This window comes from Ranitomeya variabilis, chromosome 7, assembly GCF_051348905.1.
Source record: "Ranitomeya variabilis isolate aRanVar5 chromosome 7, aRanVar5.hap1, whole genome shotgun sequence".
NCBI classification, from domain to species: domain Eukaryota; kingdom Metazoa; phylum Chordata; class Amphibia; order Anura; family Dendrobatidae; genus Ranitomeya; species Ranitomeya variabilis.
The window spans coordinates 176,107,670-176,179,758 of record NC_135238.1 but is presented as its reverse complement, the minus strand read 5'-3'; the positions used below and the strand labels follow the sequence as shown (position 1 = coordinate 176,179,758).

At 43.1% G+C, this 72,089-nt stretch overlaps 1 protein-coding gene across 1 annotated transcript; it reads left to right on the top strand.

The window, feature by feature from the left end:
• The first annotated feature begins 26,591 nt into the window (after positions 1-26,591).
• Positions 26,592-45,029, top strand: COPS8 (COP9 signalosome subunit 8). Its single transcript, XM_077272346.1, has 7 exons — positions 26,592-26,792; positions 30,784-30,854; positions 35,595-35,643; positions 37,354-37,486; positions 41,631-41,738; positions 43,121-43,183; positions 43,973-45,029. Exons 1-7 carry the CDS (start codon positions 26,715-26,717, stop codon positions 44,050-44,052), a joined length of 582 nt encoding a protein of 193 aa, XP_077128461.1. The 5' UTR covers positions 26,592-26,714; the 3' UTR covers positions 44,053-45,029.
• Positions 45,030-72,089: the final 27,060 nt, after the last annotated feature.

The window sequence follows — 72,089 nt, the reverse complement described above, 5'->3', positions numbered from 1 at the left end:
AGAAGCGAGCGGCAGAATTATAGGCGTAAAAATGGGTTATGCTTTTATTGTGGTGATTCTGCTCATGTTATATCAGCATGCTCCAAGCGTACTAGGAAGGTTGACAAGTCTATTTCAATTGGCACTTTGCAGTCCAAATTTATTTTGTCTGTAACCTTGATTTGTTCATTATCAGTTATTACCGTGGATGCCTATGTGGACTCTGGCGCCGCTCTGAGTCTTATGGACTGGTCCTTTGCCAGGCGCTGTGGGTTTGATTTAGAGCCTCTGGAAGTCCCTATACCTCTGAAGGGTTTTGATTCTACACCTTTGGCTTGTAATAAACCACAGTTCTGGACGCAAGTGACTATGCGTATGACTCCAGACCATCAGGAGGTGATTCGCTTCCTTGTGTTGTACAATTTACATGATGTTTTGGTGCTTGGATTACCATGGTTACAATCACATAACCCAGTACTTGATTGGAAAGCTATGTCTGTGTTAAGCTGGGGATGTCGGGGGGTTCATGGGGACATACCTTTGGTGTCCATTTCGTCATCTATTCCCTCTGAGATTCCGGCATTTTTGTCTGATTATCGTGATATTTTTGAAGAGCCTAAAATTGGTTCACTCCCTCCACACAGGGATTGTGATTGCGCCATAGATCTGATTCCTGGCAGTAAATTTCCAAAGGGTCGTTTGTTTAACCTATCTGTACCTGAACATGCTGCTATGCGCGAGTATATTAAGGAGTCCCTGGAAAAGGGACATATTCGTCCTTCGTCATCACCTTTAGGAGCCGGTTTTTTCTTTGTTTCTAAAAAGGATGGCTCTCTGAGGCCTTGTATTGATTATCGACTCCTGAATAAAATTACAGTCAAATATCAGTATCCGTTGCCTTTGCTGACTGATTTGTTTGCTCGCATAAGGGGGGCTAAGTGGTTCTCTAAGATTGATCTTCATGGGGCGTATAATTTGGTGCGAATTAAGCAGGGGGATGAGTGGAAAACCGCATTTAATACGCCTGAGGGCCATTTTGAGTATTTAGTAATGCCTTTCGGCTTTTCTAATGCACCTTCTGTCTTTCAGTCCTTAATGCATGATATTTTCCGTGAATATTTGGATAAATTTATGATTGTGTATTTGGATGATATTTTGATTTTTTCTGATGACTGGGAGTCTCATGTTCAGCAGGTCAGGAGGGTTTTTCAGGTTTTGCGGGAGAATTCTTTGTGTGTAAAGGGTTCAAAGTGTGTTTTTGGGGTTCAAAAAATTTCCTTTTTGGGGTACATTTTTTCCCCTTCTTCTATTGAGATGGACCCTGTCAAGGTTCGGGCTATTTATGACTGGACGCAGCCTACTTCTCTGAAGAGTCTTCAGAAATTCTTGGGCTTTGCTAATTTTTATCGTCGATTTATAGCTGGTTTTTCTGGCGTTGCTAAACCTCTGACGGATTTGACTAAGAAGGGTGCTGATGTTGCCAATTGGTCCCCTGCTGCTGTGGAGGCCTTTAGGGAGCTTAAGCGCCGCTTTTTGTCTGCCCCTGTGTTGCGCCAGCCTGATGTTTCTCTTCCCTTTCAGGTTGAGGTCGATGCTTCCGAGATCGGAGCGGGGGCGGTCTTGTCGCAGAAAAGTTCCGACTGCTCGGTGCTGAGACCTTGCGCGTTCTTTTCTCGAAAATTTTCGGCCGCCGAGCGAAACTATGATGTTGGTAATCGGGAGCTTTTGGCCATGAAGTGGGCATTTGAGGAGTGGCGTCATTGGCTTGAGGGTGCCAGACATCAGGTGGTAGTTTTGACTGATCACAAGAATCTGATTTATTTAGAGTCTGCCAGGCGCCTGAATCCTAGACAGGCACGTTGGTCGTTGTTCTTTTCTCGGTTTAATTTTGTGGTCTCGTACTTACCGGGTTCTAGGAATGTGAAGGCAGATGCTCTTTCTAGGAGTTTTGAGCCTGACTCTCCTGGGAATTCTGAACCTGCTGGTGTCCTTAAGGATGGGGTAGTTTTGTCTGCTGTCTCCCCAGATCTGCGACGTGCTTTGCAAGAATTTCAGGCGGATAGACCTGATCGTTGTCCGTCTGGTAGACTGTTTGTTCCTGACGATTGGACCAGTAGAGTCATCTCGGAAGTCCATTCTTCTACTCTGGCAGGTCATCCGGGAATTTTTGGCACCAGAGATTTGGTGGCTAGATCCTTCTGGTGGCCTTCTCTGTCTCGAGATGTGCGTGTTTTTGTGCAGTCTTGCAATGTGTGTGCTTGGGCCAAGCCTTGTTGTTCTAGGGCTAGTGGGTTATTGTTGCCCTTGCCTATTCCGAAGAGGCCTTGGACGCACATCTCTATGGACTTTATCTCGGATCTCCCTGTTTCTCAGAAGATGTCTGTCATCTGGGTGGTGTGTGACCGTTTTTCTAAAATGGTTCATTTGGTGCCATTGCCTAAGTTGCCTTCCTCATCTGAGTTGGTCCCTCTGTTTTTTCAAAATGTGGTTCGCTTGCATGGTATTCCGGAAAACATCGTTTCTGACAGGGGTACCCAGTTCGTGTCTAGATTTTGGCGGGCAGTCTGTGCCAGGTTGGGCATTGATTTGTCTTTTTCGTCTGCATTCCATCCTCAGACCAATGGCCAGACGGAGCGAACTAATCAAACTTTGGAGACTTATTTGAGGTGTTTTGTGTCTGCGGATCAGGATGATTCAGTTGCCTTTCTGCCGTTGGCAGAGTTTGCGCTTAATAATTGGGCTAGTTCTGCCACTTTGGTTTCTCCTTTCTTTTGCAATTCAGGGTTTCATCCGCGTTTTTCATCTGGTCAGGTTGAATCTTCGGATTGTCCTGGAGTGGATGCGGTAGTGGACCGGTTGCATCGGATTTGGGGACAAGTGGTGGATAATTTGGAATTGTCCCAGGAGAGGACTCAGCAGTTTGCTAACCGCCGTCGTCGTGTTGGTCCTCACCTTCGTGTTGGGGACTTGGTGTGGTTGTCTTCCCGTTTTGTCCCTATGAGGGTTTCGTCTCCTAAATTTAAGCCTCGGTTCATCGGTCCTTATAGGATTTTGGAGATTCTTAACCCTGTTTCCTTTCGTTTGGACCTCCCGGCATCTTTCGCTATCCATAATGTGTTCCATCGGTCGTTGTTGCGGAGATATGAGGTACCGGTGGTTCCTTCTACTGAACCTCCTGCTCCTGTGCTGGTGGAGGGTGAATTGGAGTACGTGGTAGAGAAGATCTTGGACTCCCGTATTTCCAGACGGAGACTTCAGTATCTGGTTAAATGGAAGGGTTATGGTCAGGAAGATAATTCTTGGGTAACTGCCTCTGATGTTCATGCCTCGGATTTGGTTCGTGCCTTTCATAGGGCTCATCCAGATCGCCCTGGCGGTTCTTGTGAGGGTTCGGTGCCCCCTCCTTAAGGGGAGGGTACTGTTGTGTATCTGCTTTTTGGGCTCCCCTGGTGGTTGCTGGTGGTACTGGTGACTTGTTTGCACTTTGCTGTTTCTGTTCACCTGCTTCCATCAGTGTTTGGGAGTTTCCTATTTAGCCTTGCTCTCCAGTCATTTCCTTGCCGGTCATCATTGTATCCAGAGCCTTCGGTTGCATGCTCCTGCTACTAGTCTGCTGATCAGCTAAGTGGACTTTGTCCTTTTGTTTTGTATCTTTTGTCCAGTTTGCAGTTTTTGTTATTCTCTGTAGCTGGAAGCTCTTGCGGGCTGAAATTGACACTCCTGTGTCATGAGTTGACACAGGAGTCTTAAAGTAATTTCAGGATGGTTTTTGAAAGGGTTTTCAGTTGACCGTGAAGTCCTCTTTTGTATCCTTCTGCTATCTAGTAAGTGGACCTCTCTTTGCTAAATCTACTTTCATACTGTGTATGTCTTTTCCTCTTAACTCACCGTTATTACATGTGGGGGGCTGCTATCATCTTTTGGGGTATTTCCCTAGAGGTAAGCCAGGTCTGTTTCTTCCTCTACCAGGGGTAGTTAGTCCTCCGGCTGGCGCGTGGCATCTAGGGTTAATCAGGTATGCTCCCTGGCTACTATTAGTTGTGTGGTAGATTTAGCTCACGGTCAGCTCAAGATACCATCTCCCAGAGCTCATCCGTTATTTTTGTGTTCTGATGTTTCCCTGCCATTGGGAACCATGACAGCCAAGGCAGTGCTGCAGTTCTTCCAGCTTGTGACTAAAGTTGACGTTCTGGAGATGGAGGCTGAGGAGGAGGTGCTGGAACTGCTGTAGAAGGCAGGGGCAACCCTGACTGAATCAGGGCCCACAATCCTCAGTGTCGGTAGCACATGTTCCATCCCAGGGTCCAACTGGGTTCCAGCTTCTGCAACGTTCACCCAGTGTGCCGTCAAGGAAATGTAGCGTCTCAGGCCATAAGCACTTGTCCTGGTGTCAAAGGTTAATTGGACCTTCCAAGTCACAGCGTTGGTCAGAGAACAGCTGATGTTATCGGACACATGCTTGTGCAAGGTGGGGACGGCACATTGGGAGAAACAGTGGTGTCTGGGGTCTGAGTACAGAGGGACGGCTACCGCCATGAGGTTGCGGAAAGCTTCCATCTCCACAAGCTTAAATGACAACATTTCCAGTGCAAGCAGTCTAGAAATGTGTCTGTTTAGTATTGTAGCCTGTGGGTGGCTACGTATTTACAAATGCGTTCCATGGACTCGGGTAGGGACAGCTGAACGCTGCACTAGAACAAGGATGTGAATGTAGTTGCTGACGGTGGTTGCCTGTGTTCAATAACAGGTGCAGGGTGGGAGGTATCTTTGCCTACATCATGGACAGGGGCTTGGTGTGGACGTAGAACAGGGGAAGAGGCAGTGGTGTCACCCACAAACATTGTTTCTGGACCCTAGCGTTCGGCCCAAGTAGTCGGGTGCTTTGCTTGCGTGCCTGAGGATGCTGGTGGAGGTCAGGCTGGTAGTTGTGCTGCACCTGCTGATACTGGCATGGCAGATGTTGCAAATGGCCTTTTTTTGCAACTAGACTATCTTCAAAAAAGCGCCAGACTCAGAAACAACCAACCATTGGCTTGGCAACTCCACCCATGTTGGTGCTCTGGGAACAGTTCTCTGCCTTTTGTCTTTGGCCCATCCTTTGCCTCTTCCTGCCTGTTGTGGTGCTGCAGATTCCTCTCCCTATGCGCTGCTGTCCTCGCTCTGCATGTCACCTTCCCAGGTTGGGTCAGTGATTTCACCGCCCACCACCTCATCTTCGACTACCGCACCCTGGTCCTCCTCCTGACTTGCTGACATAACAACACCACTTGTTGGCAATTGTGTCTCATGATCATCCACCTCTTGTGATAATAATTGCATTTTCCCACCATCGCCTTCTTGTGAGTGCGGCTGCTCAAATATTTGGCCATCTTCACATGCAAACTCTTCATGTCCCACTTGAAATAGGCAGGACAAGAGGCCAGAATAAAAAAATGGAAATGTGAACAACTTTTCAGAGTGTCCAAGTGTGGGATCACTTGTCTATGGGCACTCAGCATGGTGGGAGGAAGGAGGATCAGGGTGAGGATTATATGGTCCAGAATTATGGCTACTGAGCATGGGCAGTGTGGAAGACATGGTGGTGTTGGCAAAGTGACTGGAAACATCAGCTGTCCATCCAACTTCCTTTTCACACTAATTCCTATATGTCCAAGAGGTCAATAATTGTTAGACACTTCAAACTCTATTATATAAAACTAGTCTATTGCGGTAAGTAGCCGCTAGACAAGTAGCGATTCCAACCCAAAATTATTAAATTTAAAATTAAATATTTATTAGTGAACAGAAAGATAAAAGACAATAAGAAAATTATTAAAAAACACGCCCCCAGAAGAAGCGAGCAGCGAAACGGCACCCGTTGGATTTGAGAGAGGCACAGTCTGTTACAGGGACCAAGAGGACCCATCCCTTACCCAGCATTGCTAGCTGCACAGATCATAACATCACCGGCATTTACCCAGGTAATGAAATCATGGGCATGAGCATCATATTAACATACACTGGGAAACTATTATAAGGGTATGGTCAGCATTCATTGTATCCATGCAGTAGTGCTTATCGTTTGGGGATTTATTATTGTCATATGCGCTTGATTAATATATATTTATATAATCCTGCCCCGGATCTTTAAAAACTACTGACATGGAGCACTCGTGTAAAATACTGATTTAATTATCCCATATTCCTTCTATGAATGTACCGCATCCACTAAGCAGCACTTTATATTAGCACACCGCATTTTCTATTACTCCTATGATGGTATTTATTTTGTGCATTTAAGCAATTTTTAGTGGTTGTCCTACTGACTTAAGTATATATCTTTTGGTCCCGCTACATACTTTATATTATTATAATGTGCAACTCCCTCCCTTTTTGGAGGTTTTTTTGCCCTGTCTCTTTTTTAACCATTTTATTATTATCTTTTACATTTCTAATAAATATTCAATATTAAATGTAATAATTTGGGGTTGGAATCGCTTCTTGTCAAGAGGCTACTTACCGCAATAAATAGTTTGATGTAACCTTTTCACACTAGTCTGAGTGGTGATCTGTGCCCCCCTACAAAGTGGGACAAGAAGCTAGATAGACATGATGCATGTGTTTGCTGTGCACAGCCTTGGCCTCTGCCCTCACTATCAGCATCGCGTCCACTTCCCCGTCCCTTACCATTTGCCTTGCAAATTTTTAATTACGTATGATATATCTCTGTTGAGAAAACGTTGCAGTATTACTATGTAAGGAAAATTGGCCCAACTCAGATGGATTTCTTAAGCTGCAGTATCAATATAGCGATGCTATTTCTAACCAAACAAGTTTTTGTTGTGTTTTGAGGCACAACTGGAACACAATAAATTCAGTATAACATTTCACTGCTGAAACAAATTGCAGTATTACAATGGCAGGAAAATTTGCCCACTTTAGATGTACTTCTTAGACTGCAGTATCAATATAGTGATGCTACTTCTAACCAAGCAATTTTTGTTTGTTTTGAGGCACAACTGGAGCACGATAAAGGGCATTTAAAATTTCACTGCTGGAAAAAAATTGCAGTATTACTATTGCGGGAAAATTTGCACACCTCATATGGACTGGTTACACTGCAGGAGCAATATAGTGATGCTATTGAGATCCAACCAAGTCTGGCTGTATGCTTTTGACACACAATTGCCACAGTAAATCTGGTGTAGAATATTTCCCTGCTCAGAACAATCTTCAGGTTTAAGAACAAAACGAATACTATTATGTTGTGAATTCTGCTCTTGGGCTCCCTCCGGTGGTTATAAGTGGTAGCACTGCTGTCTCTGAATCGCAGCATTTATCAGGTGTGTTCACTTTTTGCAATTCTGACTGGGCTATTTAGTCTTGCTTGACCCTTTAGTCAGTGCCAGTTGTCCATTGTCCCTGGAGGATTCACATCCCTGCCTGGTCTCTCCTGCTTTGCTGTTCATTTCAACAAAGATAAGTTCTGGCCTTGATTTTTTACTGTCCACATGTTGTGGCCTTATTGTTCAGTTCTTTTCCATGTTTTTGTCTTGTCCAGCTTGGTCTGTATAAGGATTTGTTTAGCCAAGCTGGTATCTCTGGAGATGCAGATATACCCTCCATATCTTTAGTTAGCTGAGGAGATTTTGTATTTTCTGTGGTGGATATTTTCTAGTGTTTTAATACTGACCGCATAGTATTCTGTCCTATCCTTTCTATTTAGCTAGAAGTGGCCTCCTTTGCTAAATTCTGATTTCAGTCTGTGTATGTTTTTTCCCTCTCCTCTCACAGTCAATATTTGTGGGGGCTGTCTATCCTTTGGGGATTTTCTCTGAGGCAAGATAGTTTTCCCTTTTCTATCTCTAGGGGTAATTAGTCCTCCGGCTGTGTCGAGATGTCTAGGGAGTGATAGGTACATTCCACGGCTACTTCTAGTTGCGGTATTAAGTTCAGGGTCTGCGGTCAGTACAGGTACCACCTTCTCCAGAGTACGTCTCATGCTGCTCTTAGGCCACCAGATCATAACAGTACAACTGGCCAACAATGAGTTAACCGCATCTCAGAAGAAGGGAAGGAAAGTGCTGAGCCATTTTTTTTTCTGTAGTCTGTTGTGTTTTTTTTTTTCCCTCTCTACCTCTGGGTGGCTCAGGAGTTCGGCGCTGGTATGGATGTTCAGGGATTGGCTTCTCGTGTGGATCAACTTGCTGCTAGAGTACAGGGTATTTCCGATTATATCGTTTAGACTCCGGTTTTAGAGCCTAGAATTCCAACTCCTGATTTGTTTTTTGGGGACAGGTCCAAATTTTTGAGCTTTAAAAATAACTGTAAACTGTTTTTTGCTCTGAAACCCCGTTCCTCTGGTGATCCCATCCAGCAGGTTAAAATTGTTATATCTCTGCTGCGTGGTGACCCCCAGGATTGGGCATTTGCCCTGGAACCTGGGAATCCGGCGTTGCTTAATGTAGACACCTTTTTTCAGGCGCTTGGGTTATTGTATGATGAACCTAATTCAGTGGATCATGCTGAGAAGACCTTGTTGGCCCTGTCTCAGGGTCAAGAAGCGGCAGAATCATATTGCCAGAAATTTAGAAAATGGTCTGTACTGACTAAATGGAATGAGGATGCCTTGGCGGCAATTTTCAGAAAGGGTCTTTCTGAATCCGTTAAAGATGTTATGGTGGGGTTCCCCACGCCTGCTGGTCTGAGTGATTCTATGTCCCTGGCCATTCAGATTGATCGGCGCTTGCGCGAGCGCAGAGTTGTGCACACTATGGCATTGTCTTCCGAGCAGAGTCCTGAGCCTATGCAGTGTGATAGGATTGTGTCTAGAGCTGAACGACAAGGATTCAGATGTCAGAATAGGTTGTGTTTTTACTGCGGCAATTGTGCTCATGTTATTTCTGATTGCCCTAAGCATACCAAGAGAATCGCGAGTTCTGTTACCATCAGTACTGTACAACCTAAATTTCTGTTATCTGTGACCCTGATCTGCTCATTATCGTCATTTTCTGTCATGGCATTTGTGGATTCAGGCGCCGCTCTAAACTTAATGGACTTAGAATTTGCCAGACGTTGTGGTTTCCCCTTACAGCCTTTGCTGAGTCCTATTCCTTTGAGGGGCATTGATGCTACACCGTTGGCTAAAAATAAACCTCAGTTTTCGACACAGCTGACCATGTGCATGGCGCCAGCCCATCAGGAAGATTGTCGTTTTCTGGTGTTGCATAATTTGCATGATGCTATTGTGCTGGGTTTCCCATGGTTACAGGTGCATAATCCGGTATTAGATTGGAAATCTATGTGACTAGTTGGGGTTGTCAGGGGGTTCATGGTGACGTTCCTTTGATGTCAATTGCCTCCTCCCCCTCTTCTGAAATTCCTGAGTTTTTGTCAGATTTCCAGGATGTATTCAATGAGCCCAAGTCCAGTTCCCTTCCACCGCATAGGGACTGTGATTGTGCTATTGAATTGATTCCAGGCTGTAAGTTCCCTAAGGACCGACTTTTCAACCTGTCTGTGCCAGAACATACCGCCATGCGGAGCTATGTTAAGGAGTCCTTGGAGAAGGGGCATATTCGGCCATCTTCTTCACCATTGGGAGCAGGTTTTTTTTTTTTTGCCAAAAAAGATGGCTCCTTGAGGCCCTGTATTGATTATCGCCTCTTGAATAAGATCACGGTCAAATTCCAATACCCTTTGCCTTTGCTTTCTGATCTGTTTGCTAGGATTAAGGGGGCTAGTTGGTTTACTAAGATTGACCTTCGAGGGGCATATAATCTTGTTCATATTAAGCAGGGTGACGAATGGAAAACTGCGTTTAATACGCCCGAAGGCCATTTTGAATACCTTGTGATGCCATTCGGACTCTCTAATGCTCCATCTGTGTTTCAGTCCTTCATGCATGATATATTTCGGAATTATCTTGATAAATTCATGATTGTATATTTGGATGATATTTTGATTTTTTCATATGATTGGGAGTCTCATGTGAAACAAGTCAGGATGGTATTTCAGATCCTTCGTGATAATGCCTTGTTTGTGAAGGGGTCTAAGTGCCTCTTTGGAGTACAGAAGATTTCTTTTTTGGGCTTCATTTTTTCTCCCTCATCCATAGAAATGGATCCGGTTAAGGTTCAGGCCATTCATGATTGGATCCAGCCCACATCCGTGAAGAGCCTTCAGAAATTTTTGGGCTTTGCTAATTTTTATCGCCGTTTCATTGCCAACTTCTCCAGTGTGGTTAAACCCCTGACCGATTTGACGAAGAAAGGCGCTGATGTGACGAATTGGTCCTCTGCGGCTGTTTCTGCCTTTCAGGAGCTTAAACGCCAATTTACTTCTGCCCCTGTGTTGCGTCAGCCGGATGTTTCTCTTCCTTTTCAGGTTGAGGTTGACGCTTCTGAGATTGGGGCAGGGGCTGTTTTGTCTCAGAGGAATTCTGATGGTTCCTTGATGAAACCGTGTGCCTTCTTTTCTCGAAAGTTTTCGCCTGCGGAACGCAATTATGATGTCGGCAATCGTGAGTTGTTCGCTATGAAGTGGGCATTTGAGGAGTGGCGACATTGGCTTGAGGGGGCCAAGCACCGTATTGTGGTCTTGACCGATCATAAGAATCTGATTTACCTTGAGTCTGACAAACGGCTGAATCCTAGACAGGCCCGATGGTCCCTGTTTTTCTCCCATTTTGATTTTGTAGTCTCGTATCTTCCGGGTTCTAAGAATGTTAAGGCTGATGCCCTCTCTAGGAGCTTTTTGCCTGATTCTCCTGGGGTCCTTGAGCCGGTCGGCATTCTGAAGGAAGGGGTGATTCTTTCTGCCATCTCCCCTGATTGACGACGGGTTCTTCAGGAATTTCAGGCTGATAAACCTGACCGCTGTCCAGTGGGGAAACTATTTGTTCCTGATAGATGGACTAGTAAAGTGATTTCTGAGGTTCATTGTTCTGTGTTGGCTGGCCATCCTGGGATTTTTGGTACCAGAGATTTGGTTGGTAGGTCCTTTTGGTGGCCTTCTTTGTCACGGGATGTGCGTTCTTTTGTGCAGTCCTGTGGGACTTGTGCGCGGGCCAAGCCTTGCTGTTCCCGCGCTAGTGGGTTGCTTTTGCCTTTGCCGGTCCCTGAGAGGCCTTGGACGCATATTTCTATGGATTTTATTTCGGATCTTCCAGTTTCCCAGAGGATGTCCGTTATCTGGGTGGTTTGTGACCAGTTTTCTAAGATGGTTCATTTGGTACCTTTGCCTAAGTTGCCTTCCTCTTCTGATTTGGTTCCGTTGTTTTTTCAGCATGTGGTTCGTTTGCATGGCATTCCGGAGAATATTGTGTCCGATAGAGGTTCCCAGTTTGTTTCTAGGTTTTGGCGGGCCTTTTGTGCTAGGCTGGGTATTGATTTGTCTTTTTCTTCCGCATTTCATCCTCAGACAAATGGCCAAACCGAGCGAACTAATCAGACTTTGGAAACTTATTTGAGATGCTTTGTGTCTGCTGATCAGGATGATTGGGTGGCTTTCTTGCCATTGGCCAAGTTTGCCCTTAATAATCGGGCTAGTTCTGCTACCTTGGTTTCACCCTTCTTTTGTAACTCTGGTTTTCATCCTCGTTTTTCTTCGGGGCAGGTTGAGCCTTCTGATTGTCCTGGGGTGGACTCTGTGGTTGACAGGTTGCAGCAAATTTGGGCTCATGTTGTTGACAATTTGGTGTTGTCTCAGGACGGGGCTCAGCGTTTTGCTAACCGTCGTCGGTGTGTTGGTTCCCGGCTTCGGGTTGGGGATTTGGTCTGGTTGTCTTCCCGTCATGTCCCTATGAAGGTTTCTTCCCCTAAGTTTAAGCCTCAGTTTATTGGCCCTTATAGGATTTCTGAGATTATCAATCCAGTGTCTTTTCGTTTGGCCCTTCCAGCCTCTTTTTCCATCCATAATGTTTTTCATAGATCTTTGTTGCGGAAATATGTGGTGCCCGTTGTTCCCTCTGTTGATCCTCCTGCCCCGGTGTTGATTGATGGGGAGTTGGAGTATGTGGTTGAGAAGATTTTGGATTCTCGTTTTTCGAGGCGGACCCTTCAGTATCTTGTCAAATGGAAGGGTTATGGCCAGGAGGATAATTCTTGGGTTGTTGTCTCCGATGTTTATTGTGATGATTTGGTTCGTGCCTTTCATTTGGCTCATCCGGATCGGCCTGGGGGCTCTGGTGAGGGTTCGGTGACCCCTCCTCAAGGGGGGGGGTACTGTTGTGAATTCTGCTCTTGGGCTCCCTCCAGTGGTTATAAGTGGTAGCACTGCTGTCTCTGAATCGCAGCATTTACCAGGTGTGTTCACTTTTTGCAATTCTGACTGGGCTATTTAGTCTTGCTTGACCCTTTAGTCAGTGCCAGTTGTCCATTGTTCCTGGAGGATTCACATCCCTGTCTGGTCTCTCCTGCTTTGCTGTTCATTTCAACAAAGATAAGTTCTGGCCTTGATTTTTGCTGTCCACATGCTGTGGCCTTATTGTTCAGTTCTTTTCCATGTTTTTGTCTTGTCCAGCTTGGTCTGTATAAGGATTTGTTTAGCCAAGCTGGTATCTCTGGAGATGCAGATATACCCTCCATATCTTTAGTTAGCTGTGGAGATTTTGTATTTTCTGTGGTGGATATTTTCTAGTGTTTTAATACTGACCGCATAGTACTCTGTCCTATCCTTTCTATTTAGCTAGAAGTGGCCTCCTTTGCTAAATTCTGATTTCAGTTTGTGTATGTTTTTTCCCTCTCCTCTCACAGTCAATATTTGTGGGGGGCTGTCTATCCTTTGGGGATTTTCTCTGAGGCAAGATAGTTTTCCCTTTTCTATCTCTAGGGGTAATTAGTCCTCCGGCTGTGTCGAGATGTCTAGGGAGTGATAGGTACATTCCACGGCTACTTCTAGTTGCGGTGTTAAGTTCAGGGTCTGCGGTCAGTACAGGTACCACCTTCTCCAGAGTACGTCTCATGCTGCTCTTAGGCCACCAGATCATAACAGTATTAGCCCTGAGAAGTGGTTTTGGTATGAGTGGCAGCATAAAGGATGTGCAATTCACCCTATCCTGTCCTACAATCTCTCCCTAAGTGCTACTAACAGCAGTATTACTAGTGATTATCATTAGGACTGTTGCTGTACTTGAAAGAAGTATACAGCAAATGTGGTTGAATCCCTGGCTAATACCCAGAAACAATTCTGTCCCGCTTTCACCAGGGTATTGCAGTAGCTTAGGTATCCATGGTTACGACCACTAGCAACTAACTAACTGTCACTATAGTGGTCATAACCATGGATACCTAGGCTACTGCAATACCCTGCACATGGGGTAAGCGATATAGCGAATCAGAAGAACTATACTGCATTTCTAATTGGAGGTATTTGCTAATATTACTATTATTATTACACCTACTACATATTAGAATAAGATCTTGGAGATGGGAATACCCTTTTAAGGACTCTTATTACTCATTGAGAGAATCCCATGCCATCTTATGAATCTTCTGCTCAGAGCATGGCACTGCTTTATTCTTCTGTGCTATACAATCAGTATAATCACTATTTAGGTCGGACATGGGAAGGGATTGGGCGGTCTATCTCTTTCAATGGAAGTATAAACCCCACACTCAAAGTCAATTCACCACATTTTGCTAACTTTTATCAGTGATGCATGTACATAAGACAAATCCTCCATGCCCTTTGAAGAAATATGCTCATCAGCTTGATATTAAAGGGAATCTGTCACCCCCATGATGTATATGACCTATCAATATGGGCATGCAGGTAATGGAAATGTTACACTAGTTCTACCTGTATGCCTCATATTAATAGTCTTGTTGTTGAGAAATCTTATATTCTTTCCTTATGCTAATGATTTCTAATGATTTCTTCCAGGCTCTGGCATACGGTGCTTGGAAGAAACCCTGCACATCAGTTCTGGAGGCAAAATCCTGCGCCTGCAATCCCTCCCTCTTCTTCTCTTCTATGGGCTTCTGGGATCTTCTGTGCAGGCGCTGGTGACTTCTGCTCCAGTGACCTCCGGCGTGCACGATGATAAGGTGCTGTCCCCACTTCCCCCTGCATAGTCATCGCTAGAAATCATGCGTACATAGCGATGACTATGCAGGGAAGAAGTGGGGAGAGCACTTTATAGTCACGCGAACCAGAGGTCACTGGAGCAGAAGTCGCCGGCGCCTGCGCAGAAGATCCCTGAATGCAGCGCCCCAAGGAAGGGAAAAAGAGGTACGTATTGTGGAGGGAGTGCAGGGCGCAGGTGCGGGATTCTGCCGACAGAACAGACGTGCATGGGAGGGGGGTAGTATTATAATGAAGACAGGAGGCAGGGATTTCTTCCAGGCACCGTACACCCCGAAGCCTGGAAGAAACCATAACTGATCACATGACTTTGTCAGCCAGACTAATGGAGAACTCCTCACTCGGTTGCTTTATTTTTTTGTGATAAAACAGAAAATGCATACATTTCAAATTGACCTGAAGTCTCAATGTAGAGATGTTCTGTATACAGTTAATCTGATGGTACTGTTGAGTGACCCATACTAATGGTTGGGAAAATATCCTACTGTTCGAGAAGCAAGCTACATCTTCCATCTCTCTAAAGTGATTCTTAAAAGAGCATATATTTTCTGCACGTAGGTCTATACCTGCAAATTATGTGTAGAGGAAAGGAGGTTTCACACTTAGCGCATTCAAGTTTTTTATTTTGTAAGGGCAGAAACTAATGTACTCTTTACCCCAGGGTGTTGTCATGGCTAAGTTTTAAGGGAATGAGAATTCATTTTGGAGAGATGTGATCTTGTTTGAGATGGATAATTGATTGAAGGATATATTATTTAGAGTTGGAAAGAAATTATTTTACCCTTCGAATGAGGATATTTGTCAACTGACTCATAGAGATTACTTACAATAACTTGGTGGCCTTTTACTATTGAAGGCTGATAGCGGACAGCGCCGCCTGTAGGCCACAAGGAGGTGTAACACTAGTACAAATCAAAAACGTTCTGTATATATTGTGGTGTGATTGATTGATATGAAGGATACATAGAATTATTTGAAGTCTAATAATAGATCTAATTAAAACAAATTCCCTCGCGCCCCTTTTTAATAAGTTCACTTCATGTGTTAGAAATATTACAACCTTGTTCTAAGTGAAAGTTTCCAACATTTGTCAATTCTTTAAATCTACCCTGTAATCCTCCTTTACAGTTTAGACACGCACCCAGCAAATTGAAAGGAATCCATTCCCACCAGCACAGGATGACCTCTGTAACATATGTCAATTAACAAAAGAAGATGTATCCTCCAGGAAACAGACTTTGTAGCATTTACACCACCCACAATACAATTGCCACAAACACTGCCCACGTCGTACATGTCCAGTGCTGCAGAACAAAAGAGGAGACACGTAATTTGCTGCTTAGCCTTTCAACTAGGACATCAATGTCCGCTCTCGGTCAGATCAAGCATATGTGTCTCACTCCCCTAATGCTCTGCAGCCAGCTTGAAAAATATATAATTGGCACTTAAATGAATCAGTTCTTCCATTCCTTGATAACATGTTGTTAAATGGATCCATCATTAAAGGAACTTGGACACCATATCACTTCAATAACATTTAAGTAGAGTGGCTGCTTCCTATTTGCACCCGTTTGCATATAGATCCTATACATCGCTAGCTGTGAAGTCAACAGATGCACTTCGGAAAACAATAGCGGGTGTTACTTGTGATAATAAATCTGTGGTCTGTAAGATGGAACCAACAAACTCAGCACTACATCAAAACTGGAAAACAAAGCCTTGATCTTCCATTTTCTCCCCTAGAGGATAGTGGCATTATTGGTATTACCGACTTTAACGACCAACACAATTCAGAAGTGTTTTGCTTGCCCTTGTTTTCTCTACTGTCTCTTATTTTCTTTAGGTTATCCACGTTTTTGTGTGACTTTTCTAACAATATACAGAATACAAATACGCACACAAGCATATACTGTATAAAATACGCACATAAACTCCTCAGCATTTAAATTGCAACACCAAGAAGGAAAAATTGTGGAATTATGGAATAAAGGATGCATAGATATGTTACTGATATGCAAATCAGGAAAAAATGGAAATAATTTTCAAAATATTTCGATTTATTCAGTATTGAGTATGAGAACCACTTGAAGAAATCCCCAAACTTACACGGCTTCGCTGCTATCACTGAGGTTATTAATGGATGTCTGGGGAATGTTCTGAATGCACTTGGGCACAGAAATCATCAAGATCCGTTGCTGGCAGCTTCTTTTGCAATGGGCAACAAATGACGTCCCAGATGTGCTTGATGGGAGACAAGTCTGGAGACGCTGTAGTCAATGGTAGCACATTTAGGCCACACAGGCTGCTCATAGTAGCAAGAGCAATATGTATCCTGGCATTGTTGTAGTGACACTTTGGAGAAATGGCCATACCACTGGTTCAAAGATCAAATTATTGGAACGCTGAGCCATTATTGTACATGGAATGAAGACCAAAGGGTTCCGACTACCAAACACTGTACTACCTCACACCATAATCCCAGGAATAGGACCACTGTGATGTTCCTAACCATATTGATAGCAGCCAAGGTGTATAAGTGTATTTCTGCACATGGTGCTCATAGTCATAGTCAATCCAGAATTAATCGAGATGTGTTGAAGATTTTGTTTCCATTTTTTCATAATTTGCATATCAGTAATATGTCTATCCATCCTGTGATTTCCATAATTCCACAACTTTTCCTTCTTGGTAATGTAATTACAATCTTCAGGGGTGTACATATACATAACGACACTTTTGTGATGCCTTTACTCACATCACTTATATTCAGTCTTCATAGTTGTACAGCCATATCTTTTTGTATGCATGCTTCACTACATGAGATCTTGTTTTATTGTGAGATGATCTGTAATTAAGGCTACTTTCACACTTGCGCTTTTTGCAATCCGTCGCAATCCGTCGTTTTGGGAAAAAAACGGATCCTGCAAATGTGCCCGCAGGATGCGTTTTTTCCCATAGACTTGTATTAGTGATGGATGGCGACGGATGGCCACACATCGCGTCTGTCGTGCAACGGCTCCGTCGTGTTTTGGCGGACCGTCGTCACGAAAAAATGTTCAAGTGAACATTTTTTTGTCCGTCGTGTCCGCCATTTTCTACAGCGCATGTGAGGCCGAAACTCTGCCCCCTCATCCCCGGACTTTAGACTGGGGAGCGGATGCGTTGAAAAACTGCATCCGCTGCCCACGTCATGCATAAATTTCACAACGTGCGTCGGTACGTCGGCCCGACGCATGGCGACGGCCCCGTACCGATGCTAGTGTGAAAGTAGCCTAAAAGTGGCATTTCGGCAAACAAGTATGCAAGTGTTACAATTGTATTATATTTTTGATAAATGTAATGGAGCAAAAAAATGTTATTTTTTAAGCTATTTACCAATCACTGTAAATATACTGTCCACTGTATTGTACGGATTGCTATAGTTTTAGGGATAACAAATACATTTTTGTTATTTACTGATTTGTAACATTTGTTTTTATAAAGTTTATTAAAAATGTGATTATTGTAATTTTGTTTTACTATTTTCAGTAATTTTGTAGGAAACATTACTATATGACAGATATATTGAGATGCACTGGTATATAGAGATGCACGGTACTGTGCAAAAGGTTTTGGAAAAATTGCTGCAAAGTAAGAATTCTTTATAAAATAGAAGTCTATTTTTTATTAAGTAACAAAATACAAAGTGATTGAACAAAAGTTAAATTGAAATCATAAATCAATATTAAGTGTCTCCACCCTTTAACTTCAGCATCAATTCTTTTAGGTACACTTTAACACCGATTTTGAAGAAACTCGGCAGAGAGGTTGTTTTGTACATCTTGGAGAACTAACGACAAATCTCAACAACTGTTGGGTCAATTTCTCAGTTAGATTTCGAGTTTACAGCTCACTAATATGCCATGGCAGATCCTATCCATGATTTTGGAGGTAATTTTCTCTTTTTAATTTGATATTCACTTTTGGTGTTTGAATTTTTTTAATTGCTTACTAGCTTATTGTTATTTCTGTTCACCTGACAAAACATGTCAGGCTACTGACTAGTGATGAGCGCAAGTGTTCGCTATTTCCTAGGGTGTTCGGGTATGCACCGAGTATCGCGGGTGCTTGAGGGAAATGTTTGAGACCCCGCGGTTGCATATTTCGCGACTATTAGCCACCAAACATGTGGGGATTGCACATGTTTTTCAGGCAATCCCAGCATGTTTGTGTTTAACAGCTGTGGAACATGCGGTCATAGGGACTCGAACATGTCACTCAAGCACCCGCAATACTTGGTGCATACCTTAGTACCCTATGCAAACTCGAGTAACAAGCACCTGCACTCATGACTAGTTCTGACACCATCAAGTTGGAGTTGCCTTACACTTTGTTGACATGACTGATTTGAAAGCATTTAAAGCTTCTTTGCCACAAGTAGGACCTTCCCTGAGGAAGGAAACTGGAGTTTTCTGAAACACGTAGGATAGAATTGGTCCTCCTAGCACCTCTTACCGTCCAAAAGTCACACGTGACCACCTATGTCATACAGGTTCTGCATCATTCGGACTCTGCGAGCACACATTTCGTTGCGGTGCCTGCACTTCCACGGCTAGCCAGAAGAGTCGTACAGAGTGCTTGTCACCGGCTGGGACAGCGCTCCAATTTCGCCTACTCACTATTTGACCCCACGTTTACATGAGAGGGCACAGAAGGTTTTCATCTAGAGCTACTGGACTACAGACCTTACATTTAACCCACTCCGAAAAAGGTAAAAAACATTTTTCCAATACTGCAGTTAGCACATACATTTGTGAGATACTACCTATATGTGCTTATAGTGTGGTTTTACCTGTTTGATTTTAAATGATCTGCAACACTCACCAGCAGACCGGTGGGGTTCACCTGTACCCCATATGAATAACCACCACCTTAGATATTTGGACATTGAAGCTATGCACCTTGGGTGTGCCCAGATTCATTAGAGTCCTATCATTAAGCTGGCACTAGTGGCAATCTAGTGGCATAACCTTCATCTCCCTGTGGTCTCCTCTATGATTATACATCATACTTTGCTAATCTACACACCTTTTATCTCCCGTTAGGGAAGGCATTCATAGCGCAAATATATTATCATAATTATTTTTTTAAATTTTTCATATATAATTATGGCTGAAGTAATGACATCAATGCAATAGCATACATAACACTTTTTCTAAATTCCTCTTTAATAGTAGCAAATATTTCTGTGATTAGTAAATACTAATATTTTTGATGTTCCTCCGCCCAGGTGCCTTTATTCATATCCCCCTTTTTTCCATGTCATTTTATGACATACACTTTTACATCTTTATTTATGGTATTTTGATTTATTGAATGCATATTCATAGCGGAGCACCATTTATTATATCTGGGATAAAAGTGGTCCGCTTTTGATCATGCTCAGGTTTTTTAGGCATTGTTTAGCAGTAAGTCATTTTGTTTGATCATCAGTGTGTGCTGAAAACGATATTATATTTTTTGCTTTATAAGACAGGTTAAAGCATCAATAAAACTCTTTGAAATAGTAAAGACATTTCAAGTGTGTTTTGCTTGCTCAAGGACACTTCAAAGGGATTTATCCTCCAATTGTGAAAACATCTCTACAGGAACACTTTTATGATGGTAGGGAACTGTCTACTGAAACAGCCTTATCTGGCTCATATTATTTTACAATTTCTACAGTACACGGCTGAGACGGATGTCTGATAAAGAGGTTTTCTAGCTTTGCAAAAAAAGATCCGGTGTTTGTGGCTCAAATAACATTTAAATCCCCCACTGCTCCAGTGCTGACAGTGATTGGCTGCAGAGGTAACATGTCAGCGTTTTACAGACTCTGGATACAATGATGAATTACTTACTTGACTGCTGTTATAGGTGTAGCGTCGGGGTTTACAATTTCCATTTCAATTTTTTTCCCAAAATTTACAAATGGTCCAACATTTTTGTGGCCATTCAACTCTTATTAAAGACTATGCCCTAATATCGTGCACCCTTTAGTTGCAAAATACTAAAATTGAAAAAAAATATTTATATTTGGCAACAGTATGAAAACCGTAATTGCCATCTTTTACATCCCCCACTGCTCCCGCCGCAATTTTTCATTTACATTATAGAAGTGTATTAAACTGTATTTACACTGAAAAATTATTGTGAACGACGGCTCGGTGCCAGGCGATCATGTGACTGCAAAGTATGTGACTAGACAGGTCTGACCTCGCTAAATACACCTGCATTGAGCGAGACCACGCAGTATAGTGAGCACATGTCTTCATGGATGCAAATTGCATACTTTCGGTCATGCATCCGCTGTGAGGATTCACAAGTCTGCAGTCACATAGAGTGAATGCAGATTTGCACCCCAAGGCTAGACAACCCCTTTAAGAACGCTTGTTTCATAATAATCTTTCAGTGTAATCAGGATGATGGTCAGCCGATGAATGGAAAAAATTCATTGGCATAAGTGATCTTTAGTGCAACACAAAAGTCCTGCGTAAACATATTAATCCCGATTCGTCAAGACCGGCAATTTTCTCACCTGCCTTGATGAGGGGTGTGTGGTGGAGTCAGGCACTCTTGTATTAAGTGCATGCCTCTTAACGAATCAGGAGAATCTGACGACTGGCGTGCACCTCTGTGTGCAATGCCAAAAATCTTACTTGACATTTCCCCTGACGAAGCTGCCTTTGCAGCGATATGCGTGGGGCTCCTCTCACCTCTCCCTGGCCCCGGGACTGCTTCCTTCTTATCAATGACATCCATGACATCTTTGGTTTGACTCCCTGACTGCTCTTCTTAGGTGATATATGCTGGTTCCCTATAGCCCACACTTGTGCCCTTGCAGTATTTATCACCCATTTGCTTTGTTTTAGCCCTATTTATATTACATATATATTGTATACACTCAGTGGCGTAACTACAAAGTGAGGGGCCCCGATGCGAACTTTCAAATGGGGCCCCTCCCCCGCGCCAAAATATTTCCCACCGAAATTCACATTTTCCCTATTCATTTCGCACACTATAGTTTTGTTGCTTTGTTGTATAGTTTCACCCAATACTGCCCTGTAATCGCTGAGAAAAATGATTTTATAACTAACAAGTCCCTATACTAATTATGGTGATGTCTTCGGAAGTGCAGACTCTGGGCGTTCATGTCCTTCCTCGCTCTAATTCCAAGCGCACTCCCGGCGTTTGAAATCTGTGTGCTGTTTCTTCCTGGTATGACGCTGCAGTGCGTCATTTCCGGACCTGTGCAGTGTGGGGGTGTATTGGGTGTATTGGGTGTACTCGTCGGCTCCAGAGCATACGCACTGCGCATTCTGACGCTGGCGAGTACACCCAATACTCCCCCACAGTGCACATGCTGGGCTCTGCCCACAGCCGTGTACCATTCTTCCCGACTCGGAAATTTACAGCCCGTACACACGCGGCTTCGCTCCGTGAACCCCGTACACACGCGGCTTCGCTCCGTACACCTTGTACACACGCGGCTCCACTCCTTACACCCGCAGATCTGCTCCGTACACCTCATACACACGCGGATCCACTCCGTACACTTCACACACACAGCTCCGCTCCGTACACCCCATACACACGTGGCTCCGCTCAGTACACTCCATGCACATGCGGCTCCGCTTCGTACACCTCGTAAACACGCAGCACCACTCCATACACCCCATACATACACGACTCCGCTCACCTCTTTCACATTTGGCCCAGTTTTGTACACCTCATACACACCTGACTCCGCTCCATACACACACACAGGGCTCTGCTACATCCACACTGTAAACCCCTCCTGACCCCACACATAAACTTCCCCTCATTCAGCTCCATGACAATCAGCACAGCAGAGTCCTGCATACACTGAGGCCACTGATCATGTGACCCCTGACTCCTCCCCTCCTGTGACCTCATCACAGGTCCTGTGCGCACAGAACAGGTGTGTGTGTGTGCGTGCGTGCGTGTCAGGTGTAAGCAGCACACTGGCCGCACATCAGCACTTTACAGCCATGACTGCACTTGCTCACCAGCTGCTGCCTTCGCGCCTCACCCGGACTCTGTGACAGCTGCTGCAGGCTCCTGGGGTTTGTTGTTTCCCCTCCATCTCTGTCAAGCTTCAGTGACACGCTAGGTCACTGTTATGATCCGGTGACCTTGGAGCCGCATGAGAGACTTTCTCAGGAGTAGGTGGTACCTGAACTGACCGCAAACCCTAAACTAACACCGCAACTAGAAGTAGCCGTGGGATGTACCTAACAAGTCCTAGACACCTCGACACAGCCGGAGGACTAAATACCCCTATAGATGGAAATGGGAATTCTATCTTGCCTCAGAGCAGAACCCCAAAGGATAGGCAGCCCCCCACAAATATTGACTGTGAGTATAAGAGGAAAGACACACGCAGGCAGAAAAACAGGATTTAGCAAAAGAGGCACTTCTAGCTAAATAGAAAAGGACAGGACAGAATTCTAAGCGGTCAGTATTAAAATCCTAAAAATATCCACAGCAGATAATACAAATATTCTACATCTAACTAAAGACATAGAAAGTATATCTGCATCTCCTGAGAATCCAGCATGACTGAAAAATCCAAACAAAGTCTAAGCTGGACAAAAACACAATGAATTGCACTGAATTGCAAAGCACACTGCATGTGTGCACAGAGACAAAAAACCAGACACTTATCTTAGCTGAATTGGCAGCAGGGCATGAGGAGCCAGAGAGAGATGCAATCCCTCCAGGTACAATGGACAACTGGCAAAGACTCATGGATCCTGCACACCTAAATACCTAGTAGAGCTGCAATCAGCAGAAACACCTGCCCTGGATTACAACCCCAAGACAACTGCACTACCACCAACAACCACCGGAGGGAGCCCAAGAGCAGAATTCACAATAGGTCACATGTCCTTCACGGACACGCCCACTCCCCTCACACCGCTGGAAGTGGAGAAGCTGGCCGTTGTGGGCGTGGACAGCAGGGTGCGTGACTTGTCTGCTGAGTAGTGATGGGCAGTCTGGCTCTTTTTGGTGATCCGGCTCTCATGGCTCCGCTCACCAAAAAGAGCCAGCTCTTTCGGCTCACAAAACGGCTCTTTTTGGATCTTAAATGGATCCCTATTGAATATCTGTTCAGGTGTCCGAAACTCCGCCCACCTACCGCAGAAACTCCGCCCACTTCTTAGAGCCAATTACATTGAAGAGTGGGTGGAGTTTTGCTCAGGTGGGCGGAGTTACACATGCCAAAGTTCGGGATTTTACGCCCAGTGAGAGCCATTCAGGAATTTTAGTGGCTCTCACTGGCGTGCCGGCTCCCATCGTTCACAGCAGGGAGCCGGCTCTTTGTGTCGGCTCGTTCGTGAACGACACATCACTACTGCTGAGTTTCCCGGCGAGTGCTACTTGTTTGCTGGACTGGGTGGGCCCCTAGCACTCCGGGCCCAGTCACAGCTGCGACCGCGGTTGTTACGCCCCTGTATACACTCCTTTACATTCCAGCAGTCGTTTTTCCCAAACTGCTTCCACCTACTTATGATTTTTCATGTTGGACCCAACATTTTGCATGCACTTTATCACCATTCTTAGGGACGCCCATCTACGGTTACTAATATTGTTTGATATTGTGTATAATGCATACCTTGTATTGGTTGTTTCTTTTGTCTGAGTCGCCCGAGCAGGAAAGGTCCCATTTATATACAACTCTGTATATAGACCCCTATGGTACTGTATGTTCATGAGTTAGTTCATCTGTGTCACGGTTCATACTGATTCATATATGGACTCCATTTATTCCAGGGATGTGATTGTGTTGTTTCATATTGTTTTTAAATGTTTTTAATCATCTTGGGTGTTTTTTGTCTGTCCTTAATAAAGTATTTTGATATTTTTTTTCTCATCCAGGAGTGCGTTATGTTCATGCATTGACTTTTTCTCCCCTTTTTTGATACATTTCCTTGCTGTGCATGTTGCAGCACCCATACTTATGCCATTTATGTAGTGCACCCTATTTCCTAACTGCAAAAATCTTTCTCCAGTCAGCAACCTGGAATGAGATTTCTGGAGTAGGGAACGCCACAGGTCATCATCAGTTAGATGGGCTGTGACATCACGCTGCCACCGCACTGTGCTGCAGCTACACCCATTATGATAAAGCTAGGAGAAACTGGCGTGAAAATGCCAATAGACGCAAAACTTTTGAACAGCTCTGAGTTGTGACAAATTTTTGTGACTTTTCAAAGCAAATTATGCCAGAATTGTGGCTAAATTGCTTTGATGAATCATGGCAACAGAGTTACGGTAAGTAGATTTCTAAATGGATCTGCTTCAAAATCTATGGAAAAAAATCTGTGTGAATCTTGCATTAGGGCAGTACCAAAAACACCATGTTTTGCACACTGTAAATTTATAGACAGTTGACAAGCCCCTGATCAGTGTGTATACGTACAGAATAAGTGCAGATACTGAAGACTGTATCCAGCATACAGGACAGAAGAAGTGGTACTGTGCAGTGTCCATATATTCAGCATAAGAGTAGTTACTGGAAATTACACCCATTACACAGGACAGGAGTAGTGGTACAGTGCAATATATATATACAGAATAAGAAAAGATACTGAGAATAGGAGCGGATGCAGACAAGCGCATGAGAAATCATAAACCAGACACGCGGAGTGACCGTGTGATATACGATTATAAATCAGCACATGTCCGATTTATATGCTTGTCTACATGAGCCCTATGACCCAGTATACAGGAGAGAAGTGGTGCATGCAGTGTATATATTTTGGTAGATCGGCTCACTCAGCTGTACATGGAGGTAGACACGGGAACACTGTCTAAGATCTTCACTGATTTATTATATATACGGCATAAACCATGGTGAAGTAAAAATAAACAGGGCCATCTGGGCAAAAACAGGAAAACAAAACAAAGTGGTAACACAAAGCACAGTACTTGGGGTAGCGGGATTGCTCTCTCAGGGTTAACAAACACGAACACTTCTCTAGAGTTAGCCACTCCAGACACACTGAACACTGAATTCCTCAGGCGGCCGACTATTTAATCCTCAGACCACACCCTGGGATGGAGATATGGAGAAAAAACTCCCACCCGTTCTATGGTTGTCCACAAAAACCCAGCCCTTCAAATGGCTGATTAACCCCGCTCAACACATAATGTGCGGTAGCAAACTTCTGGGTTTCAAATCACTGAAGCTAATAGCCTCAGTGAAACATCTCCCCTCCAGAGCTGTGCAGTTATATTATTTATTATGCTGTGCTTATATAGTGCTATCATATTCAGCAGCACTGCACAGACATTATCATCACTGTTCCCATTGGGGCTCACAATCTACACAATCTAGAATCCTTTTTAGTATGTCTTTGGAGTGTGGGCAAAAACCCACGCGAACATGGGGGGGGGACATTCAAACTCCAGTGCTGCTAACCACTGAACCACCATGCTGCCCCTTAGTGAGTGTGTATATATGTTGATGTGGTATAATGGCCAGAGTTAAAGGGGGCTTTTTTGTCATGATTGATGCTATTCTCTGCAATATGATTAAGAAGATCAAGTGTTACTATACCTATCAGGCCCAGGTGAATAAAATGCAATACAGGCATGAAATTGTGAAATTGTATGTTGTGCATGCACCACAAAAATGATAGTTATGGCTCAGAGTATGGGGACAAAAAAATAAATCCTTTAAAGTGTCTTGTATTGTACAAAACTAGTAGAACATAAACAAATACATATAAACTATTAGAGCTGGAAACCTACCGGCCTGCGGAATAAAGACAACGCAGTATTTGTACTGCACAGTGACCCCTTCCCAGCATCCACTGTATATGTGACGCACATGTTGGCTGCACCTGGAAGAAGCAGGCAATGCATGCACACTAGTGATGCCATACAGGCGGCACCTGCTTGTCAGCAGTGATCAGAGCTATCTAGCTCAGATCGCTGCTGTTTAACCCCCTAAATGTTGCTGCCACCTGACGATAATGGCATTTAAATGTTAGAAGCAGGGGGTCTGCACATCAGTCATAGATCCATTCAAGACCCTTAAAAGCGTCAATGTAAAAATGGTTTAAATTAAAAAACTTCCTACCTTACATTAACATAAAAAGAAAAAAGGCCATAACTAAAGAAATTTGATTTAAAAAAGCCACATCCCTGAGTGCTAAGGCCATGTTCACACGTTCAGTATTGGTCAGTATTTTACATCAGCATTTGTAAGCCAAAATCATAGATACACGTCACCACTCCTGTATTTCTCACCCACTGCTGATTTTGGCTTACGACTACTGAGGTAAAATACTGACTGTGTGAACGTGGCCTTAGCTATAATTCTGTGCACGGCTATGGAGTAACTGGCCGTGCACACTGTTCCTACACTTCTGGTTTCCGCACGCAGTAACCTGCCTCTAATGACCTCAGCCTGAGCTCTGCAGTTCAGTGAGGCAGTGTTTATGTAGAGAACAGACCGCATGCGCAATATGATCACTTGTTTGCGTTCCATGCTCTCCGCCAATCAGTGTGCGCCTTACTTCTAGCCAATGCGAGGCATGCAGCCGTGACGTGCCCTTACCCGGAAGCGGAAGACGTGTGCTGGAGGAGCGGCGCTGAGGCCCCGGGGGCCAGCAGGGAAGATGCCAGTTGCCGTGATGGCGGAAAACCCGGTGTCCTACCAAAGGCTTCTAGAGCAGTGTGAGGAGCAGGAGCTGGAGGTGCGTTCAGCTGATAGCGCAGGAAGCTGTGTGTGGCGACATCTGTGTATACGAGGCCATGTGCCTGTCACTCCGCACTGTCCCGGCACTGCTAGAGCTGCTGGCAGAGAGGGCTGATGGCAGAGGGCCGTATCCCTCCACCCTCGCTATATAGTCCCTGGCTGCACTCTGCTTAGAGGGATTCTCCACTTCCTGCACTTACAGACTCATTTAAGTGTTAATATATTTCAGTAATGTAGGAATATTCCCAGAGTGACACCCTGCCACCTATACACAGCACTAGGGAACGCGTGTGTGATTGCTGGGGCCCCGCTGATAGTAGGAATAGTGGCCGTACCCCATCATGTAAATGGGGGTGGGGGGGTGAACCTGTCAGTCTGGTACTGGCCATTGGACCCCAGTGATGATTCCTGGCTGAATGAAGGAACAAGGCAGGAGGGTCTGGCTAAGTGTAATTGCCCACCAAATGTTCCATCTGTTCTGGTGACTGCAGCATCGCTCATTTCTGCGCTGAGGGTTGGGAGATCACGCTCCGCACTGGGATCGGGCTGATCCCGAGCGATCACCGGACACGCCAGGTATCGTGCACACGGCCTGTTCTTGCTGTTACATCTGTCATGCAGCAGAGCCTTAAACCTGTTGCGAAGACTGCACAACCCCTATAAAGGGAATCCGTCAGCAGGTTTTTTTGCTTTGAAATCTGATGGCATAATGCAGAGACAGCCTGATTTCAGGGATGTATCACCTACTGGACTGCTTGGTGACGTTTTCATAGAATATTTGTTTTGTCAGAAGTAGCAGATCTAAGACTTCTGGGCAGTGTATAACTCCACCCACACCCCCAATTGGCAACTTCTTGTGTACATTGTCAATAAGTTGTCAATCAGTGGTGTGGGTGGGGTTATACAGATTAGCTGGACTGGCCTGCCCATGAAACCTAGTCCTGTAGTGATAATATCCTGATCCTGCTGCTAAAACACTGATTGTATTGAAACTACAGCACACTGCCTAATAAGTGACACATCGCTGGGGTCGTCAGACTCTCAGCCCCTATCTGATGCTTCTCATAGATTAGGTAGCAAAAGCCTGCTGACAGATTCCCTTTAAATGGAACCGGTCAGCTAGTACATTAATCTCAAACTACGGACAGCATGTATCAGACTGTGGGTGTATCCTTTCAGACAGGTATGTTGTACCCTGAATCGCTGTGTCATTTGAAGGCTGTTGTATTTGTTTGTACAAGTCCCCTCTATGATGTAAAGTGTTGCGAAATATGTTGGCACTATAAAAATAAAAATGATTATTATTCTAAGGCAGTCCAGTGACTAACAGCCCCTCCACATGCCAATCGCTATGAGTGACGTGTATAGGAGGAGACCTGTTACTCAAGCAGAGCAGGAGAAAGTTGCTAAACACCTCCATCTTGGACTAGTCACGTGTTCGTCTTGATCCTCAGCCGACTTTTAAATGTATTTTTTTAAGCCCCTCAGCGTTACAGAATGGGGCCAGGATCAGATGACTGTATGAAAAATCTGCCTTATCATCCGTGTCTGTTTTTTACACCTCCAGATTTATGAAACAATAGTTTTAAAATATCCATGATCAAGTACAGCTTCCTATGTTTATATTAACAATGTACCTGTAACAATCAGATGCAGAAACAAATCAATTTTGAAAAAAATCGAGCCAGACATGTGACTGGAAGCAAGGATCACCAAGCTACGAATTGCTTACTATGGGCACATCATACTAAGAGAGCAATCACTGGAGAAGGACATCATGGTCGGAAGAATAAAAGCAACAAGGCAGAGAGGAAGACCAGCAACCTGATGACAAGATGATATCAATATTACTGTGGAGAAGACCCCGGTGGACCTATCTAGACTAGCACAAGATCGATCTTCCTGCAGAGTGTTTACCTATCAAGTTGTCATGGCTCAATATTGATTCGAAGGCTGTTAAATGAATTAAACCGTAAAAATCGGATGCAGTACAGATGATCTGATTTTTTTTTTATTATTATTATTATTATTATTATTCTATTTTTTTTTTTTTGCCCACCTATAGACCTCAGTAGGCGAGTCTGTATCTGAACTACAGAAGAGCTAGTGCTTGCTGCGATTTTCTATCTCACAGACACTCAATCCGTTTGAACTGTCATCTGGACAGTCATATTCAATATAATTTGTCAGTCTGCTATCGGAGTGTAACATGGAGCGCCCATGTACATGTGATGCACTCATCTGAGCTCTAAAACATACCTGGCTGAGTTGATGCCGCCACAATCTGGCACATGCAATATTTTGTGTAGCATGTATCAGCTGTTCGGTTTAAAGGGGATGTCCGGTCCAAATTGATAAGTCAGCACTCACTATTAGTGATGAGCGAGTATACTCGTTGCTCGGCTTTTCCTGAGCACGTTCGGGGGTCCTCTGAGTATTTGTTAGTGTTCGGAGATTAAGTTTTCATCGCGGCAGTTGAATGATTTACGTCTGTTAGCCAGCTTATTACATGTGGGGATTCTCTAGCAAACAGGCAACCCCCACATGTACTTGGCCTGGCTAATAGCTGTAAATCATTCAGCTGCGGCTATGAAAACGTAATCTCCGAGCACTAACAAATACTCGGAGATCACCGGAGCGTGCACGGGAAAACCCAAGCAACGAGTACGCTCACTTAGGCCTGTCCCACACGTCCAGATAATTCCGGTACCGGAGTTATCAGTGTCCGTGTGTCCGTGAGCTCACGTGGCACATCAGCGTGGCACACGTGCGGCAGCCGTGTGCCGACTGGGTACCACACGGACCGTGCAGGAGACAGCGCTACAGTAAGCGCTGTCCCCTGCTTTGGGTGCTGAAGCCGCCATTCATTTCTTCTCTCCAGCAGCGTTCGCTGGAGAGAAGAAATGAAAAATCATTGTATTTTGTTTTTTTTTTTAGGTAGAAATAAAGATCTTTGTTTCCCACCCCCTGTGCGCCCGACCGCTGGAAAGAAAATACTCACCCTGCTCCCTCGAAGCGTCCTCTCCGCGCCGCAGCTTCTCCTGTATGAGTGGTCACGTGGTGCCGCCCATTACAGTCATGAATATGCGGCTCCACCTCCCATAGGGGTGGAGCCGCATATTCATGACTGTAATGGGCGGCAGCACGTGACCGCTCATACAGGAGAAGCTGCGGAGAGGACGCTTCGAGGGAGCCGGGTGAGTGTATTCTTTCCAGCGGTCGGGCGCACAGGGGGTGGGAGGGGGGGGGGAACAAAGATCTTTATTTCTACCTTAAAAAAAAAAAACAATGATTTTTAATTTCTTCTCTCCAGCGAACGCTGCTGGAGAGAAGAAATGAATGGGGGCTTCAGCACCACGCTGGGGGGACAGCGCTTACTGTAGCGCTGTCTCCTGCACGGCACACGGACAGCATCCGTGTGTGGTACGTGTTTTACACGGACCCATTGACTTTAATGGGTCCATGTGATCCGTGGGCTCCCACGAACACTGACATGTCTCCGTGTTTTGCACGCGGACACACGGTCCGCGAAAACACGCTGACATGTGCAGAGACACATTGATTTTAATGTGTCTACGTGACTCAGTGTCTCCGGTACGTGAGGAAACTGACACCTCACGTACCGGAATCACTGACGTGTGAAACCGGCCTTATCACTCGCGGTAAGCGGAGGTAATCCGGTCCCGGCGAATCCTAGCCGCGCACAAGGCTGTTGCCTAAGTCGCTCAGTGATAACTGCCAGCCTCCATGATTTATATAGGAACTCAAACATAACCGCCACAATGTGTATAGACATGTAGGGGCAAGAATATCGATATATAATGGTTGGCTGCTGTAGGCAAATGTGACTTTGTTCGAACAGTTTTTTTTGTCTTTGTAGTTAGTGATTCAGGAAGTCCATCTGCTTTTACACTTCATGATTGGTCACTCATTAATGACTAAAGCAACTATATTATACGATGAATTAACCCGACTGTTTCTTTATTTAGGCCCCAGGAGGTGTTGCTACCCCTCAAGTCTACAGTCAACTTTTAGTCCTCTACCTCTTGCATAATGACATGTAAGTATGTGTTGTTACAACATACTTTAGAGGGGTAACAATAGTCTTCTGAGCAATTTTGAGGAGTGGTGTGTTTTTGTTTTTTTTCTGCAGTAACTCTACATTATGTTACCTGTGTACTAGACACTTAAGATCTCACTGTTTACGCAGCGAAAACTTGTTTTAAGCTTGAATAGTGAGATGGTGTAACCGCAGGAATAATAAAAGGAAAAAAGTATTTTCAGCTCATCATCCCGTAGACAAATTAAAAGATCCCAGGCCGGTGCCCTCAGGTGTATGAAGCAAAGTAAGAAAAAGTATAACGCCTAAAATATACTCTTGGAGCTAATCGCTCAATAAAAGTTCATGATTTTATTGAAAAATACAAATAACATGAATAAGATAAAACTGTAGGGAATTAAGATCAAAGATAGACCATAATACAGTCCCAAATGGTATGCAGTACAAGGGATTCATATAATGTACTCCTTGTTCTGATAAAGCCAAAGCGGAATGCATGTCACAAGGGTCTGTCCTGGACCCTGCAGTGTAATCATACTATGAGTAAGCTGATTCCATCTTGATAGCTTGATCTCGCGCTGCCTGTCAGCCCATGAATCCAATTATTGGTCACATGTGGTGCTAATAGTTTTGATGTGTTTTTTGTTTCACAAATGCCCTTTATGTTTATAACGTTTCACAGTGTTTGTACACTATATGGACAGCTTAAATCCCATTTTGTATACAGTATATTGATATTACGTTTTAAAATCATGTAGTCTGGTTCGTCAATCTGTTCCAGTCACTGTTATTGGCACACACTTTTTTTCATGATCACTTTTCTGACTGTCTAATTTTGCAGACAGTCTATTTTCATCTGTATATATTATATGAATCCCTTGCTCTGCATGCCTTTTGGGACTGTATTATAGTCTATCCTTGATCTTGCTTCCCTATAGTATCTTATCGTTATTTGTTAGTTGTATTTTTCAATAAAATCATGTACTTTTATCGGGTGATTACCTCCACGTGTTTATTGTAGGCGTTACATGTATCTGTGGAGTCTACTCTAAATTTTGATCCAAGATCATCCCAATTGGGTTTAAATATGAAGATCCACATGGTTTAAATAACGCACTGTTCCTATATATGGTAACTTATATTCTGTGAATTTAATAATGCAAGTAAGAAAAAGGTAGTAATCCAGCATCGGAAATTGGAACTTAGCATTTCTGTGACAAAGGACTTTAAGTCGTCCAAAACGCGTAAGAGATTATGCACATCCTTTTTTTTCCGTGAATGGTTTTTTTTATCCTTTTTTGCATCATGTTGTTTATTAAAGACTTTTCAATACTTTTAGTCTAATTTTCACAGTGCTGGATTCCTACGTTTTTCTTACTTAACCTAAGGTAAAGGCTGTATTGAAATAACGGACCATAAATGTTTTCCAGCTCTTATCTTTAAAAAGAGAGTTTGCTACTTGACAACACCTTCCTAATAGCCCCTTGGTGCAAAACAAAATAAACTCTATTCTTAACTTCCAGGCCATTGCTATTTCTCCAATGTTGACCCTGTGTCCCCTACCGGTATCTGAAAATGTCACATGATTTGCTGCCGCTTTCAGAGTAGACTAGTGAAGGTTACTGCTTCTGATTGGCTGCAGTTATCACATGACAGAGTGTAACTAGCTAGGCATACAGGGCTGAGATTGGAGCAATGGCCAGGCGTTAGAGGACCTTTCACCCAATTTTTCATGTTGAACTCAACATGAAATGTTTAATCATTTCAGTTAGTATTTCTAGAACTTCTGTGCTGTATAATATATCTTCAATGCTTATTTCGGCTGGACTTGTAGACTTATGTCATGTGACCCTGATGACCTTACCACAGGTCCTTCTACACTTCTTTGTTGCTGCCTGCTTATGATTGGTCAGTGTCATACAGGAGGCAGAAGTACACTCCCCCAGTGAAAAATATCTGATAATGCTCACTTAGAACTTAACTAGGTGCCAAATACGTGATTACTAATATTTTTGCAACGGAGAGGCGAAATAAGAGAAAAGAAAAATGATTCCACTCCTCTGCCAGTACATTAGTCAGCAGATGAGGGCTTAAAGGCAGTAGATATGGTTTACACCTTGAAGCACATGAAGACACTTGGCTGCCCCAGGCACTTCCACTGCTGACAAACTGCAGCTCATAGGATCACCCTTGATCTCAGAAGATCTCACAAATCGCTAGGAACATCGTTCTAATTTTACAATCTCCAGATCCTGGACTCGCTGTGAAAAGAGAATTATTTCTATATAGCAGCAGTGTGTGAACACTGTTAAGAGGGAAGAAAAATGTAATCGCACATTTAGACTAGCCGATAGTGTCTAATAATCAGCCCCTGAAACATGCCAGTAATCATCTCCTGAGCGATCCGTGCTTTATCAGCAGCACTTTGCCCTATGAAAACTGAGGCTGTGTTGCCGATAACAATTATCGAATATGGGGACAGAACATTTGTATTAATCATCCTGTTCCCATACTTTCTCATCAACTCATGTGAATGGTGATGAAAACAATGGGGTCACTCGGTGTGCAGGAGATGTCTCACTAAGTGCTGCCTCCTACCCCCCAGTGTGTGCAGTCCCCACCGCCTGTGAAACAATGTCATGCTAGCCATACCCTCCCTCACCAATTACTCTTCTCACTGTGTCCTAATATATTTATTAGCCAGACTACGGAGAGCGAGTGACCTCCCAGCACATCATCCCTGGGTGACCGGCTCCGATAGCACTGATGCCAATAAATCTGTTAGGACACAGGAATCCCGACATTCAGAGCGGCATTGGCTCTCTGTGCAGCTCCTCTGCTCGGTAATAACACTTATCACTGTCTCCTGCCATTGTGACAAGGCTTGCTAATTTCCATTCACCAATTTATGCCCTGTGGCCCCGCTCTCATCTTCTGTTCAGCATTCGATCTCCTGATCGTTCTAAGCATGCGGCTGACATTATGGAGTAAAAGTGCATTTACAGGCATCAATGACACATGTAGAGGTGATATTGCTACCTTTGGGTGTGTTGGTTGATTTTTTTATATATATAATTGAATACAGCTATTCAAGACTGTCCGTCCCAATAACTATTGCTTTAGGGGGTTCACTAGGCAAACATATTTTTTAAAGATCTACTACGTCTCATACATTCAATTTCAGCCAACAAAGCTTTCTGCTAAGAGCTAAATACTGCATCTTTCTATTACACTTTTTTTTTTAACCAATTAAAAATCTTGCAAAAAAGTGTGGCGTGCTCTTCATCCTTCTCAGTCACTGAAAGGACTGTGCAGCACCTCAGTTCTCCCTTCTGCCCAACACTGATCTGTCTGATCAGTGCAGGTCAGGATAGGAGGCTGAAACCTGCACATCACCAATGCGGAACAGGAGCTGCTCAGTGTTCACCAGGGGGTCCTAAAAAAGTACTGAGCAATGGAGCTGAAGGACCTCCCAGGATATTAGTCCTGTGATCAGTCCTGCACCTTGTGAAAACTGGAAAATATGGGGAATAAATAACAAGACTTTATAACTGGTACTAAGCTACTCATAATTAAAGTCCACATAGGAGACCTGCAGTAGAAATATGTGCGTCTGTGCATGCGCAGCGGAGCGGTGTGCTTCTGTGAATACATCTAACATATACAAAAAATTCCCACCTATTAAAAATAAACTTTTTATTGATAACAATTAAAAAGGAACCCGGTAGGCAATTCCCAAAAAATAACAACATCAACATGTATGTATGGTGACCCAACTAGTTTCAATGTATGTTGAGATGTCACACAAAAACAGGCCTGATAGAGGTCAGGTAGAGAAGTGCCCAGATGCCATTCCATGGTAATTCACCCTATCAACAGCCCTACCTGATCATGGAGGTTGGCACCCTAACTAGCACATGCAAGTTTTGGCACCGTCTTCGTGCCCGAGCTGACCCTAGGGAGTTCTGAAAACACAAACCCCTGGTATTGATGGCTGTTATAAAGAAGAGAGAACATTAAACCATCCTGGCCCAACAAAATGCCCATTACAATATGTTAATCTCCAAATAAATGTAAATTGCGTGTATATGCAGTGAAGCTGTGTATCTGTGTACATGCAGTGGCAGTGTGTGCGTCTCTACATGCAGTGAAGCTGTGTATCTGTGTACATGCAGTGGCAGTGTGTGTGTCTCTACATGCAGTATATGCAGTGGTGCTTGTGCATTATGTGAATGCTGCAGAAAACCAGGTGAAGAAAAATATATATATATATATATATATATATATATCTCTTGGAGCTTCTCATAGTGAGGTTCATCCTAGAATCCAGTACATCATCAATAGAGTTGAGCTTAAAAGTTTGGGGTTCTTACCGGACAGTTAGTGTCTGGTGTTAAACTCCGACCGCAGACTTCCCCTGGATGTCTGTTGTAATGTTCTCCAACTCCAGTCCTCACGGCCCCATCAGATCATGTTTTATTGCCAGAGCATCAGAACCTGCGACCAGTTCTCTCCCTAGTGTGAAATACTATGGAAATCCTGGAAACCTGACCTGTTGGGGGCCTTGAGGACCATCGTTAAGGCACATCGCTCTCCAGCATCAGATTTGTGAAGTCGCCCTGTCCTGCTGGTGCTGTGAGATGCGTACAGATACTATATAGGCTGCTCTGCTGTACACAGAATACTTTAGGCTTAGCGCTTTTTGTAACAGGTTTTCCTTTTTCTTTTATTGTTTTTCAGGAATAATGCTCGCTACTTATGGAAAAGAATCCCGCCCGCTGTCAGAACTGTAAGTTTTACTTAGTAAAATCTGCTGTGCTGAATCCCCCTCTTCTACATCCTGCGGGTCGGTGTTCCCATGTACAGTTCAGTTTTAACTCTAAGAGACTCACTTTTAGATTTTCTGGTTAGTGAGGCTGACGCTTCACTTTTAAGGGCTCGCTAACACTGGTGAGTAGCCAGAGTATAACTTGGATGAGAGGCTGCATGCTGCGATTGGCAGAGTATATCAGATGGCGTGCACCTATACAAATCTATGGGTGCGTGCAAAACATCGGACTGCACTCGGATTTCATCCAAGTGCAGTCCCATATACGCCGACTCACACAACGGAGAATTTAAGTTTTTCATCTTCTCTGCGCCTCTAATCCAATTTGCACATGCGAGAGAATCGGATCACAGTAAAGTGACACTCAGATCACGCTCGCTGCAAAGTTTGAGCCCAGCGTCGTTTGCACATGGCATCCGATTCTCTCGCATGACAGAATCATCTGATGTTGTACGCCAGTGTGAATGAGCCCTAAAGGTGAGGGCAAATAATAAATATTCGGTCCTTAAACTAATAAAGGCTTCAAAACAGCTTGCCATAAAACAGTGTGAATTAGGCTGGGTTCATATCATGCTATTGAATTTTGTTGAGGAGCACGTTGTGTGTTCGTGTTTCTTGGTCCAGTGAGGGTTCAACACAATACTACAAGATCGTTGAGCAGGATCCAGATGAATTTGATGCATTTTCTATCACAGGTTTGGTACCTTATTTTAATAATGTACCCTTCATTATTAGGCCTCATTCAGACATCTATGATGGTTAAAAAAAAAAAAATTGGAAAGCTTCTGTTACCCTATAGCACATAGATGGCACCTATGTGCAGTCCATGATTTCCACCAACAGACTTGTATGGTTCATTTTGGTCCATGGTTCGGGTCAAAAATCAACATCTCCATTTTTTTAAATTTTTATTGGGAACATCTAAATAGGTTATAATGAATACGTGTTCCTTCTGCAGGGCTGCATTCACACATCTGTGTCTGTGCCGTCCATTTTTTTCTTAGGCATCATACAAACCCATAGCTTATCATTGATTCATACGCACATCAGTTTTGCAGATCAGATTTTAAGATTGAAGTCTATGGGGAGCCGTGAGACACAGATGAACTAGGGAGACTAGCTTTGTGCTTCAGTTTTCCATCCATATTTCATCTGATTTAAACTGATACATTGCAAAGAGTCAATGGATAAATATAAAGTTCAGTACCTGCTTCAGTGAGAAAAAATAAATACAAAATGTTGAAATGAGGGTGACGCCTTATACGAAATTGGTCTGCTTCTCTTGGATGATGGCACAGAATATATATTTGAAAATCAGATGTATTTCTGAGGCTCTGCAGCGGCTCAGGAGCTCGTCCACACGGGCCGTGGAGCCTGGTGCTGATAGAATGTGCAAACTGCTGGCTCCGTATGGTTCATATTATATTTGTTTAGCCTTTTCTAATGTTTTTTTTGTTTGTTTTCCCTTCATCTAAAAAACTTGACATTTCCACAGAATGTGCTCCATGGTTGATTTACCAAAGTCTAGATGTGATTTGGCCAATTGTATGTTAACATAACTTGTCTTGAGATTACATATTATATTTATAGACTTTTGTGGTGTTTAGTGTTTCATGATTACTTTTCTTTATAACATTTCCATTGAGATGTGGCCAATTTTGTCCTCTTTAGTCGAGTCCAGAGATTGGTTGGATCTGGGAGGTAGGACAAAGGATCTGGCAGAGAGATTTCCCTGGAATCTATTCTTCAATAGCTGCCCATCAATGGTCAGAAAACATACAGCCCATCATCGAGGCTGTAAGAGGTAAGGAAACCATCCTTGTATATTTCTTCCTAGGAGAAGCATTTACTATATGGCCAAAAGTGTTTTTGACATTTGGACATCACATCCTTACTAGTGATGAGCAAGTGTACTCGTTGCTCGGGTGGTCTCCGAGTATTTATGACTGCTCGGAGATTGTTTTCCTTGACGCAGCTAGATGATTTGCTGCTACTAGACAGCTTCATTACATGTGGAGATTCCCTAGCAACCAGGCAACCCCCACATGTACTCAGGCTGGCTAACAGCCATAAATCATCCAGGTGAGGCAAGGAAAACTAAATCTGAGCAGTCATAAATACTCGGAGACCACCCGAGCAACAAGTATATTCACTCATCACTAATCCTTACAGAATTGCTGTACAGCTTATTTCAAGCTATGACCTTTATTGTGGAATTGGTTTCCTTTTTCAATTCTAAAGACTCTAGCTGATTCATCAAGACTGTCGCAGCTCACAATCGTGTTATGCCAGCCTTGCAGGAACAGAAGGCACAGAATTTGAGTCAGTGACTGGAGTAGCATTTCTGGCATATTAAAGGGAACCTGTTACCCCCCAAAATCGACAATGAGCTAAGCCCACCAGCATCAGGGGCTTATCTATAGCATTCTGTAGATAAGCCCCCGATGTATCCTGAATGATAAGAAAAAGCGGTGGGTGTCGCGGTCCGGTCCGGGGCATCCCATCTTCTTACGATGATGTCTTCTTCTTGTCTTCTTCTTGTCTTCACGCTGCGGCTCCGGCGCAGGCGTACTTTGTCTGCCCTTTTGAGGGCTGAGAAAAGTACTGCAGTGCACAGGCGCCGGGAAAGGTCAGAGAGACACGGCGCCTGCGCACTGCAGTTCTTTGCTGTGCCCTCAACAGGGCAGACAAAGTTCACCTGCGCCGGAGCCACAGCGTGAAGACAAGAAGAGGACATCATCGTAAGAAGATGGGAGGCCCAGGACCGCCTCTGGGTGAGTATAATATAACCTCTTTTTCTCATCTTTCACGATACATCGGGGGCTTATCTACAGCATTCCAGAATTCCTTAGCTCATCGTCGATTTTGGGGGTGACAGGTTCCCTTAAAGCCGATTGGGTGGGTTGTAACCAGCTCCACCAATTTTGGCAGAGCTGATTCAAGCTAAAGAAAAAATGTCACAATGTTTGCAAATTGTTAAAGCTTTTACCCCACTTTGTAGCTTTAAAAGCTTAAATGCGTCAGCTGCATTGACGTTTGTAGAAACTTTTTTTCTAAACTTTTCTGGATGCCAAATATGTTTCACAGAGGTGCATGTCCTCTGTGATGTAAACCTGGAGTAATGCTCTAGTACTAATGATGAGCGAATGAGCTCAGAGAAGGCATTATCCAAGTATTCTCATTTGCTATCCAAGTGTCTTCGGCATGCTCGAAACATAAGTTCAAGTTCCTGCGGCTGCATGTATCGTGGCTGTCTGACAGCCGCAACACATGCATGGATTGCCTGTTCGAAGATCTTATTCGAGTACACCAAAGTCACTCTGTTAGCACACAAGCGTGCTCGGATAATGCCTTATCTGAGCACGTTTGCTCATCTCTATCTCGTACACATTGTACGAAGCGGGGTTAATCGGCCATGTTAGGGCCAGCTCTAATTTTGAGCAGCTGAAGTGTTAGAGCGGGGCGGCTGCTCACCATATCTCCACCCCTGGTTGTGGTTCACATTGTAAAATGGGACCTGTTTATCTGACATTTGCTTCTGTGTATGGAGGTGGGTAGACCACCTGGATTGTGTAGCTTTGCAAAAGGCCTTCGAAGCTGGACTATAAGCCAAGCGGGCAAACCAGCACTATTGTTTGGACAGTTTACTTTTTCACTTTGTGCCGCACAAGGGCTGGATTTAAGTTTTCCTGTGATGTGGTTTATGAGAAGAGTTGAACGAATATGTTCGCAATCGGTTTCAGAATGTGAATTTGACATATTCGTGCCATATTGGTACCCTATTCGTGTTGAGTTTGTTTGACGATCGATTCCGAACATATTCAATCATTTCTACTCCAATGACGTTCGGCGAATATTGTAAATACAATATTCGCTGCCACAAAGTAATCGGAACCAAAGTTTGAAAAATTCCCTCAACTCTATTTATGAGGAATAAATTAAACCAGCCGGACTTTTAAATAGAAACTGCTCCAGTAATACCTCAGATCGCTCCCAAGTGACAAGCATCGTTACAGTAGATTATGGCCTGACTCACGGTGGACACTGTAACATGTTTTTAAAATGGTTTTGAGTCCTCGAGGATCACAGCAGTTTTTTCCCTCACCTTTAATAGAGCTAAGACTTATTTGTTGGCTTAGTAATTTTACACTATGCTGCTGGATGGGACTTCTTCTCTTTTGATTATCCAGCGTGGCACAATGTCGTATGTGCTTCATGCCACTATCAATGATGCTGTGCTAGAAAGACTTTATCAAAAGGGGAACCAAAGATGCTGGCTGGTAGGAAGCTGTTCTCTGAGCGGTACACTAGTCCAGCGGCTACATTAGTTGTCTGTGGCCACTGGACCAGGGTCCTGCTAAATTTGCTCAACTTTCTTCTGTCTTCATTGCGGACAGCTCCCCAGCCTCACATGTTCTGCATTGCTGGAGGAGCGGGCACGCCTCGTTGATTGAGATGCATTGTGGCGCTGCCGGCCCAACTGTGCTGATGGTGCTATGAAGCCGGTTGTCTGCACCATATCTACAGTGGGACTGAAGCTGTCGGGACCAGGAGAATTCCTGTGTTCCTGGCCAGCCCTCTTGCAGTGCTGACAAGCTCGCTATGAAAGAGCATGGAACTACCTGTTTCCATTTACTGGTCTTGCATAGGCATTAATGATATAAAAGCATGTAAGCACTGCGCATGATTGGCCACCGTGGCTAGACTGCAGTGATTACTGGCCATCAGCGGTAAGCAATTTGTTTTTAAAAAAAAGGGAAGAAGCGCGATATTGGAGTTCAGATTTTTCTGCATTGGTTTAAGGATGCCTTGTCACTTTGGCAGAGCCCCTGAGGTGCCAGAATAGCAGAACCCTTGCATAAGTGACCCTGTTTTACAAACTACACCTCTCCATGCATTCATCTAGGGGTGCAGTGATCATATTGACACCACAAGTGTGTCACAGAATTTCATACCATTGGGCAGTGAAGAATAAAATAATTACATTTTGACCACCAAAATTTAGTTTTGACACTAGGTCAGTGGTCCCCAACCTTTCTGACCTTGAGAGCCACATTCAGGTCTGCAAGAGGGTCGCGAGCCATATACAGCTACTGCCCCGGCTCACAGTAGTGGCAACCAAAGCCCCCATTACGAGTATAATGATAACCAAAGCTTTTCCACACAAATCACCCTAAAGCAATATACCGAGATCCAGGGGTTCCCACCACACCCCCATTCAGCATTCTCCCATCACACACTCTTAACAGTCACATCCAGCTACAAGCACCTCCACTGACCGGTAGTATCATCCTGTCTCCAGCGTACCATACTTAAATTATCTCTAAACCCCCAAGACCAGTAGATGTGCACCCAAATCTGCTCTTCTCTGCAGGGCTACTCACAAAGCTCACCATTTTGAGATGTGCTCTTCATACCAGTTTACTAAATCTGGAGCTAATGCACCAAGCTGGCAGACAGCTGTGAGCCACAATTCATGGAACCGCGAGCCACATGTGGCTCCCGAGCTACAGGTTGGGGACCCCTGCACTAGGTAATGGGTAAAAAAGGCACCAAAATGTGTCCCACAATTTCTGCTGAATGTGGAAATACCCTATAGGTGGCTGTACCGCTTAGCTATACGGCGAGACTCAGGAGGGACAGAGCGCTCTGCTGGACTAGGAATCGGCTGCTATAGCAGACACAGCCCTGCAACAGCCTTTTATAAATCCTGGGCAACGTCGTATGTTTCATGTGTCCTCGGTGGACGTGTGATCTGGAAGCTGGTCCTCTCATTCCATTATTCACATTGCATTTGTATCATTTCCCGGCAGAGGGAGACAGAGTCCACAAGATCCTGCTGCTTCGTCTTTGACAATGGCTGTAATGCCATTTCTCTCTGTGTAATGAGTGTGATAAGCCATAGTTTGTTCAATCAGTTTTATTGAAACATACGTTTTCGTCATCAGATGCTACACGACGGCGCGCATTTGGCCTGGTAGCACAAGCTTATACATCAATTTCTGCTGATGATTTGGCTGCCTTTGTTGGACTTTCTGTGGAAGACGCTGTTAAAGGTGAGTTCTGCAGCAAACTCTCCATTGTAAATTTAATTTTATAGTAAAAAAAAAGAAAAAAATACTTTATTTCAAAATGTAATTCAGAGGTAAATGAGTAGCATTCTTCAATATTCCGAGTCCTGGCTCTTATACTGGGGCATCTAGCAATATATTCACTGCCTAGTAGAGATGAGCTGTCGCTTTGCCCAACCCCGGTCCAGGTCAGTGCTCTGTAGCTGTGGACAAGAGTTGCACCAATTTCCCTGCCTTCTGGGGTCTCAGGCTCGGCATACGATTAGCCAGGCTGACTAGAGATCACGTGTGCCACACAGATGATGTCACTGGAGATCGGCAAATTAAACGCCATGCTCCGGAAACTCGCGCAGCTCCTGTGGACAGCCAGAGAGCACTGACCTGGACCGGGGTTGTGCAAAGCGATTGCTCATCCCTGGTAATACAGATTTAAATTTTTTTTTTGGTGACACAAGCTGAATTTTTATTTAACCATTGAAAAAGTAAGAACAAATCTATGCTTGTGTAGTATTGCAATAATCGTGACCTGGTGGAGAATATATTTTTTTTTAAGCCATAAAACCAATGGCAGTACATCCCCCCCGATCATTTCATCTCACTTGGAATTTTTGTTTTTATTCCGGTTTCCCAATACACTTATATAGTAAAATTAATTAAGCCATTCAAATCTGCAACTCGTCCCCCCAAAAAAAGCTAGCTCTCACATGTCTATGACGAATGGCAAATAAAAAAGTTAGGGCTCTTTTCCTCAAGGGGAAAAAAAACAATGAAAAAGCAAAAATGAATTTGTGTGTTAAAGGGGTTTAGGATAGGCCATATGTTTCAGATTAGAGGGGGTTCACCTTCCAGCATGGTCACTGATCAACGTCCTCCCGTGTTCCAAACAGGGCTCCAGACCTGTCATAGTGGTTGTGTCTGGAATTGCAGCTCACTGACATATAAGTGCTTACGATGCTGTCAGGTTGGATTGCAAGGGCCAGGGCTTGAGGACGTAATGCAGATTAAAAAATATGGCCACCATACCATCAGTTGTGTGAATTGCCCTCTAATCTGGGCTGTTACCTCTGTGAACAGATGTGTCCACCCTTCCAGAATGTGAAAATTACTCTGTCATTTACTGGGGGCCAACCCAAAATGTATCCCATATTTTAGGCAGATTCCATGTAGCTAAAATAAATCTTCACTTTCTATATTCTGATTACGACCTTGACAGTTTGTATGCGTGAATATGAAATGGGAGTTAGATCACCGTAGTGTTAGAACACTGATGGGTTTTTTTTTGGTTGGTTTTTTTTTTTTAAATTGTTCCTTTTAAATATACAGTTACTCCAAAATTACATTTTCTGTTGTGTTAAATCCCGTAACAGGTGTCGTAGAGCAGGGTTGGCAGGCTGATTCCACCACACGTATGGTGATGCCCAAGAAACCCGGTAAGTGGCAGCTTGTGGAAGTTCTATTTTAGTGATATTGTATCCAACAAATGTAAGTAGATCGCAAATTCTCATGAAGGGGTTCATCCATAGCTACTCCCTCCTCCCACCATGATCTAACATTTGCTGTGGACAGGGGCGGCGGCACAGTTACAGGGGCAGCGGCACAGTTACAGGAGCGGCGGCACAGTTACAGGGGCAGCGGCACAATAATTGGCGAGTATTGTGAACTGGACCTGTTCTAAGTAAATCCATGTACAAAACTTGCCAATCAAGTTCTTCGGCATCTCTACCACTCCACGTACAGTTGCCCATCACTCCACACCCCATAATGACAGATCCAGCCAGAGAGGATGCCTGGAGGGATGCTTTTCAGTCGCTGCTGGTTGAGCTCTCATTCCTTGACATTGTTGATACAGTTGTGTTATTTGCATTTTCACATTTATTACATATTCCATAACTAACATCATCCGTGCTCCACAGATGACTGCCTGCTTTGTGCAGCTAATAAAACCTTGGCAGGCTGCTTTATTTTAAAGAAAAGCAACTCTCTCACAATCACAGGGCTCGAGGTTACATCCGCTGCATCCTCCCCCCTAAGTTACATTCATTGCTGTATAAAAAAAAAATCCTTTTCTCTGTTTTATGCTCTGTGTTTAATTTTTGCCTGCAGTTCTGTTTGTGATTTCCAAAAACGCTGCTGTTCTGGTGGAGGGAGGGGAATCTGCATGGTAACAGTGTACATTTTGGGTGGGAGGTCTGTGACGGTTTGTTCTGCTTTCCCCACAGATTCTGCTCCCCTGTCTCTGATCCCCAATGAGCAGCAGCTGGCTAGACTCACTGACTACGTGGCTTTCCTGGAGAACTAGCTCTGCCTCCCAAGCCTGACATCAAGAATGCACAGAAACGAGCAGTAGGCAGATTGGGAAGGATTCTCCCAACTTCATTGCCTCCTCTTACACTTTGCAATCGCTGTTCTTCAGGTCACCAAAATCTGGATTTGGACGGAAAGAGTTAGAGGATGGGAGCAGGCACCAATGAGTTGACCTGAAATTTGGCTTGGGTGGGAATCAACTGCTTTTCTGCCAGAAAGGTCTTAATCCTATGCACAATACCATACGGCAGGTTGTTTTGGCATTAAAGCGGTTTGAGGGTTTAAAAAAAAAAAAAAAAAATAGGTTTAGCAATAGTTATTGACTTTGTTTCTTTCTGATGTGGGTCAATAGGATACCTTACCTGTTTAATTTACGACTCTACTTCAGAGCCTGCATCACGAGACATCCTCTTATTGCTGTTTTTGTGACTTTTTCTAGTCTTGCTAGTAGTGGAACACGTTGGCATCTTCTTTCCTTCTAGTAATTTCAGACATGCGGAATATCTTCTAAGCTTTATTCTCACTGTGACACTTGTCTGTCACTGAGGGTACTTGAAGAGTCTGAAGTTATCATCTCAAAACTGGTAATCCCAGAGAAACACCTGTCAGTATCTCAACAGCCTGCAAAGAAATCTGATTTTTCTTGAAAGTTGAACCGGGAAAGCTGAAGAGGAAAGCGCAACGATGCATTGTAACCATCTACAATCTTTAGTGATGAGACCCGTCTACACACATTGTAGAGCTTGTCCATTAGAAGCGAGTTACCAAAGGCGGCAGCCTTGCGTCCTGGCTCGTTCTAACAAAGAAAATTTAGTTTTACCAATTGAGGGTCATCAGCGGGGCCACATGTATGTACAACAGGAGGTAACAGGTTCATCTAGATTACTGTTATCGGAAGACGCTGCACGGAAATCTTGTAGCCTGACATTAAACGCACTTTGAGGAGACCCATTAAAATGTTTACTACACAGATATGTCTACCTTTTGTCTTATGTTTTTCTTTCTTTACCTGTTATTACCAGAGGCAGGATTACAAGGAACCTTGCTGAAAAATGATCCCTGAAATTGTAAGAAGTGTGCGTCTCCAAAAATCCCAGTAATTTTAAAAAATTGCAAGATTAGTCTTTATTTTGTTTAATAAATACTGTGATATGAAAAACAAAGCCAACTTTTTTTTTTAAAACACAAAAAAATTAACACCCCCACCCTTTCCCTCTCCAAAAAGCAGTTACCTGTATATCAGGGAATGTGATGTCTTCATGCATTCTGCTGTACATGTACGCGATTCAATTATAGACAGTTTCCAGAAAACTTGTGTCTTTGTGGTGCTCAAGGTGGGCAGACTACTGAGTGGGGTTGGGGAGGACATTATCGCCAATGACAGAGGTAGGTGGAAGGTTCTTAAACTTTCGCTTAATTCCCTGAAGTCATTTTTAAGGCAAAGACCTCAAAAGTAGTATTTTCTGAAATGCTGCATGTCCCACCTGTTATGCCAAAGAGGCAGCAGGAGATTAGAGAAGTGAATAAATGGCTCAGGATTTTGGTAGGCAGGAGGTTGTTGGGTTTCTTGAGAACTTGGCCAACTTTTCTGTTGGCTACAGGCTCTACGCTAGAGATGGACTGCACCGTAATGGGGAAAGTGCAGCTGTGCTGGGTGGGGATGGTTAAAAGGTTGGAGGAGAGTTTAAATTAAGGACTGGGCTGGTGGGCAATTATTGTACAGGAGGGGAATGTAGATGGTGACCTTAACCTAAATAATGATACATGGGGAGATGGTTAGGACAGTCAATATACTAAGCAGGAATGGAGGTACAGAGAAATACAAGAAGTGCATGTACACTGATGCCAGTAGCCTCACCAACAAGATGGAGGTATTACAATGAATGTTGGAAGAAAATTATGATATGGTGGGGATAACTGAGACATGGCTGGAGGAGAGCTATGATCGTGCTGGTAATTTACATGGCTACAGTCTGTGCAGGAATGACTTACAAAGAAGCGAGGGAGAGGGGTCTGCTTATATGTAAAATTGTCCCTAGAATCCATCCTACATGATAGTATATGTGAGGCAAATGAAAATGTAGAGTCCCTATGAGTGGAGATGAGGGGAGGGAGAAAGAAATAATAAAATATTGATAGGGGTTTGTTAATAAGTCTACAAATCTAATGAAAGCGTATTCTTCAACCACGTAAGCCATAAGAAACTAAAAAATAATCTGGGAGAAATGGTGGAAGCGCATGAGAGGCCAATCTGCTAAGCACCTTTTTCGCTGCAGTATTCACACAAGAAAATCCCATGACAGATGACATGATCAGGGATACCATAAATTCTCCATTAAATGTCACCTGCGTAACCGAGCAGAAGTACGGCGTCAACTCAAACGCTAAAGACAAATCACTGGACCCAGATGGCAGACCCCCCACCCGAGTACTGCAGCAATTTAGTACCGTGATGGACATCATTATTCTTAAAATCTGAGAGTCCATAATAAGTGTCTCTACCACAGGACTAGTGTATTGTACATGTAAATATTCAAAAAGGGGACAAAATCTGACCCTGGAAATTATAGGCCTCTTCCTCTTCTGTGGGCAAAATCATTGAGGGCTTTCAAAGAGATGCCATCCTGCAGTATCTCAGGAAAAATAAGCTCCTCACCCAACAGCAACATGGGTTTATGAGAGATTGGTCTTGTCAAATAAATCTGATAATCTTCTATGACGAGCTAAGTTTCAGACTCAACCAGATTAAGGCCTTGAATATCATCTTATCTCATCAAAGTCTTTTGACTTTGTGCAAGATAAAAGGTTGCTACATAAAATGAGAGAAATGGAGCTTTGGGGAAAATTTGTAACTGGGTTAACAACTGACTCGGTGATTGAAAACACTTGGATTGAGTCTTGGTTGACAGGGGGGTTCCACATGGGGTCAGTATTGGGCCTTCTTTTTTTCTTTTTCATATTAATGACCTTGTAGAAGGGCATACAGCGTAGAATTTCAATATTGTTAGATGTGGCTAAACTCTGCAGGGTAATTGACATACAGGAAGATAATTTCATATTACAGGGATTTATGCAAGCTGGATGCTTGGCCTGAGAAATGGCAGTTGAAGTTTAATGTAGATAAATGTAAGGCTATGCACTTGGGCAAAGGAAATAAAATGTATAGCTATACTAAATTCTATAACACTGGTTAAACTTGTTATTGAAAAAGACTTCGGTGTATGGGTGGACGGCAAACTCAGCTTTAGTGACCAGGGCCAGGCAGCTGCTGCTGAGCCAAATAAAATGGGATGCATTAAAAGAGACATAGATGCTCATGACAAGAACATAGGTTTGCCTCTATACAAGCTACTAGTACGGCCACATTTCAAATACAGTGTACAATTTTGGACTGCATTGCATAAAAGTACATAGTTGAAATGGAGCAAGTGCAAAGAAGTGCGACAAATGTTAATAATGAAATGGGTGAATTGCAGAAGACAAGTTCTCAAACTTCTTTTTCACTTTGGAAAAACAAAGTCTTAGGGGTGATCTTATGTTGTGTATATATCTATGAATGGACAGTGCTGAGCTCTTTCTAACAATATCTTACATCAAGGCCTGTGACCGTGCCGAGGGGGCATCCGCTATGTCTAGAGGAAAAAAGGTTGAATCATAATCACAGACTACAATTCTTTACTGTAACACTGAGAATATGGAAAACTCAACCACATGATGTAATGGTTGATTAACTACTAAATTATGAGAGCCTGGATACCTTTCTTAATAAATATAATATTACAAGATTCTGTAATTGGACGATAATCTAAGGAACTAGTCTGATTGTGAAGTCTGGAGGGAATTTTCAGCCAATATGAAGTAACTTATTTATATAGCACCATTGATTCCATGGTGCTGTACATGGGAAGGGGTTACATACAAATTACAGATATCACTTACAGTAAGCAAACTAACAATGACAGACTGATACAGAGGGTAGAAGACCCAGCCCTTGCGGGCTTACATTCTACAGGATGGTGGGGAAGGAGACAATAGGTTGAGGGTTGCAGCAGCTCCGGTAGTGATGAGGCAGCGGGGTCAGTGCATTCTTAAGCTTTCCTGAAGAGGTGCGTTTTCAGGTTCCGTCTGAAGAATCCGAATGTGGTTGATAGTCGGACGTGTTGGGGCAAAGAATTCCAGAAGATGGGGGATATTCGGGAGAAGTCTTGGAGGCGGTTGGGTGAGGAGCGAATAAGTGTGAAGGAGAGAAGGAGGTCTTGGGTGGACCGGAGATTATGTGAGGGAAGATATCGGGAGATTAGTTCAGAGATATATGGAGGAGACAGGTTATGGATGGCTTTGTAGGTTACTATTAGTAATTTGAACTGGATATGCTGAGGGAATGGGAGCCAGTGAAGGGGGGGAAGCGGAGGAGTAGCGAGGAGAGAGATGAATTAGTCGGGCAGCAGAGTTAAGGATGGACTGGAGAGGTGCAAGGGTGTTAGCAGGGAGGCCGCAGAAAAGAATGTTGCAGTAGTCGAGGGAGATGATGAGGGCATGCACAAGCATTTTAGTAGATTGATGGTTGAGGAAACTAGCATCTACCTCATAGGGTTTTTGCCTTCCTCTGGATCAACATGTTAGGATATAGATTGAACTTGATGGACTCATGTCCACCTTCAACCTTAAAATCTATGCAGGATTTGGTGATGCAATTTTTTTTTTTGTTCAACTTTTTAATGTGTAGCAAACCCTATATTAATCTGGTATTGCTGAATATCGAATTAAGGAACTATGTTATCACTTTTACCAAACGGTGAACGGCATGAAAAACAATTGGAAAATTGTCAGCAAATTTAAGAAATTTTCCGAAAAAGTGCAAAATCTACCGAAATTCAAGAGAAACAAAGTATTTGGCCACTAAAAATTAGTGTCCGAATCACTGGTGTATGTTGAAACATTCCAGAATAATTCACCATATAAAGTAACATCATAAAAAGACCTAAATTGCACATCCAAAATGTTTACTTTGATCTATTGCAGCTAAGCAAAAATTTACCAAACTGAAGAAGATATTCTAAGCCTGTATGAAGCCATGTCACCCCGAAACTCTTAGTGGGTCGCTAAGCTTAAAGGTGCAGTATCGAGCACCGACCAATGTCAAAGCGATACTACACCAGCAAGGGGGGTGACCTGATACTCTAGTCTGCATAAGGATGGCATTGAGGACCAAATTTGGCCTAGGAGCCAAAACGTTAGGACTTAAACTATAGGCAGGCATGTGCAAAACTGTAAAAATATTTAATGAAATCTGTGTCTCTTGAGGTCAACCTGTGTGACTCAAGAGATCAGACATGTCCTCCCTAATTGTCCTCGCTTTGTTGTGTCTAGCTATAAGACAGGAGAATCAGCAAGGGTACGGTAATTGTAGCCGACCTCTATGAAACCTTCCAGTAGATACAATAGAATTCAGTAAGGGAAGGGAAAAGTACATTCAAATGTACGGTAACTCTGTTTCCTATAAAAAGTAAAGCCAACCCCTTCTTTCAGACAACAAAAACGGTGTACAAAGTGCTAGTGCTCTGTATAACCAGTGCTCATAATATAACGCTTTGGTTTTGAATTCTGCACCTTTGTACTTATGCTGACAATGTGCTAATAGTATATCTAGTGGACCAAGTACCTGTTCCTATTATAAATGGCTCAATGCAAGCTATATTTTGTTCTAAATAAGTGCACAGCCTATATTGCTGGATCAGTACCTTCCTTTTTCTAAACTTTTATATCGGCCCATTTTCATTTTTGTAATTTTTAAAATGTAAAAGATAAAAAATATATATATCTTTTGTCTAAAATGCAAAGGAAATATGTCATCTTTAACTTTTAGGCCTTTTAGAGATCCTTTCATCTGCAACTTGCTTAACCGTTCACAACAGCAGTAATTATTGCCAGGAGTGCCTAAACTTTAATTGCCCAAAGTCGAAAGATATCAGTTAAAAATTGTTACCTGGTATTTAATGAAATGGCTTTGGATTCTTATCCACTAACAGTGCCACATCTGTCCATAATATCTGTCTGGTATTGCAGTTTAGTTTGGTTTAATATTATTTATATAGCACCATTAATTCCATGGGGCTGTACATGAGAATGGGTTACATACAAAGTTATAGATATCGTTTACAGTAAACAAATTTACGATGACAGACTGGTACAGAGGGGAGAGGACCCTGCCCTTGCGGACTTACATTCTACGGGATAATGGGGAAGAGACAGAAGGTCGGGTGTGCAGCAGCACTGGTGGTCGGTGACATGGCGGCAGCTCGGGTGGTGGTGAGGCGGCAGAATGGTTATTGCAGGCTGTAAGCTTTCCTGAAGAGATGGGTTTTCAGGTTCCTTCTGAAGGATCCGAGGGTGGTGGATAATCGGACGTGTTGAGGCTTGGAATTCCAGATGATGGGGGATATTCGGGAGAAATCTTGGAGGTGGTTGTGTGAGGAACGAATAAGTGTGGTGGGAGTAGAAGGTCTTGGGAGGATTGAAGATTACATGAGGGAAGATATTGGGAGATTAGTTCAGAGATATAGGGAAGGGACAGGTTGTGCATGGCTTTGTAGATCAGTGTTAGTAGTTTGAACTGGATTCGTTGGGGAATTGGGAGCCAGTGGATTGATTTGCAGAGGGGAGAAACAGAGGAGTAGCGAGGAGAGAGGTGGATTAGTAGGGCAGCAGATTTGAAGACAGACTGGAGTTGTGCAAGAGAGTTAACGGGGAGGCCACAGAGGAGGGTGTTGCAGTAATCAAGGCGGGAGATGATGAGGGCGTGCACAAGAGTTTTAGTAGATTGAGAGCTGAGGAAGGGACGGATTCTGGAAATATTTTTGAGTTGGAGGCGACAGGAGCTGGCAAGAGTTTTGACATGCAGTTTGAAGGACAGGGCAGAGTCGAGAGTTACTCCGAGGCTTTAATAGGAACGAGCTTTGTTATTCAATACTATTTGTGGGCTGGCTTTGCTCTGTTTCTGGATTAAAAAAATAACTTTTTTTTACTAATCATGTGCAACCTGCTTAATTGATCAGACAGGCATCAACATCCGCTTATAGCCAGGACTTGATTACCTTTTGTACACTTGTAGGATTAGTGTAATTTCCCTTGTTGTGCAGTTATCAGATGGCAGTTACCACCATTTTCGCATTGTCGATAAGAATGAACATGAAGAGCTTGTAGTTTCTTCTTGGCAGATTTCAGAAGGAAATGTTACTATGAAAGGGTTACAATTTGCTCGACTGCAGTTGTGATTCTTATGGGTAGTCGATGAGTCATGTTGTAGGTTACAGTTGAATGTTTCTTAGCCTGCTGTCTTTTCCAGAGTGCTGATGTGGGTGAAAGACTTTGAGAAAATGTGTATGGAAAAGGCTCTGATGTGGGGGTGAATATGGAGAATAACCACAGAGTAGCGCCAGTGATCAACCTCCAGATTAATAACTTCAATGACATGAAATTTCAATTAGAATGGATCATGGAATATCATTGTCACATACAAATTATATAGCAGGCTCTAATTACTGAAGTATGATTCACATTTTCTGTGGCACTTATTCACAGCTGTACATTGTACTCATATATAGATGTGCATTGAGTGCAGCTGTTAAGAGCTATAAACAGGAAACATAGGACATAGTTTTTTCCATCACAAGTAGAACTTGCCCATTCTACACCAGCAATCTACTTCGAAAACATTCTTATACGGCTGTATTTTTGCATCTGTACTATCCTCAGTAAAGTCTGGGTTCAAGTGTTCATAGAGTTATCTGGTGGTTTAATATTGATGGCCTGTCGATATAAATAAGTCATCCATACCAGTGGGGTGCAACACCTGGCATCCCCAAACGAAAGCTGGTACCGGCCGCGACCAAATGTGTTCAGTTGAAGAGCTGCAGAGCACAGTTCTATCAGCTGTAGAGTAAGGCTATAGATTCTTACTTCCTGTCCTTTTGAAGAAGAGTTTTCAGAAGTCTCATTATCATAACAAGAATATTCCATATAGAAAATAGCACACTCCAATCTTCAATTCTTGTGATTCTGAAGTATTTGTTTGCAAAATCAGTGCAAATCCAGAAGGAGAAAAAGGAGATATTGTCGTAATCACCTTGTTATATTTCAGTGATCTGTGACAAAAGTGACGTTTCAGCTCTTCCCGAGCTTTGATTTAACAGTTACTATAAACTGAAGTAAATAAATAAGATTTTGGAGAGCAAAGCTCCACCTGCATTTTTTCCCACGGACCCAGTGTTATTTCTCTTTGGAGACCCACATCCTGGTATTATTTAGCAGCATTCAGCTTGATATCGAGCCATGGCGACTTGATGGATGAATGCTCTGTAGAAAGATCGATCTTGTGCAAGCCTAGATTGGTTCATAGGGTATACTCCGCCGTTATCTTGATTGTATCAAGTCATCACGTTGCTGGTCTTCCTCTTCTACTTGCTCTTTCTATTTTTCCAACCATGATGTCCGTATGAGGTGTCCACAGTAGGCAAGCTGTAGCTTTGTAAGCCTTGCTCTGAGTGATATGTCTTCCTTGATTTGTTCCAAAATTGATTTATTCTTCTTGTCATCCATGGTATTGATAACATCCTTCTCCAGCATTTCGAATGTGTTGTTTCTTCTGTCTTATTTCTTTATCATCCAGGTTTTGCATCCTTATGTTACTATAGAAAAGACCAGACTACATACGAGCCGTGTCTTCTTTTACCGTGAAATGTTCCTCGATTTGAATACCTTGTCCAATGACTTCATTGTTGATTTGCCCATAGCTATTCTATTGACTTCCAATGTAGTTACTAACTACCTGCCTGTTCTACCTGACACCTGCATTCAGCTGCTAAATGTGAACCGAGTAGCTCTTCCTTTTCCGAGCTGCTCTGTTGATGGTGCATGATGGGTCAACAGAGCAGAGCAGAAAAGAAGATGCTGCTCTGTCTATGTGACATTAGTGGAAGCCGCTGAATCTCATGATGAAAACTAAGTAAAAAAAATAGTCCTGGATTAACCCTTTTATTGTTGATTTACATGCTAGTACACCACTACTACTATAACCTGGGTAAATGGAAAAGATTTTAGTACTCTGGAGTCATACTCTCATGTTTTGTTGGCAGTTTTTCTGTACTCAAGCAAAATAAAGTATACAAAGAAGAGAAGAGCTATATTGATTACTGGCTGGGTTCACACCATGCCGTGGTCCACATGCCTCTGTCTTGGACTTCTGTCTCAATTCCCAAAAAATGGGATTCAGATATGCCCTCAATGGACCTTTTAATGACACATAGAGTTCAAAATATATGAATCATAGAATGTTAGAGTTGGAAGGCACCTCCTGGGTCATCTGGTCCAACCGCCTGCTCAAAGCAGGATTCACCAAGGCTGGTTTCACACTTGCGTTTTGATCTGCAGCGTTTAAAAAAAAACGCAGGTGGTGAAAAAACGCATGTAAACGCATTTAAACGCTGCGTTTTTTAAACGCATGCGTTTTTGCATTGAAAAAAAAAAAACGCTGCGTTTTGATGTGTTTTCATGCGTTTTTTTCATGCGTTTGCGTTTTTCAAACGCATGCTGAAAAGTGTGTGACAGCTGCCAATCCTCAAAATCAACTAGAAAACCCACTATAAATAGAAATAGTTAGGGATAGGGTTAGGATCCCTAGGGTTAGGGGTAGCTTTTTATTAGACGAATGTCCTGGTCACCAGGTCACTGATAAGCCACCCCCCACCATCAAAGTGATAAAGGGATACTAACCCTGACAAGCCACCCCCCACCATCAAGGTGATAAAGGCATCCAAACCCTAACCCTGACAAGCCACCCCCACCATCAAGGTGATAAAGGGATCCAATCCCTAACCCTGACAAGCCACCCCCCACCATCAAGGTGATAAAGGGATCCTAACTAGGGTTGAGCGAAACGGGTCGTGCATTTTCATAAGTCGCTGACTTTTGGCAAAGTCGGCGTCTCATGAAACCCAACCCGATCCCTGTGCGGGGTCGGCCATGCGGTACGCGATCTTGGCGCCAAAGTTGCGTTTCGTATGACGCGTTTAGCGCCATTTTTTCAGCCAATGAATGAGCGTGGGCAGAGTGATGACATAGGTCTTAGGGGAGTGAACGCCTATCGTCATGTTATCGCTTGTGCGCAGTAGGGATTTGGAATGTGCAATACGAAATTTTCTGTGCTGGGACGGAGGAGGGAGAGAGAGAGAAAAAAAAAAAAATTCCTTCATTGGGTTTCGTGTTTCGGCCGAAACCCGACTTTTCACGGTGGTCGGCCGATTTCACTCGACTCGACTTTTAAGACAGTCGGGTTTCACAAAACCCGACTCGACCCTAAAAAACTAAAGGTCGCTCAACCCTAATCCTAACCCTAACCCTGACAAGCCACCCCCCCACCATGAAGGTGATAAAGGGATCCTAACCCTAGGGATCCATAGGAATTGGCTATTATGTTGACCTGGTGACCAGGACATTCTTCTAATAAAAAGCTTTGTTCAATGTGGACACCCCAAGATATACGGTATTGCTATAGAGTACTAAAAATATAAACTCGTAAAGTATTGACTGTCATATAGGGGTAGGGTTAGGGTTTGGATCCCTTTATCACCTTGATGGTGGGGGGTGGCTTGTCAGGGGTAGGGTTAGGGTTTGTATCCCTTTATCACCTTGATGGTGGGGGGTGGCTTGTCAGGGTTAGGGGTAGGGTTAGGGTTTGTATCCCTTTATCACCTTGATGGTGGGGGGTGGCTTGTCAGGGTTAGGGTTTGTATCCCTTTATCACCTTGATGGTGGGGGTGGCTTGTCAGGGTTAGGGTTTTCTTGTGTTTTTCTATAAGAACACATGCGTTTTTAACGCAAGCAAACGCATGGGCTTAAAAACGCATGCGTTTACATAGACAGCAATACATTTTTTTGCCGCGAATAAACGCATGCTTTTTTTGCGGCAAAAAAACGCAGCTAGAAATTACTACAGGTTGCATTTCTGCAACTAAATGCACGCGTCAAAAAACGCATGCGTTGTCGAAAACGCGTCAAAACGCATGCTAAAAAACGCATGCGTTTTTTAGCGCTAAAGCGCAGCGGACAAAAACGCAAGTGTGAAACCAGCCTAAGTCCAGCCTCTGTTTGAAGACTTCCATTGAAGGAGAACTCACCACCTCTCGTGGCAGCCTGTTCCACTCATTGATCACCCTCTGTGTCTCCTCCCATTCAGTTTCATACCATTGATTCTAGTCTTTCCTTGTGCAAATGAGAATAAAGATGATCCTACAATGTGACAGCCCTTGAGATATTTGTAGACAACTATTAAGTCTCCTCTCTGTCTTCTCTTTTGCAAGCTAAACATTCCCAAGTCCTGTAACCGTTCCTCATAGGACATGGTTTGCAGACCAGTGACCATTCTGGTCGCTCTTCTCTGAACTTGCTCCAGTTTGTGGATGTCTTTTTTAAAATGTGGTGCCCAAAATTGGACACAGTTTTCCAGATGAGGTCTGACCAAAGAGGAGTAGAGGGCAATAATGACTTTGCGTGATCTAGACTGTATGCTTCTGTTAATACATCACAGAATTGTATTTTCCCTTTTTGCTGCTGCATCACACTGTTGACTCATGTTCAGTTTGTGATCTATTAGTATACCCAATTCTTTTTCACATGTGCTGTTTCTTAGCCCTATTCCTCCCATTCTCTATATGCTGTTTTCATTTTTATTGCCCAGATGTAGTACTTTGCATTTTCCCTGTTAAAATTCATTCTGTTGCCCACTGCTCCAGTTTATTTACATCTTTTTGAATCCTCTCTCTCGCTTCTATAGTATTAGCTATCTGTTTCTATTGTGTCCAACTGAAAAAAGTGTAAAGTTTCATATTTTGGACTCCCATTCACTAATGGCGCTATCTTCGGTGAGTCCTAATCCTGTTTTTTAGTTATTCAGATGCAAGCCATAATTGTGGACCAAGATGAAGTGTGATCTCGGACTTTATACTTTTTCCTTCTATTTGAATCCGGTCTTACTCCTCATAAAATACATCCAAGACTGCCACAAAACTGCATGTGTGATTCCAGCCTTAGGGTACCGTCTCACAGTGGCACTTTGGTCGCTACGACGGCACGATCTGTGACGTTCCAGCGATATACTTACGATCTCGCTGTGTCTGACATGCTACTGCGATCAGGGACCCCGCTGAGAATCGTACGTCGTAGCAGATCGTTTGGAACTTTATTTCGTCGTCAGATCACCCGCTGTCATCGCTGGATCGTGTGTGACACCGATCCAGCGATGTGTTCACTTGTAACCAGGATAAATATCGGGTTACTAAGCGCAGGGCCGCGCTTAGTAACCTGATATTTACCCTGGTTACTATTGTAAAAGTTAAAAAAAAAAACACTACATACTCACCTTCTGATGTCTGTCACGTCCCCCGGCGTCCACAGGGTTACGCGCTGCTGCCGAGAACTTCCTGCACTGACTGTGTCAGCGCCGGCCATAAAGCAGAGCACAGCGGTGACGTCACCGCTGTGCTCTGCTTTATTGCCGGCGCTGATACATTCAGTGCAGGAAGCTCTGAGCAGCAGCGCGTAACCCTGTGGACGCCGGGGGACGTGACAAACATCAGAAGGTGAGTATGTAGTGTTTTTTTTTTTTTTTAACTTTTACAATGGTAACCAGGGTAAATATCGGGTTACTAAGCGCGGCCCTGCGCTTAGTAACCCGATGTTTACCCTGGTTACCCGGGTGCTGCAGGGGGACTTCGGCATCGTTGAAGACAGTTTCAACGATGCCAAAGTCGTTCCCCTGATCGTTGGTCGCTGGAGAGAGCTGTCTGTGTGACAGCTCCCCAGCAACCACACAACGACTTATCAACGATCACGGCCAGGTCGTATCGCTGGTCGTGATCGTTGGTATGTCTTTTAGTGTAACGGTACCCTTACACTTGGTGATCTTGGTTAGGAATGATAGAATTTTAATAATTCAGAGAGGTACTTGACATTTCTATGTTTTTGCACTATATGGGCACGGTATTGTAATTTTAATGTATCATATATCAGTATTATTTAGGCAGTGAATGGCTGTATTTTGTTGGATTTTTTTTTTTGACATTGTAAAATGTTTTATGACTATACATATTGAAAATTGATACAGAAAAAGACTAAAAGCATAAGTAAAATCTTTTGTTTTTGTTATTTTCTAAGAAGAATATGATTCCACATTTGGCACAATAAGACTTTTCCATACTCTTAGACTGTTTATACGGTATATGAATAAAACTTTAGTGTGCCAAAGAAGAAAAAATGAAATCTAACATATTCTAGCAGATTTTATTTGGTGCTGGAGCTGTTACTTTAATGCAAACTTAAACTAAAACCATATAGTTAGTAATTTTGCAGACACCGATAACTTGTTTGGCCGTTCTTTATTTTTCTGTTTTCTCTTTTTACCATGGGTAATTTGTAGCAGAAATGAATGTATTAAGTGTAAAAGTGTAATGTTCTGCGTGGTGGTTGTAAAGTCCAACACAATTAATAATTCTCCACCCATTCCCTAATGCAATACATAAGCAACTTGTCCCCCCGGAGCCGATCGTGGGCTCAGGCAGGTGCTGTGTGTTTCAACTTGGCAAACATCTGCAGGATTAAGCCCCTAAGGACAACATTGATTTTAATCATTTCCACTAACCAGGAAACATGGATGATTTCTTGCTTTTCTCCAGAAATTACAGTAAAACCAGATGCAAATTTGAACCCCTATATATCATGTCGATTATTACATTCTTTTTTTTTTGCACAAGTCTGAATCAGGTCGCTGCATAAAATCATTTAGAACTGGGTTTTAAATTCATTTCTGGATTTTATCCCCCCTGGAGATTTAAAAATAACATTTGCTTTCATTCTTGTGTTACATACATACAGTACAAATAGATTAACCAATGGGAAAGGAATTATCCTCTCGCTAACGTGGCCGATCCTGGAAATCACAATTGTTTATAACTCTGCAGATTATAAGATTTTGTTTAAAAGAAGTTAAAACAGAAATTGCTGCTTTTTCGCACATATGTGTTTAGCAAACGCAGCTGTATCATAAACGGAATTGTGTTGGAATAAGTAAGACTCTTAAGTGTGTTATGGAGAATGTAATTCTCCTGCCTGAAACTACAGCTGACCGAAATAAACGTCCAAGGAGCGAAATCTTCTACTAAACTGAAAAGCTTGAGCCACCTCCCTGTTCTGCATCTCCTGCCCATGCTGTAGATCATGTACAGTTGAAACCAGAAGTTTACATACACTATATAAAAAGACACATATGCATGTTTTCCTCAATATCTGACATGAAATCAGAATAAATATTTGCCAAATGTCAGAACTGTAAGAGAGAATGTTTTAAGACATTTTTATTACTTATTGCAAAATCAAAAGTTTACATACACTAAGATTACTATGCCTTTATACAATTCTGAACTGCCCATATAATGATGTCATGTGTTTGGAAGCTTCTGGTAGTTTTTTTGGCAACATCTGAGTTAATTTGAGACACACCTGTGGATTTGTTTTAATGCACACCTGAAACACACTGCTACTTTGTGTAGCATCATGGGAAAGTCTCAAGAAATTAGCCAAGATATCAGGAAGAGGATTGTGGACTTGCACAAGTCTGACTCATCCTTGTGTACAATTTTAAGATACCTCAAGGTGCCTCGTTCATCTGTACAAACAATTATACACAAGTGCAAACAAGATAGGAATGTCCAGCCATCATACCGCTCAGGAAGGAGATGGGTTCTGTGTCCCAGAGATGAACGTGCTTTGGTCCGACGTGCAAATCAACCCAAGGACAAAAGCAAAAGACCTTGTGAAGATGATGGTGGAAGCTGGTAAGATTGTGTCATTATCCACAGTGAAACGAGTACTGTATCAACATGGGCTGAAAGGCCACTCTGCCAGGAAGAAGCCATTACTCCAAAAGAAACATAAAAAAAAAAGATTAATGTTTGCAAATGCACAAAGGAGCAAAGATCTTCATTTTTGGAGACATGTCCTGTGGTCTGATGAAACTAATATTGAACTTTTTGGGCATAATGACAAATATGAATAATTATGGTAATCCTAAATGACAAAAAACGGGAAAGGTTTATTCTGGTTTCACGTCAGACATTGAGAAAAACATGCATTTGTGTCTTTATATAGTGTATGGAAACTTCTGGTTTCAACTGTATGTCTTAGACTAGCTGTATATCATGTTTGGGAGATTTGATTCCTACCTACTGTATGTCTTTATAAAAAAAAATGTCATTTTCTCATGTATTGCTCTTCTTCATCTGTGTCCAAATCATTATTGTCATCTAAAAGGACATATGTTAGAATGGATCTTTCAAACATGACTTAAAGAAGCAAAGAAAGAAGGAAAGAAAAGAGGAGGAGAAAAAAGAAATGAAAGAGAGAAAAATAGAGAGGAAAGAAAGAGAAAAAAGTTTAAAGAAAATACATTTATGAATTTCTAAATAGCTTTAATTAGCAAATCATTCTTTTTGTCTAGGGAGATAATCACTTTGGAACAATATAATTGCTGATGACTTGTGGCACAAACACAAACTTGTCCTAGACTTATAGGATATGTGATGTACTTGTGAGCATGTGCGGTGGGAAGCTCCGCTGCTGTGACCTGGAGTTGGCCGTGCAGCACATGGTGTCGGGTACCTCCAGGTCACAGCAGCGGAGCTTCTTACTGCACATGCTCACAGCCACTTTCCAATTAACATTCTAGGACAGATTTCTGTGAGTGTAATAAGACAGCAGCTATTTTGACGTTCTAAAGTAGTTCGTTACCCCCCTATGAAAACAAATATGGGCAGGACGGTGGCTCAGTGGTTAGCATTGCAGTGCTGGGGTCCTGGGTTCACATCCCACCAAGGACAACATCAGCAGGGAGTTTGTATGTTCACCCCTTGATAGTGCTTCATAATAATAAATAAAATAATACATTTGCTAATTAAAAGTATTTAGGAATTTCTTCATAATGCCAAATTTCCAGAAAACTCCTTTAAATGTAATCTTTTGGACAATATTAAAAAATAAGTTTATACTGGAGCATTGTAGGTTGGCATAAAACACCACTCCAATGGGGTTCTTTTTTCAGTGCTGGAGCGGTGCTAAGGTGCCTGACTGTAGTTTTATACTTACCTGTCGCCGTCTTTACCTTTTGTAAGTGCTGCTTTGGTATCGCAGCGCCATCTTGTGACCGCAGCTTCTGACTGTTCGGAAGTCAGAGGTAACAGTCACAAGCTCTCAAATGCAAGTCTATGAAAGCCAGAATGAGACTCTCATAGACTTTCATTGAAAAGTGACCTCTGGCTCGCCTCACAAACAATGGATAGATTTGACAGGTCACAAATTGGCCGATACCGATGGGAGTGGCAGAGATGGAAGGTGAAGACGGAGTAAGTATGAGAGTAGGAGCAGGGGCCTTACATTAGAAGCACCACTCTAGTGCTGGAGTGGTGCTTTGTGTTAAAAATAAAACTGGGCGTTTCACATGTTGCATTTGTAGTAAATTTAGCCCGAGGCCCCCCACCTTGCTTTCTTTCACCGGGTCCCATACACTATTAAGGGTAGTAATGCCCTGAGGGCCCCCCTGGGGGCGCTAGGGTTGAAGTCATTTTCCTCTCTGAAGAGGCAATTTGCATTTTAAATCCAAAGCCTGTCAATTCTTTCAGCATTTTTGGAGCTTTTTTTCCCCATCATAGAAAATGAGGAAATGAAAAAATGCTGCAAAAATTTTTTACTGCGTTTTTGATGAATAAAACTAATTGTATTAAACATGTACTGTAGACAAATGAGTAAATGACACATAATCCACACAAAATAAGCATCAAAAATGCAGCAGAAAACCACCAAATCAGCAAAATTGTAGCAAAACTTGTTTTTTGCAAGCATGTTTTTTTTTGTGTCAAGAGAGCAGGTTTTGCATGCAGAAAAAAATTGCTGCAAAAACACAACATGTGAACATAGCCTTAGACTATAATGGAGATAGATGCACTTATCTGTGGCCACCTTGACTTCTTTCGTCTGTTGTACCAAATAGGGTAGTGGGGGCTCCTTTTCCCCAGAGCAGTGGAAATTCCAGAAATGGATCCCCAGATACCAGAAATGTATGGCAGCTACTATTCATAGATACTAGTGATGAGCGAGTATACTCATTGCTCGGGGGTCCTCCGAGTATTTATGACTGCTTGGAGATTTAGTTTTCATCGCAGCAGCTGAATGATTTCCATCTCTTAGCCAGCTTGATTACATGTGCGGATTCCCTAGCAACCAGGCAACCCCCACATGTACTCAGGCTGGCTAGTAGCTGTAAATCATTCAACTGCCGTGATGAAAACTAAATCTCCGAGCACTAACAAATACTCGGAGGTCACCCGAGCGTGCTCGAGAAAACCCGAGCAATGAGTACACTCGCTCATCACTAATACATACCCCTGCATTGTGGCTATTGGAAGCAGTCTAGTATAAAAATGTGTCAAATAGAAGTGCACCCTGCTGTAACCGTTCCACAGCTCAGCTGCGCAGAGGAGCTGTCCAGTGATTAAACAGTTCCTTCTGTTTTTTCACCAATGATAACATTAAATTGTTATGGCCTCCAGGGTGATATTTAGTTTTGGTCTGGACCAGTGAGATTGACTAACAGATTGAGATTCCAAGAATTGTGGTTATTCGGTCAACTCCCAAGGGTCTCTTCTCCCGGCCCAGGGCAGAGGCTTCCTCTTATTTCACAGAGTGAAGAACAGCTGGTCTCCAGCTCTCATGTAATGCAGAGGGAATGTATATACTACAAAGACTTTGATTTTCCATTAATAGACAGCAAAAGTAGATGTAGTTTAGAAGAACAATTCTGTTTATGCCCAGATTTGTTTATAGCTTGGAAACAGTTTCTTCCACCAACAAAGACACATGGAAGCACAAGCTGGCCAAGAAGTATACCTGTGGAGGAAGACCCCGACATATGCCAGTGTGTAGACGTACTGTAGAAATGTTACTTATTTGTTCATGCGGTTGAATTTTTGTGGATTGCTCCTGAATAGAAAAGTGTAGTCAATTATACTTATTTATAAAGTAAAAAATAAAAAAAGTATACCAACATATATCTCTCTTGGCCTCCTTCAGGTGAATTGATATTTTCTGATGAATGTTTTTCCTGGCCACGTATGCTAAACTTAGGGCTCTAATGTGATATCAACAGGACCTAAGCAATAAATATTACAGGGTATCCGTTGTTTAATTTTTTTTCTATAAATTAATAGTACTTGTAAAATGTACACATTTTATTAGAGAAATTTGCTTCTTTCTCCTGAACAGCTTCATTCTCAAAATTCTCAATTCATGGGTAAAATCGGTCTTCATTCAATATATATTTTTTGTCAAGCGAGCGCTGTTTGTAGTCACCTGGCAGCTCCAAAAAGGCAACCACAAAAAGGTTTTCTGCAAGCTTCTGCATTTCCCAGAGCCCGGGGCTGCCCTGTCCTTCACCCTTTAAGCCTTGTACAGGAATCTGGGCTTAAACAGGATTAAGGCCACAGAGTAAGCTGCTGGTCAGTGGCGCAAGCTAGCAAGGGTAGTCAGACAGCTTTAGGAGGTGCGGGAATACAAAATCATCAGGCAGAAGAAATGTCAATACGCCAGCCAAAGTCAGGAAACAGGAGAAATCAGGATGAAACTCCAGATGCACAGAGCACAGGTAAAACCAGGTAGCACATACATTAACTGGCAGTAGGAACCGGGTCTCAGGGGTTTTTATGGTGAACAGCCATACTCAGCGCTGACAGCAGATAAAAACCTAAACTAAGAAGATTAACCCCGTAGCTTCCAGACTGTCCAAAGCCACAATTTCCAGGAATAATATGGGATAGTTGCCATCAAGCATCACCTGCAACAAAGGCACAGCACTGCCTAGCGGCCAAAGCAGAAGCCAGCACAAATGTTACACTTTTCTGTTACTGAGATAGGAGAGGACAATTGATGCTCATAAAATTCTATGGCAAGCGATAACTTTGATTTCAGGAGAACTTGAAGCAGAATGTCTGTGTCTGCCTCTAGTCATCCCCTCTTTATAGAACTTTAAACAACCTGTCATCTCCTATCTCAGTAATGGTGAATTTTGTTTTCACTAGATACAGATTTTGCCCATGAATTGAGAGTGAATGATCAGTCCAGAAGTTGAAAGAGTTAGATTTCTCTGATGAGATATAGTACATTATTTTCCTATGAACTATTGATTTCTGAAATAAAAATGTACACCTAGGTTCACATTGCGTTATGGCTGTACGTTAAACGGACTACGTTACACCGCGGCATAACGCGGTGTAACGTAGTCCGTTAACGCCGCCATTGAAAGCAATGTCGGACGCATCGCTAGCGCACGCCCACAATGGGACAATATGGACAGCTATCATCCTACAGGTGTAACACTTTAAAGACTAAACCATCATCATAAACTAAATGAAAAAATGTTTTTTTTTTGTATTTCCAAATAAGTAGATTGTGGCTCTTAACAATTTTTTTGTTCCATACTATAGAGAGCAAACTGCAATCCAATAATATATACAAAATGTACCAGTTTGTGATTTGCTTCATTCCTAATGCACAGACCAACCGCCACCTTGTGTGAGCACATTGACATATACTTACAACCTAAGGACAATGGATTCGATCGGGTATACTGCTTTACACTGGTGAAGTGCCAAGAGCGGGCACACCTCTGTCAAAACAACAAAATCTACAGCACTACGGGAAGGGTAACGTAGGAAGGCTCCAGTACATGAGATGGTGCAATAGTCACAGAATGTCTTTAACTGGCGTATAAATCAGTTACATCAGTAACCTGTATAATAATGCGATTGAGAAATATTTAGTAAACTGTAACAAATCTGCCAAAAAATGAAGGAATTAGGAACTGATAAACTCCAAAATATGGCAAGGCTCAAGCAATTTCATACAATCCCAAACATATGGGCTTAAATTCCACTGAAGGAAAGCTGAATATGAAATATAGCACAAAGATGCCATGGTGGTCGTCATGGGCAAATCATGGGATTTGGGGTTCTGGGGAATATATTTAATTCTCATATGATTCTCATCTCTTTTCTCCTGTCACTGCATTTGGCTGACTATGTAGAAATACTTACTCACGCTCAGCCTTCTCTTCCTCTGTGTGTAACACTGAATCTCAAGCCAGGGCAGTGTCTAATCCAAACCACAGGACTATCGACCATGGAAAGTTAGCAGCTAAGCCAACAGTCAGTTAACTAATTCTATCCTGGTGTCCCAACAACCAACAGATTACTCCTATAACAAGATCAGAAGATGAAAAATTCTAAAGTACTACATACTGTCCATCTTCAGCAAGAGTGAAGCTGGTAAAATCAATTTACTTCTTCAATAAATGTGTCCATGTTCACCACAATGGCAATGTTGGCATCTTGTACTCATTACTGGATATAATGTGTAAAATACCAAAGTAATGCATAGATTTACCACTTATGTTTTAGTAAAACTGCTAACTTGCACATTTGGATTAGATGGAAAGCAAAACATAGTTGAAGTTATTTTCCAAGGACCACCATCACTGATCCTTGTAAATGTCAAACCAAGACCAGATCTGTAGTAACACAATGTTATTGACTACCAAAACTGCTTAACTTTTAAACTATGCAAACTTAAGCCACACACACACCTAAGACAGTTTTTGGCTGAACAATAGTTTGGCTGAATGTTGGGTGGTCAGCTGAGCCAAGTGCTCCTGCATTCTCTATCGGAGAGCCACTGCAAGACACCTCTGTCGGTGGCTTATATCTTCAGGAACAGAAGGATTGGTAGTACGAAATCGAACATGCTGGATCTTTATCTTCCCGTGCCATCATTTGTCAGGGGTCTCCATATGCATTGAATCTTATGCATATGGGAACTTAGATTAGTAGTACCACTCCAATGCTTCAGTCTAAAGTTTGAGGGATTTTTGACTGGCTAATCTAAAGGTCCCAATATGAACAGGTAGGGTTCATATTGGGACCTTTAGACTAGCCAGTTTAAAAGCCCTCAAACTTTACACTGGAGCGCTGGAGTGGTACTACTAGTCTAAGTTCCCTGACCCTAGTCTTATACTAACCCCCCCACCCTCTTCACCTTTTATCCTCGCTGCTTTGGTTCTATGGCACCATCTTGTGAAACAACTTCCCACTGGTCAGAAGTAATGGTCACAAGCTCTCAAATCTATGAGAGCCAGAACAAGACTCTCATTGACTTGCGTTGAAAAGTGACCTAAGGCTCACCTAGCAAACACTGGCGCTATAAGGCAGGTGACAACCTGATGGAGACAGATGAGAGCAGCAGTGATAGAAGTTGAGGATGGTGGCGGGTAAGTATAAGATTAGGGGCAGGGACCTTAGATTGAAAACGACACTCCAGCGGACAAATAAAAAAAATGCTGCAGTGGTGCTTTAGTTGTGTCCAGAATATGTTTAAAACATATAATAAATGTGGCACAGAGAATGAAAGTGTTTGTGTTTTGGCACAAACTAAGACAGATTTATGGAGAATAAAGCTTAATAAATCAGTCCCAATGGGTACATCAAACAATTTGTCAGAGGGAAATTGCCTTCCCAAAATACTGAGATTGTTAGTTTTTAATTTTTTTTAATCTTGTAATTAGAGGACAAAACAAAGAGAGCCTTTGGAAAAACACAGTGACTATAAATATTAATATTAAAACCTTTTTGTTCTAGGGCCTAACCAAATAGACAAAGAAGGTGCCTTGACCTCACCATTAGTGGTCCAAGGTTATGTAAAAATGAAAAATACTGCTCAATTTTGTTTTTTGAACTCTTCATAACAATAAAATGAGTTCAAAATGAGTTGATTTTGTTTCTAAACAAGAGATTTCTGCAGCCAGAAGAAGTGCTGGACAGTTTCTAATAACTTCTGTGAATACTAACTCCCCAGCTAAGACATAGCCAACAACTAGGGCCCACCTCACTGTTGAGGACCACCTCACAGTTTGAGAAGCTCTGCTTTATTGTTGACCTCCAGGACTTAGGTTACAAAGTAAAATTGTTGTGGAATATTTAATTATATAAAAGAAACTATGGGACCCTAAAACCCCAACATCAGTAGATTATTATGGATATTTATCAGCTCTGTGCTTAAATTCAAAGTTAAAGCAAGAGAAATGATAGCTGGAAGTGCTGCTAAATGACTAGGTAACAGGTGAACACAAGAACAAAACTGCTTCTTGGAGAGAGAAGAAAGAGTTTTTCTTTGTATACATGTAATGTATTTTAGGGTAGCCCAAAAGGAATCGGCCCAGTGAAAAAGTGTTCTTGCAAATAATTACATTTGTATTCATAATGATAAAACCACATGTGTGTATTAATAGTACATAGAAATGATAAACTGTTGGGACTACAAGAATTTGGACAGTGACAGAATGTTCATTATTTAGCCACTGTGGATTTCAAACTGCGCCATGAAGATGTTATTGAAGTGTAGACTTTCAGCTTGGATTGAAGGGGTTTTTATAAACATAATATTTTAGCTATTTAAAAATGAGTAATCTTTACAATATTCCAATAGTCTAAATATGGATCAAAAAGTACAGACTAGCTGCAGATATTCTGATAGGTACAAGTTAAGACACACGGGTCTCGGGAACTGGTTCAGGTTCCGCTGGAGCAGTTTAGAGTTCAGGGACTGCCGGAGCATCTTCAGAGTTTAGAATCTGGCCGCCCAAGAACCAGGGTTTTGGGTTCAGGACCCAGAGACACAAAGACCAGGGATTCAGGTTCAGGATCTAGCTGCACAAGGATCAAGGGTTCAGGTTGTGGGACCTAACAACTCACTAGTTGAGCAAACTCACTAATGAGATAATGTTGGTTAGGCACCTCCCTATTGGGAAGGGTGCCTTATATACTATATAGCACTGTGGGCACCATATCCCTGTTAAAAAAAGAATGAAAATAAAAAATAGTTATATACTCACCCTACGGAGTCCAGCGAAGCTGTTCCTATGCGCGCGATGCGGCCACAAGCTTCCGTTCCCAGCGATGCATTGCAAAATCACCCAGATGACTACGTCATTATCTCGCGAGACCGCAATGCATGGCCCAGAGCGTCGCGATAAGCAGGAAAGGTGCCGAAAGGTGAGTAATATAAATGATTTTTTATTTTTTTTCTTATTTTTAAAATTAGATCTTTTTTCTATTGATGCTACATAGGCAGTATCAATAGTAAAAAGTTGGTCACACAGGGTTAATAGCAGCGTTAACAGGACTGCGTTACACCGCGGCATAATGTGGTGTAACGCAGCCATTAACCCTGTGTGAGCGCTGACTAGAGGGGAGTATGGAGGGGGCACTGACAGAGAGTAGGAAGGGGCGAATTAGGGGCCGGACTGTGCCCGTCGCTGCCGGCCGCAACCAATCAGCGACGCGGGATTTCCGTGACAGCAGACAAACAGACAGACAGACAAACAGACGGAAGTGACCCTTAGACGATTATATATATAGATGTTACCTTAAGAAGCCATTGGTTTCTTTTTGCAGTTTGTTTTCGGAGAGTATTAGTCCGTATTTCTGAAGTCTTGTCCTATCCGTTGTGCAGCATTCGAAGTACAATGCAGAGCTCTCTGCACTTCAGATTTCATCCTGCTACATCTGTCCATAGTCACATCATTAGTAACCAGGAGTGACCCAGTCCTACTGGAACCCATATTTGTCCATGCCATAACACTGCCTCCACCACATTTAATAGATGGTGCGGTATGTATTGATTCATGAGCCATTCCCAGTAGCGTAACTTGAGGCTTGTGGAGCCCAATGTAAAATCTCTCACAAGGGCCCTAAATTTCACGTGCATGTAATAGTATTGGTCTTCTCATATGGGCCAAAGGGAATTTTTTGATCCCCCTTTTGCTCAAGGGCATGGGTTCAACTGTAACCCCAGCATTCAATAACGTTACTCCCCTGGTTAATTCTTTCCTTCTCCATATCCATACAGTTCTCTTTTAATTTTTCTTGTACTCGTCTTTTCTTGTTTTTATAGTCTTGTTAAAGAACCAGGCGGCTTTTTTTTTTAGATTTTTTTCTAGTGAAAGTCTGATCTGACCTTTCTGTTCTTGATTGTCACACTTGGTTTCTATCTCGACATATACGCTCTAGATTTACATTCATGAATTTGTCTCTTTATTTTTCCTTGAGTGTTCTTGACTTGACTGGGCTACTTGGTGGGAAGGTATTTCTTTACCAAGACAATGTAGTTATTTTTCACGCTCTTTCAGGATTGTTGAGCTCAGTCGGGCATTCCTTCTTTTTAAAAATGTACCAATTTTTGGAGTTAGCCAAAGTTTCTGCTATCTCTTTAATCCCTTCATGACCTTGAAATTTTCCATTTTTTTGTCTTCATTTTTCTTCCCACAGCCATATTTGTGTTTTATTTTTCTGTCAATATAGCCGTGTGAGACCTTGTTTTTTTGTGGGACGAGTTGTACTTTTGAACAGCAGCATTGATTTGACTATATCTACTATATAATTGTCTAAGGGTCACTTCTGTCTTTCTGTCTGTCTTTCTGTCTGTCTGTCACGGATATTCATTGGTCGCGGCCTCTGTCTGTCATGGAATCCAAGTCGCTGATTGGTCTCGCCAGCTGCCTGTCATGGCTGCCACGACCAATCAGCGACGGCCACAGTCCGATTAGTCCCTCCCTACTCCCCTGCAGTCAGTGCCCGGCACCCGCTCCATACTCCCCTCCAGTCACCGCTCACACAGGGTTAATGCCGGCGGTAACGGACCACGTTATGCCGCGGGTAACTCACTCTGTTACCACCGTTATTAACCCTGTGTGACCAAGTTTTTACTATTGATGCTGCCTATGCAGCGTCAATAGTAAAAACATCTAATGTTTAAAAATAATAAAAAAAATAAAAAATCATTATATGCTCACCTTCCGCCGGCAGGTTTCGGTGGCAAGGATGGTATGGGCGAAGGACCTGCCATAACGTCACGGTCATGTGACCGCGACGTCATCACAGGCCCTGCGCGAGAAGGACCTGCCATGACGTCACGGTCATGAGACCGTGACGTCATGGCAGGTCCTTCTCGCGCAGGCGCGAAGAAGCTGTGGTACCATGGGACAGGCAGGGACAACATCAGGAGAAGTTGAGTATTTCATAGTCACCTGTCCGCGTTCCATCTGCCGGGCGCCGCTCCGTCTTCCCATCCTCTTGCAGTGACTGTGCAGGTCAGAGGGTGCGATGATGTATTAGTGTGCGCGCCGCCCTCTGCCTGAACAGTCAGTGCGGAGAGACGGGAGGCTGAGGAGCAGCGACGAGAGGTGAGTATGTGATTTTTTTTATTGCAGCAGCAGCAGCATTACATGTGGCACAATGCTGTATGGAACGTCTATGGGGCCATAAGGAACTGCATGGAGCATTATATGGGGCATCTATGGGTTCATAAAGAACTGCATGGAGCATTATATGGGGCATCTATGGGGCCATAAAGAACTGCATGGAGCATTATATGGGGCATCTATGGGGCCATAACTGCATGGAGCATTATATGGGGCATCTATGGGGCCATAACTGCATGGAGCATTATATGGGCCATCTATGGGGCCATAACTGCATGGAGCATTATATGGGACATCTATGGGGCCATAACTGCATGGAGCATTATATGGGGCATCTATGGGGCTATAAAGAACTGCATGGAGCGTTATATGGGGCATCTATGGGGCCATAAAGAACTGCATGGAGCATTATATGGGGCATCTATGGGGCCATAACTGCATGGAGCATTATATGGGGCATCTATGGGGCCATAACTGCATGGAGCATTATATGGGCCATCTATGGGGCCATAACTGCATGGAGCATTATATGGGACATCTATGGGGCCATAACTGCATGGAGCATTATATGGGGCATCTATGGGGCCATAACTGCATGAAGCAATATATGGGGCATCTATGGGGCCATAAAGAACTGCATGGAGCATTATATGGAGCATCTATGGGCGCAAGAAGCAAAAGTGTCAAATAGCCACACTGTAAATATACCCTCTGGATCAAAGTAGAATAAGCTGTGGAGGATATCCACTATTAAAACATAACTTTTACTAATGAGATTAAAAGTCTTGTACACCCAAAATCAGACACAGACAACAAACAAAAAGTGCTCAAGTGAACCAGTGCTCTAGATAAAAAGTTTGGTTTGATCTCACCGAAGCTGACGGACAGTAGTATACTTCCAAACAATGAGGAGGAGGTCCGGGGTTGTAAAGCAGAGGCAGGGCTAGGGGTCCAATATCTACCCTGTTACCCCTGTGTAACTCCTGTCCTCACAAGGACAGGCCCCAAGTGGACCTCACTAAAGGGAACCGCCACACCAAGTGTATATGAGGGCAAAGTTCTTTTTTCTCCTGGAAGCAAAGTTATATCTCCCTAGGCGTTTCAACTCCAGTCATGGAGAATCATCAGGGGAGTTACATGGAGATAGGTGCCAATAGGCATAGAAAGTCCAGATAAAGGTCCGTACACATCATGGGTCCTGCAGTGGCTAGGTGCCCAGGAGTGGAGATGACCGTCCGTGTCCGCAGTCAAAGATAAGTCTCAAGCCATCTCACAGAATCTCCCAATACATACCCAAATATCCTCCCCCAATAAGTGACGTAAAGATGTGGGTAAAACCCAGAATGAACCCTGGTTATACCGTTTTAGGAACACTATAAACACATGTGCGCACACAGCGGCGAAAACAAGATAATAAAGTCAAATGTAATACGGGTTAGATGGACGCCATTATAGGGGTGCAAGTTGCCCCCTTCTATATCAGACTCCATGGTTCCTCCCCCTCACCCCTTTTTTTTTCATCCTCTCTCCTCCCCCATATTCCTCTTCTTAGTCTCATTCTTTCCGTTCGTGTTTATACCATTATTACTTGGAGTGACCTCGCTCCTCTTGTTTGGGTGGCTCTCTTTCAGAGGATACCTCATATGTATCACCAAAGGTCCTACAGTCTCCCTGGATAGGGGATACCTACATCCACCATGGATTTTTTTTTTTCTTTTCAGATCTTGTTGGACTTGATTGAAAATGATTTTGACCTGAAAGTTATACTATTTCGGGACTTGTTGGTTACAGGTCTTCATATACAGTTGTATATGAGACTTCTTTTTGTACTCAATACTTTTTATGTTGTTGAATCATTTGTTCCTTGTTTGTTTTGAAGTTCTTTTCAATAAAAACCAGATTAAACATAAAGTCAAATGTATGCGCCCATAACAAATATATGTTGCCAATGTACGTACCATAATAAAGTATACTGGTGACACCCGCCCCCGTCTCCCAAAAGCCCGCTACTCCGGAATACAGCGTGAGATGGAAAACATGGGGCGGAATGTCGGCGTGTAACTCACCACACGCTGGCACCGGGTTGCCAGGGCGACAGTGTATGCCGGCGGTCACACGTGGAGCATGTATGCACCGGAAGTTGACACGCCATGTTGTACACGTCACATCCTGGCCGGCGCCGGGCTATTACCTCAGTGCATGCGTTCCAGCATTGGGACACAAGCTGGAAAGCGCATTGCACATGACGATAACCGCATCATTCGCCAGCGCCAAACCTAGCAATAGCCCCAAGAGATGACGAGGGGAAATGCGAGAAGTAAGGGGGCTAGTAAAGTATATGTGCCATCCCTCGTCTAGAATATTCAGCCAAAATGGTTTTATATAAGATTATTAAAAAAAATAATCATAACTGGTGAACCCAGTCGGGGATGGAATGGGGGGTATCATATAGCAGTAAAAAAGGAGAAAATAGATAAAATTGAATACAAAACGCCTGCCCATATATGAAAATACAGGGAGAATGCTGCATATATAGATAAAAGGTGAGGCGGCTGAACCAGGTGAAAATAACAATAAAAAATGGATGCACAGATATAAAGCGCCCAATACCCCAATAATGGTGTCAC

Coding starts and splice junctions, on each gene's coding strand:
- COPS8 (XM_077272346.1), top strand. CDS start 26,715: ATGCCAGTTGCCGTGATGGCGGAAAACCCGGTGTCCTACCAAAGGCTT. Junction 30,855..35,594: donor TACCTCTTGCATAATGACAT/GTAAGTATGTGT, acceptor ATTGTTTTTCAG/GAATAATGCTCGCTACTTAT. Junction 43,184..43,972: donor GGTGATGCCCAAGAAACCCG/GTAAGTGGCAGC, acceptor CTTTCCCCACAG/ATTCTGCTCCCCTGTCTCTG.